This window comes from Onychostoma macrolepis, chromosome 16 (assembly GCF_012432095.1).
Source record: "Onychostoma macrolepis isolate SWU-2019 chromosome 16, ASM1243209v1, whole genome shotgun sequence".
Lineage (NCBI taxonomy): Eukaryota > Metazoa > Chordata > Actinopteri > Cypriniformes > Cyprinidae > Onychostoma > Onychostoma macrolepis.
The window spans coordinates 9,006,306-9,067,253 of NC_081170.1; the positions used below are offsets into that span (position 1 = coordinate 9,006,306).

Genomic DNA, 60,948 nt, shown 5'->3' on the forward strand with positions numbered 1-60,948 from the left:
TTCTGACAACAGAGCGGGGTTTTCCCACGGAATCAGAGCTCGAACGCACGATGGCGTAATCATCACTTGTCTGTTCAAATGCTGCACGGCGTGCAGCCCCATGCGCAGCGCCCATTTCTGGACCGCACGCATAAAGAGGAGACCCAGTCGAACGACCGCTATCATTGAGGCCATGAGCCCCAGCAGTCTCAGTACCAAGTGAAAAACGAACCCGCTTGCCCAGCTGAAACTGAGCCAGACAGCTGCGAAAACCCTTGGCCCTCCGTGCTGACAGCATAGCTGTGTTCCGTACGGAATCTATCTCTAAACCGAGATACGAAATCCGCTGACTCGGAACTAGGGCGCTCTTCTCGAGATTTATCAAGAATCCCAGAGCCCGTAGATGTGAAACAAGCACTTGCGTCTGCGACGCCGCCTGCTCTCTGCTGTCCGCGGCCAGGAGTAGGTCGTCTAAATAGGCGAACACTCTTATGCCCCGACGCCGTAACGGGGCCAACGCTGCCTCTGCGCACTTCGTAAAAATACGTGGCGCTAGGGATAGGCCAAACGGAAGGACTTGAAACTCGTATGCAGTCCCCTCGAAGGAGAACCTCAGAAATTTTCTGTGCCTCGGGTGGATTGTTATATGAAAATAGGCATCGGTCAGGTCCACTGACGTAAACCAATCCTGGGGGCGCAGGGCGCACAACAGGTGGCGTACCGTAAGCATCTTGAACTTGAAACGTCCGAGGCGCCTGTTCAGCCGTCGTAGATCCAGGATAGGCCGTAAGCCCCCACTCTTTTTTGGGAGGAGGAAGTAACGGCTGTAAAACCCCTCTTCCATATTTCCTCGTGGCACCACTCGCACTGCCCCTTTGCCGAGGAGAGCCCGGATTTCCCTTCTCAGTATCGGGGAATTCCCTTCTGACACCGCGGTTGCAACTACCCCGCTGAAACAGGGGGGGCGTGACAGAAACTGCAGCTGATAACCCCACTGAATCGAGCGAAGAACCCATGGTGTTGGTGCGCATGTGCGCCACTGCTCGACGCAGGCAGCGAGGATCCCCGTCATTCCCCGGGGAATCCCTTCCCCCGCCCGCACATGCTGGATATGACATATCGCTGCATCCTTTTCCCTCGTCGGCATATGGCCAAACTGTGAGGGTAGCGGTTGTGAAACACTGTGATTTTCTTGACAAATCAATACATGAGGCATTGTATGCTGAACACAAAATTTCTTTATTGAAAACAAACTTAAAGTTGGGCCTGCCCTCTTGCAGGACCCTTTCTGTGCTGCGGGAAGAACGCGGCTGCCTCTGTGCCGACATTCCACCCTCCTCCGCGGGCTAGGGACTGGACGGCCCTTTCCTTCCCGAAAAGAAACCTGCTCCTTTCGCCGGGGGCGGAGGCCTTTTTCCTGGTCCCGCCTGCTGCTTGAACTGCGCTTGCCCCGCTCCCCAAACGGTCGGCCTCGCGCTTCGGGGGGTTCTATTTATCTCCGGTGCAGACGGTGGGTTCTCGGAGATAAATAGAACCCCCCGAAGCGCGAGCTCTTCTGTACCGGTGGGGGGGCAGGCCATTCCACCGACAGTTTTCCTGCTGCCCTTCGGTAGAGGTCTGTGAAGGGGTCTTCCCCTGCCTCGCTATCACCCAAAGCTTCAGAGGGCATGGGGGAAACCGGGACTTGCCCTGCGTGAAAATTGTCATCGGAGAAATCCTCGCCCGCATCCAGCGAGACTGAGTCATCATCTCGACACTCCTGACTCTCCTGATTAAACTCGGGGACCAACAGGGGAATACCTCCGGCCTCCTCGGCTTCCACACGATCACCCCAGCCTCCTGCGGTCTCCCCAAAAACCGCTAGAGCCGCCTCTGGATCAGCCTCCGAGGACAGAAGCGGGCCATGACTGGCCGCTGCCCCAGCGAGCACATGCTCCACAAACGCTACACGGCGCTCGAGCGTGGAACGCCGGAGTTGTCGACAATGCGCACATGCTCCGGGGTTTGAGAGAGCCAGTCTAGCGTGGACAATCCCCAAACACACAGGACAGTGCTCGTGGGTATCTTTACTGGACAGTGAATACCCACATGCCATTGGACAGGGCCGAGAATCTTTTTGGTGCTTAGACATCCTACTTGAAAAAGAGTAAATTAGCCCTCGTTAGCGGTGCTAAACATGAGCCAACACACTTTTCTTTCAGTGTCTGTTTCTTTTCTCTACCTCAGTTTCCACAAAGACCACCACCGTGGGTTTTCTTTTGTGAAAACGTGGCGTGACGGTGTTCTCGCAGCACGGTGAAGAGCTGAAGAACAAAGGGAAGGACGCATGCGACCGCATTTATATGCTGTGGGCAGGTAGCCCCGCCCACGTCATCATGCGTCATTGGCCTTTCAGGCGTGATTAGAGGTGTCTTCAGCAGATGGCGCAAGAGCGCGATATCCCATAGTCATGTGTTGTACCGAGTGAACCGACTGAATGGGAACCAGTGTAGTCAGATTCCTGAACAAGTGACTCTAATGAATCGTGTCTTTTTGGTGAATCTAACACATACACTTGTAAGTAAATGTGAGACTAATGAAAACAGAAAAGGTAATAGCATATTAGCCTACTTAACATATATATTTTCCAACAATGGCATTACTTGGTTTGAGAACAATTTCCAGAACCTGTTAATAGTTCTCGTACATGCATTCTTCCACGAGAACACTGAATTTAAAACACTGTTTTGTGCAAAAAGTTATTAAACACTGTCGCAACCCTATACTAATGAATATACATCAGTACAGTCTGATTTCAGAATAATGACTCTTATGAACCGATTCTTTTAAGTGAATCAAAAGCATAGGCTACTGCACAACCATTGTAGTCAGATTCCCAAACGAATGACTCTCATGAATTCATTAGTTCATTTTAGTGAATCAAACACATACAGAGAGTAAAATATTACTGATAAATCCTATGTGTTGATGAGATTGACATATAATGATCCGATAATCATTTTCTCTGATAATATTTCAGCAATCTAGTCATGTTTTCTATCAGCTGTTGAGAATCAGAATTTACGATGTCAGATTGGCGAATCGCTCTTTTGATCTAATCAGTCGAGAGGGTTTGCAAAAAGGTCTGAAATGGTTCAGAATTCAGTTTGATTAATTCAGACAGTAATTCACACCGAATTAGTTACAGAATACTTCACAAGACAGAAAACACAGAGACCGCAGATTGAGGTAGATATTTCTATTGTCTGTCAACCACAAAACAGCTCTTTTTTTTGCGCGTACAGCTTGAAAACAGCTCTGTGTGGCAGGTAAACACGATTTGTATCAATTTCACTTACGAATATTAACCATGGTTTTATTATAGTATAATTGTAGTAACCATGATTTGTTTTTGGCATATTGACTACCATTTGTATAGCCACAGTTTTACTACAAATAACATGGTTAAACTATGCTTAGTGTTGCAAAACCATGGTTAATTTGTGGTTAGCATGGTTTAACTATAGTAACCATGTTTTTTTGGTTTTATTTGTAGTAAAACCATGGTTAATTTTTGTAAGGGTTATATCCTATCAAAATATGGGCACTTTTTTGAAGGTCTGTGTCTAAGTGCTGATGAAGGGCTAGAAATGCCCCTGGACTTTAATGGAAAAAAGTAACATACAAATGAACAATGTAACAAAGTAATGAAATGTGTTAATTTTAAAAGTGTCGCTCCTCACTGCAGTATAGTCTGGTGTGGGGAACAGCAGGCTGTAACCTGTTGTGTAAATATCAGTGCTGTTCCAAGTGTAGCTGGCAAAGCTCTAGATCTTTACAGCTGCATCTGGGGAAGTATGATGAGGTGCTAAGTGTGTCATAAAGGCAGATCAACACTCTCTAAATCAGGTGAGGGCTCTTTCATTCTTTAGCTTTCAAAAACCTTGAGCTAACAGCGGCTTAAATAATTATACCCCGTGCACTGATGTTTAACTGCATCGTCAGAGGTGCTGATAAAAATGATTTGCCATTATTCGCTTGGTGAATTTCTTCTTTCTTCATAAGCCAAGGAAACTGTTGAAAGAGCGAGCTACTGCGATTTACAGGTACGACTAATGGTTTTACTGCTCCAAGCAATGCTGTCACACAATTACTGATTATTTTCCACCCTTGACTGGTGATTTGTTTTTAAAGAAATTTGAAGAAATTTGAAATGAAAGTATAATGTGAACATTTTTACATTTAATATAATGCATTATTTGCTTATATGTGACCCTGGACCACAAAACCAGTCTATTTGAAAATCTGGAATCTGAGGGTGCAAAAAAATTTAAAAAAATTGAGAAAATCGCCTTTAAAGTTGTCCAAATGAAGTCCTTAAAAAAAATTAAGTTTTGACATTTACAAAATATCTTCATGGAACACAATATTTACTTAATATCCTAATGATTTATGGCATAAAAGAAAAATTGATCATTTTGACCCATACAATGTATTGTTGCCTATTGTTACAAATATACCCGTGCGACTTATGACTGGTTTTGTGGTCCAGGGTCACATATTGATTCTTTGTAATTATTTGTGAAATTTACTAGCAATAGGAGTGAAAAAAATCACCCCCCAGTGTATTCTCTCTTTGTTTACCCACATGCCCCCAAAAAAACAACACATTAAAATGCTATATATTATGTTATATTTTCATACCTGAAGGTTGTATGAAGAAGGGGGATCAACTAATAATACTCTTGACTTCTCTTTCAATTCTTCCACAAAAATTCTGTAAAAAGAATTTAAACAAATTTACAGTTAAAATAATATAAAGTTTGACAAAAACAAAAGGTTTTATGAAATGAGAAAAATCACATTTCAGCCTTTAAACCATTTTTTAATAAATTATTATAGATTTTATAGGCTATAATGGTCTGAACACAGCATGGGCTGGATGAAAATGCAAATTTGTGTATGATTTGCCATATGGCAAACACTGCATAACAGTTCTTCACAAACATGTTTTGGGTGAAAAGTTCCTGTAAACTTATTCACCAAACCTGTAATAATTCTCCCTCTGTTCATCGTAATTCTACAAGGTGGAACTTTGAAAGCATTTAAGACCAGAGGATTTAGTATACTAAGGATGTAAAAATCCCTATAAAATAATTGTTTAGAAAATGGAAAATTGGACCTGTTGGACCTTTTCTCCACAGATGAGGAAATAAAGTGCATTTACAGGAAGCCAAATTCAATAAAGCCGAGGTTCAATAACTTTCAAAAGGAAACAGAATGGAAAAGCCTATGATGTTGTCCCCTGATGGCATAACTCTGCATGAGTGTGAACAGCACACCCAGAGAAATTAGGTTCGTCTTTCCATCACTATGGTGCTAGCAACCAAGAAACATACACCTTGCCAAGTTAAGCCACATGCTATACTTTTATTGCATTTTTATTTCATTTTTTAAATGTTCCTGATTCATTTATTTTCCTCCTGTTTTCCTGGAGACAATAAAAATATGACTTCTGGCGTGTTTTAGCCTACCTATGAAAGTCTGGCATGGATTTTCAACGTAGTCTCAGACTTCTGAAGCCCATTGTGTGTATACAAGTCTCTCTTCTTGTGGATATGACACATGGAAAAACTTAAAATAAAATGCACATTGATTAATGGTTTCTTGATGGTCTAAAGGCTGTATCATGTATATTTCTATGACCATAATCAAAATAAACTTTTGATCTCAGGCCTACAAACATCACGGTCTAGAAATATTGGTAACAAACATGGAAATCGCACATCAAACCCATAACCGCATTCTGCCCGCATTCACAAACCCCCTAAATACAGAACATGCTGTGCTATTTATTGTATCATAAAAAAAAACTGAATGCTATCACACATTCATTCATGCAACCAGTTCCATATCTGGCATTAACCCGCATACAAAAACCACTAATCATTTCCAAATCAAATAACCCCCATGAGAGAAACAGATCTGAGTGTAATTTTGTCTTACTGAGCAATTTGATTCTTGAGCTTCGGTGACCAAGCTGTACTGTTTTGCGGTTCATTTGCAGCTGTAGAGCAGGAATAATAATAAAAAAAAGCCTCATGGCAACATTGTTTAGCTACAGTGAAACTAAAATGAGCACAATTAAAATGTGCAATTGTCAACCTTTACAATTGCATTCATCAAAAGTTGGATGGTAAGCAGGGTACATCCATCTTTCTTTCATCTACAATATATTACTTAAAGGAATAGTTCACTCAAAAATGAAAATTTTGTCATCTTTTACTCACCCTCATGTCGTTCCAAACCTTTATAACTTTCTTTCTTTTGCTGAACGCAAAAGAAGATATTTTGAAGAACCAAATATTTGTTGGTCCCCACTGACTTCCATTAGTAGGGAAAGAAATAGTATAATAGAAGTGAATGGGGACCATCAAATGTTTGATTACCAGCATTCTTCAAAATATCTTCTTTTATGATCAACATAAGAAAGAAACTCATACAGGTTTGGAACAACACGAGGGTGAGTAAATGATGAACAAATTTCAATTTTGGGGTGAACTGTCCCTTTAAAGTGACAAGCTTCTATCTGATTAACTAGAGTTTTTAATCTGGGTATAAAATCATGTTTATAAATTTTCAGATCCTTCCTACAACCTAATGGATCAACTTAATGGATGACTCACCAAGATTTGCGACATGAAATTCTGAAAATTATTCAAGAGTTTTAACACAGCAAGTCTCATAGTAAGCAAATAAAATGTAATTTTTCTCACCTGTACATTCTGCTTTGCTCTCAGAGTTCTCAGTAGTTCACCCCTAAATGCCAGAGAAAAGAGAGTCAGTCAAACAACTTTTTTAAAACAATACACCGATTACAACACTTATTCTGTAAGTGATACATATAAATAAAATAGTCATAAATATAATGTAAAAATTTAATCGTAATAAATTTTAAATAACATATGTAAATTAAGCTCATTCTTATCCATAGATAGATAGATGGATCAAATACTGAATTTTAGAGTTTGTTCACATCCACACAACGTACATATAATACACTTAAGTAACTTATAGAAAAGCACACCGATTTACACTACATTACCCAAGATCCCCAGCTGCATTAGGACTCTTCTATTACTGATGTTCTTCAGATCTAAAACACATCTGGTCTTGTGTGCCCAGCACAACACAGGGTTCACAGAGAATAGGATCTTTCCTGACTGGGGTTTTCAGGAGCCTGGGTGCTCTGGGCTGAGGCCTGTTTAGCTCCTTCACCTGTGGGCCATAGACAGGTGTGATGCTGCTTCAGTCAAGGTGAGCCTCCAGGGGTCATGTTTACCTGCACAAATTTGTCTGCCTCGATAGGGGTGATGGTCTTTGAGGAATCATGGGGGAGAAATCAAGAATTCAGTCTCTTGCGTATTTCCTGGCCTTGGTTAACGTAGACCCATATGTACAGTACATTCCACGATGCAAGTCAGACGTGAGAGCCTGGCGTTGGCAGCTTGACACCCCCAATTACACACCCTCACGCTGCAATCACATCCTCCCTGTGTGCACTTAAGCATATCACAGAAATTCAAACCCAATGACCCAGAGAAAAAGAAAAGAAAAACGGAATTATTAAAATATATTGTTATCCTAAACAGAATATGTTAATTTGGTATTTTTTCAGCAAAAAAAAAAAGAAGGTATATGTGGTGATTTAATTGATCAGTTACCAACTATAAATTAAATATATAGGGGTAGACAGATATTTATAATGTTTTTGAAAGAAGTCTCTTATGCTCACCAAGGCTGCATTTATTTGGTCAAAAATACAGATAAACAGTATTATTGTGAAATATTATTACAGTTTAAAATAGCTGTTTTCTATTTTAATATATTTAAAATAATTCATTCTTGTGATGCAAAGCTGAATTTTTGCAGTCATTACTCATATCTCATATCACATGATCCTTCAGAAATTATTCCAATTTTCTGATTTATGAATTATTATTAGTCCCTAATTATAAATAATTGTTCTAATTATTACAATTATTATTGTTATTAATTACTACTGCTTAATATTTTTTGTTGAAACCGAGATACATTTTTCAGTATTTATAATGAATAAAATCTTTTTGTAACACTATAAATGTATTTTCTGTTAATTTTGATCAATTCAATGCATCTTTCCTTAAAGAAATTTCCAAAGCTGTATTGTATGCTATGTATTGCGTATATAAATAATTTTATATTTCATTTATATGATTTAATTTTAATAAGAAATCAAGATCAAGAAGAAAATTCACTGTAAATTAATATACTATATATATTTAATTAAATTTAATAAAAAACATTTATATATAAATGTATATATTTATATATGAATTTAATTGAAAAATAAAATAAAAATTATATTATTATTATTATTTTTTTTTGGTAGAATTTTTGTGTGGTCCAACATTTAATATAATAACGAATCTTTAAAAACAGTAATGAAGAGAATTCCCCAAAAGTTTCCAATATGAAACCTCTACCCTACTGTTGAAACTCATCAGACTCATTTATGCCCATTGGAATGGAAAGAGAACCAAGCAGAGGATGGTGTCATGGTAAGCACATTTGCCACTTGGCACCCACGAGTCATTAAAATGCGGCGGGATGAACCCGTTAGAGGTTCCCCTCATTGAGGATAATTATGTCGGCCTATCGTTAAGCCATTTTTTCCACTAAATTCCCCCACAGATGTTTTAGGGACTTTCTACTCGATTAATAAAAGTCAGCGACACATTTTTTTCAGTGTTTGTCAATGTTTGTCAACTTCGCCTCAGAATGGGGTGAAAGGGAAGTTTATGGCATACCTCTGAAACTGTAGTACTAATAAAAAAGCGGTTTGACCGACAGGTTGAAAACAGATTTTTTTTTTTCAACAAAATTAGAATGCAAGGCTTATGTAAGTTGTAGGGTCACGCCAGGTCACGAGGAAACGGACGCGATAAAGGACGAGATTCGGTGACAGGCCGGTCACTGACTTTCGATTTCCACTTTTTCAAAGCATGGCGTGCGTTCTAGACTCGTCTGGGTTTTCTCAAGATGAAGTAAGTCATAATCAAAGTGGGTTTATTGCATCCCAGCCACTCCACTGAAGTGAGAAAAGGTCGGCACAGTAGTGGAATGTCCAGTGGGAGGAAGTGAGATAATAATTTAAGCGGCTGGAATGAGTAGACCCTTCCTCGCGGTCAAAACAGAACAGCCCACACTGAAGTAGTAAAGATTTTTTTTGTCATGTATTTATGGAAATGCATGAAAAGTTTAAGAGTCATTGACCATTGCTATCATTTGTAGAGGCTCCTCTTTTTGCACTCAATAGGTCAAGGTTTGCATGGTTAGCACTTGCTGATCGATTTTGTGACTACAATATCTGGTTGCAAAATATGAATCATAGCCTTTTATAACATCACAACATATTCTAATTAATTATTCATGCTGCATCGTATAATAATAATTTAAAATGAACTTGAAATTAAAATAAATACAAGATCCCCTTTCAGTATCCAATCAATTGCTGAAGGATAAAATTATCGAAATAGATTACCCAAAGATTACAGACGTAGATGAGTTTGTTTCTTCATCAGAACAGATTTGGAGAAATTTAGCACTTGCCCTCCAATGGATCCTCTGCAGTGAATGGGTGCCGTCAGAATGAGAGTCCAAACAGCTGATAAAAACATCACAAAAATCCACAAGTAATTTCTTTGATGGCCTGATGGCAAGTAATTTTTGTGTGTGAACTATTCCTTTAAAACATTCCTTACATTTCTCGTTGAACATACCGTGTTACTATGAAATGTCGTTTTACAAAAGTAAAATGGGTTGCAAACATCAGGTCAAGTTGACTTAAATATTACGTTTCACACAAATGGTCCAGTCTTAAAAAAACTTTGCCATTTAGTCCGAGAGGGTGAGAATCACAACACAGCTTAACAAGACACAGCTGAAAATGTACAGAATCATAAAGCCAGAATAACAAACTCCTAACACCACGGTTTGTGAGTAAACATTCGGGAGCCACAAAATGGCTAAGTTCCACAGAGAAATGAATGAAACACAGCAAGCTTAGAGTGCTCATCTGTTTCTCTGAAGGGTTTGTTTGTGCAGGCTGGAGAAGATGAGGGGGTGACGGAGTTGAGGTGGAGCTTTTAACTCGAGTAGATCATCACAAGAAACCTGAAACAACACAAATGACATAAAATAAGCACACAGCAATGCCATTCACTTTCTGGTCTGTAGGTTGATTCAGATACCACACAAAACCAAAAAGTGTTGATAATCAATGATGTAAGCACATGCAAACCATCTGAACACACAAAAGCTAAAAGCCAATTATGAAGAATTGTTTATTGTTATTCGGTTCCTCTTTTTCCTATACATTTTTTTGGTGTGTGTGGGTGAACGTATTTGTTTTGCTGCCATATGAAGCTAATAAAACTGTCTCAAAGGTTCTCTTAAGGCTCTGCGCTGCATGGTGAGAGCGCGTGTGGTTATTGTTTTTGCTGGTTATTAGTTTTATTGGCTGTTCGTGAGCACCCCATTTAAACTGCACAGCTCATTTGAAAACAAAAGGGAAATATTGGGAATTAGAGACAATTTAGATATTTTTAAGCACTTGAAATTGAAAACATCTAGCCTTGGCAGAACACTCACACTAGGATAAATAACATTAAAGCACTCATTAAGACAGAAACATGTCCCATGTGTGCTTTTTGTGTTTCAGTCATTTAATTAGGAAATAGTGGCATCTATTTAAAAATATAAACAAATTGGAATACTCACATTTGTGATGCTCCTCCAATTTTCTGGCATGTTTTCAGAAATCCTTGACTATGATAGTATAAATACCCACCGCCATTCAAAAGTTTGGGGGCTTATATTAAGCAAGAACATATATTTATTAAAAGTGACAGTAAAGAGTTCTTTAAAAAAAAGCAGCTTATTTTGCTAAGAACTCCATATACTAAACAAGAAGAAACCATCTGACTGATTTTGTCTGAATGGAAGGCCCCTTGGTATTAAAAAAGTGCTTAAAATAGGGTTATAAAATTACAAAACAACTAAATAAACAAAAATTGTTATTTTTATATTAGATCCCATTCGAGTGCCTTGGATTTCTTGTTTCATTGGCTGTTTTCCCCTTCTCTTAAGAGTACCACAGTGTTAAAAAAAAAAAAAAAAAGAAAAAGAAAAAGTTGAGCCAATTTACAATTTTAAGGCAACAAGCTTCAGCAGATTTTTGAGTTTGCTCAACTTATTTTTGTGGGAGATTCTCAAATTTTTGTTGTATAAATTTAAAACAACAAAAATCTGCTGAAGCTGGTTGCCTTAAAATTTTAAGTTGGCTCAACTTTTTTTCTTTTTTTACAGTGCAGTGGAGGTAAAGGCCAACATCGTTGAAGCAACTTCCTGCTGCCTATTTTTTTTTTTCTATCCTGGAATAGTGAGGAAAGGACTGGTCTTTATAATTCTTTAACAGAAATAAATGGAATGCCAATATCATTCAACTAATGAATGCTGGGGGCATATGAGAATTTCACCCCAAGAAAAAATGTTTTACAAAAGATGTTGAGAAGAAAGATCAATGTTTGCTTACCAACATTCTTCAAAATATCTTCTTTTGTGTTTTTGATCACCTTGAGGGTGAGTAAATGACGAAAGAATGCTCATTTGTAGGTGAACACCCCCTTAGCACAACTTATCCACTAATTGATATGTTAGCTTGTTCACAACATTTTGCAGTCTATTTTTCATTCATTTCCCTTTATAATAAAAAAAGAAAAGAAAAGAAACAAATGTGAGCTCATCTTGTAATGGGAATTGGGTTTCAGCCTGGAACAGTTGAAGTCTGCGTGGACAGTTCTGTGGCTTTTCACTTCATCAGTCCTCTACAGGGGAGAGTTTAGGAATGGAAGGAAGCTTATCTGCTTGCGGTAGATGAACAATGATCCATTTCATTTCTGCTTGCTCTAAAGATTCCCTGAATGGGAAAAGAGACAGAAAAACCAGAAATAGGAATTGTGCAAGAAAACAACATCACCATTTTATAATGTTTGGGATCCGCCTCAGGATTTAATAAAGCAAAAATTAGATCTATCCTAATAGAAATGCATGCATCTAGCAATTTATGACATCATGTTAAATCTCTGCTCAAATCCCTCTTAAGATCTCTCCTTATTTTCATAGGAGATCTTATTTATATTAAACTAGACGGCTCTCTTTGAGGTGAGTTTAAGTCTTATACAGATTCATTAGTCAGATGTCTCCCTGACCTGGTAGAAACTCTTAAGGGAGTTTAGATAGCAAGCCCAGCGCTCCATCTTTCTCTGCAAATGTCCAGTAGGCACATTACATTACACCCCTACATCTTTCTACTTTGCAAGCACTCAGAGAAACAAGTATTGCGCTAATCCCTGTCGCCAATTTATCTTCAACACATATTTGTAATGCTGCAATAAATTAAATCGCATCTGTAGGGCTCGCTTTAGAGAGGGGAAAGATAAAAAGAAGAGGAGACAACTGATAAAACAAGGGTTTTTATTGAAAAAACATTTAAAATACAATAATGCTATAAAAAGAAAATTAAAAAAATTAATATATAAATAAAAATGTAACTTAAATCATTCTTTTCATGTTTTATTCTTTATTTCTTGGGGTGACTTTGGCGTCCTTTCCGTTCTTCTTGGTGAGACCACTGAAGTATTTCTCTCTGAAAGAGTTGTGACCCTGGTACGGGGTGAAGCGAGGGTCAGCAAGGTGCACCAGTCTGTCCGAATCCTGCAAGAAAGCATATTAAACAGCTTAAATAAAGAACATCCGAAGTGCAGGATTCAAGCAAATCTTCAGTGGTGGAGGGTTAAATTTTATTAGCATTTTTCTTTTTAGAAGTTTTGAACAACAGTCAACTTCAAAAGGCAAATTGGTTCAGTACTGGAATGTTTTTTTATTGCCAATAGCCTACATTCAAGTGGAGCTGGTTATTTTCTTATTTTACATTTTCTGGAAGAAACTAAGTCATATGTATTACTGGTCAAAAGTTTAGAACAATTAATAATGTTTTTTTTTTTTTAATACCCACCAAGGCTGCATTTATTTAAACAAAATACAGTAAAAACAGAAGTATTTACGTTATTTACGTCATTTATTCGTGTGATGGCAAAACTTAATTTTCAGTAGACATTACCTTCAGAAATCATTGTAATATGCTGATTTTATTAAGCAAAGATGCATTAAATTGATGACAGTAAAGACATTTGTAATTACAAAAGATTTCTTTTTTAAATAAATGCCTGAAAAAAATGCATCACCGTTTCCACAAAAAATATTAAATAGAAAAACTGATAATAACTAAGCAACAAATCAGCATATTAGAATGATTTCTGAAGGATCATGTGGCACTGAAGACTGGAGTAATGGCTACTGAACATTCAGCTTTGCAATCAAAGGAATAATTTAGATTTTAAAATAAATTAAAATATAATTTTTTTGTAATCATTTTTCACAATATTGTATTTTTGTTTAAATAAATGCAGCCTTTGTGAGCATAAAAGGTTTCTTTCACAAACATTACCCAAACTTTTGACAGGTAGTGAAGGTTTGAAATGACAATGCAGTGCAAAACAAGCAGCAGACAGTGTACTTTTACATTTCTATCAGTTTAAATGCACTTATTTCAAATAAATTCAACAAAAGCGCACAAAAAACAAAGGCGCCCTAAAGCAAAATGGCAGAAACGGGTTTGAACGTTTGGCTGAGCACAGCACACTTTTATGTCTTCCCTTCACAAGCTCATAGTCAAGTGCCTAATGACAGACAGCAGAGTGTTAAGTTCCTCAGATTTTCCTGCTCAGAGCGGAGGCCAGGATCTTAAGCAGGACCTGCTGGAGGAGGGCAGGAGGGAAGCACACTGCGCCACAGGCTAACGAGGTGGCAGGAAGACTGTGAGCTGAAAGTGATGACTCCAGCTCTGGGCCTGCAAACCATCAACGGCACCTTCTACAACACACTCCCTTCTGCCAGTCAGCAAGGACTCTGTTCAGGTCACACGCGCCCGGCCCTTAGTTTACAACGCAACTTACGCAACACAGACCACACAAGCCTCAGGAACAGACCCTAGTGTCTGTGGTGGCCTAAGTGGGCCGTAATGTCAATTAGAATTACAGGATGAACAAATGAAGATGAAAAGCACTGGGAATCTCATGAAAACTGTCATGAAATGTCCAAAGTCATATTTCCCTCCAAAAACAGCAACAAAAAAAAGTTACATCTATTATTTTTCATGACAATTATGCACATTTATCCTCAACTCCCAATTCTCAGTAGCCTACTGTATACTATACTGTATGAGAAATATTCTCTTGCGACTAATGCAAATATATAGAGTACCAAAAGTATGTGGTCAGTAAGTTACGTTTAAAAAAAAAAAAAAATTATATATATATATATTTACTCAGTAAGGATTCATCAAATTGATTAATTGTCAGTAAGGACTTTTATATTTTCACAAAAAGATTCCAAATAAATGCCCTTCTTTTGAAATTTCTCATTTCTAATTCAAAAAATGTAAAAATGTAAAATACATTAAAATAGAAAACTGTTCTTTAAATGTTAGTAAATATTATTATAATTATTATAAATATTATAATTTTTACTGTATTTTTGATCAAATAAATGCAACACACATATACACACACACACATACAATATATACAGTATATATACACATTTAGAAAGATAGTTTGATACATACAAGTACAATTATAAAGTGCAATTGGTAGCTATACACCACTTCAATATATAATTATTAAATTTTTAAGTTAGATTTTAAATATTAATCCAATAAATTAATTGAAAAAAATTATATATATATATATATATATATATATATATATATATATATATATATATAGAGAGAGAGAGAGAGAGAGAGAGAGAGAGAGAGAGAGAGAGAGAGAGAGAGAGAGAGTCCATCATTAACTTTAGTGCTTGTAAAAAAAAAAAAAAATTTAAACAATTGTCAGAAAAAGGTCACAGTACAAAAGGTCTTATTTTTTTAATGCTAAATATAATTAAGTAGTTTTGGTTTGTGACCTGGACATTTCTTTGTAAGATTTACCCAAGAAGAAAACCAGATGTTTGGTGTAGGTACTTCAGCAGGGGACATGAGGACACACAGAATCTATGTGCCAAAATGCAAAATGTAAAATGTAAAGAGAAACAACAGAGCGAGAGAGAGAGAGAGATGGAAACGGAGAGAAAGAGAATGAGACAAGGCAGAAACAGGGCCTCATCTTGACTCAGAGTTGTTTGACAGCAATGGACTAATGCTAGATCTGCTAAGCTCCTAAAAGTCCCGAGTTTTGTTCTAAAAATAAGCTACACTGGGTAATATTTATCCCATAATGCATCAAGACATGTTCCTTCTGTTCTCAAACAAAACCAACAGAACTCTAAACCTAATATTATAATTCATGTGAAGAGCATTGTAGAACAGACTAACAGAGCCAATCAAAAATATTAGGATAAACATCCATAAACAATGAGCGACGGACACTATTCAGATGTTTTTTTCAGCTACTGCTGGACACGAGGAGAAGTTTTGCAGAGATCTCCAAAATCTTATTGACGGATCCGATGCCAAAATCACATCAGAGCTACTTGAGCTTTGGGAAATGAGCCAGTTTTTCACAGAAGAGACTGATTTGATAGTCATTTTTTGTCTTTGGGGATGGAAACAAGTTCAAGAGGAAGACAAGGACATGACATCTACAGATAACATATACGTTCCAGGTTTGGAGAATAAGTCGGTGGAGACACATGCCAGTCTGGGTAAATATTCGTGCGTGGGATTCAGGAAAACTTTTATGGGAACAATTTGGGGTTTTGAAGTGAAGTGGTTGTCAAATCCAAAGATGGATTGTTTTCCATACAATGTGTGATTAAGTCATTAAAGCGGCGTAAAAACAAGAGTCAATCACAGCCAGATGGCAGGATTATTTTCAGATTGGCGCCATAAAAGACGTAACAGCATAAAACATGTTCAGGACAGTTTGCATACATCAAGCTCATCTTTAGAGCAATGGGTCTCGACCCAAAAAAGCCTCACATACCTCAGGCTCCTTGGTCTTCTCCATGGTGATGAGTCTTCTTGACGTGTGGCTGGACAGAGTTTGTTCGCAGTTGCTGATGAGAGTCAAACAGGGGTGAAGAGGCACCATCTCCTCACAGTACCTGCAGACCACAGTAGTTTCAGATCAGCCAGCTGCACGCTTACCAAACGAAACACCTTGATAGTGGTAGGGGATGTCACAACTATCAGCTGTTGTTGCTGAATTGTGTGCATCACATGCACTGTATAGCAATGGAAAAGGGGTGATACAGCACTGTAAAACCACAGACCAGCAATAAACTGTTCATTTATAACATTGTAAAAGTACAAGATGTTTTTGTACTGAAACCAATATCGTAATTGGTACGTTTACCCTATAGCAAGAAAGTTGTGACCACATTTGCTGGGTTACAGACAAAACTTCTCACTAAATTTGTTAATAAAATCAACATGAAGCTAGTTAAAAATATACAATTTTAATCAACAAAGCGAACCTTATAATTATACATCAAAAGCTAAACAACAACCAAAGAATTAGTTTTTTTTTTTTCCTAAGCGTCTCGAACCTAAAGTATGCATTACAATAATGATTCACAATCATTCCTGGTTCATTTCGAAAACGATAAAAACAACGACCAAAACACAGGTCCAACTTCAAAATGAAAAAAGAATATATCCCGCACACTATCCACAATTTATTCCCTCACGACATGTCGGTCAATGACCTTTATCAGGCAAACAATTCCAACAATCCAATTTAAAAACAACACATGGCCAATTTATATTTTGATACATTTGCAAGTGTGGATAGTGTGCGGGATTTATTCTTTTTTGTTTTGAAGATGATAAAAAAAAAAAAAGCAAAGGAGTCGGTTATGTACTTTGAATGGTTCACTGAACCATTTAAAAAAAAAAAAAGAAAATCCCTAAAAAGGCCTAAAGCTAAAAGCCCTAATATACTTCAAGCAAAAACTAAGAACGAACTACAATGATGTAGAAACAAAACCAGGCTAAAACAAAGTTTGTTTCAGGAGTTCGAAACAGCTTGCCAAAGCAAACTTTCTGAAAAAACACCATTGGTCTGTGGTTATTACACAATCAGTATGTGCGATTCAATAATAACAACAAGCGAGTCTGATTCAAACTGCTAACTCACAAGCAAATTCAAAGCAGTCGCAGTGTCCCAATTTTTGCCTACTCTTTTTAATTGTGTTTATAGTTCTGAACCAAATCCTCCTTCAAAGTGCAATGATTTGCGGGCAATATTAGCCATTAGATCCTTCAGGATACTAATTTCAACATACTAAGATTTAGGACAAGCTAACTCTAATTTCAAATACTACTTAGAATGGCTTTTATGCTGATTGACACACAGCAAGTATCCTGAATTCTGGCTGACGCATTAAAAATAATCAGCTCATAAAGTCCTTGTCTTCGAATTAGACTACACAGCTTTCCCTGTGTTTGTTGTAGCCATGATTTGTTGATACATCATGCTCTAAAGACCGATTTTACAAAATAACTTCTGAAAAACACATATATTTTAGCAATTTTTCACATTTGTGACCATTTTAAATTGTAATCTGAAGCCCTGCCACAACCATAAGAGCCCATCTAACCAGAACCACTGAGAACATCCGAACTATTCGTTGTTCCCAGAGGCAGTGAAGACATTTAGTAGGGACATTAACTCAGCAGGGAGTTGAGCTGGTGGGCTGTTAACATTCAAGCGCTGACAGACGCGTTCACAAGCATCGACTCCCTTCATTTTTCAGACGATTACGTAAATATGGCTAGCGCCTGAAATCAATGAAAAAAAATCGGTTCGAGGGCTGCTAGCTTTAGCTGAACCTCATCCACACAAAACCAGTGATCCACAAACCACTGCGCACACGCAGTTAGCTGCGTTTCAAACAAATCATAAATTATGTGCCCTCTTTTCAACGGACCTGACAAAGCAAAACAAGGAGGCATACGAAGCATACATATTCTCCATCGCACTGTTTATACGGAGCTACTCCTGTCACCTTGGAGAAATGTCTAACAAATGTCAGCTTTCCAGGAAGGGCCCTCTGGAGAACCCCATCCACAGAAATCACATGACAGAATCACATTTCTGAATATAGGGCAATGAGTCAGAACAGACTAGTGCATTATGGGGTACTAATGACTGACTAACATCCCATGTGGCTCACACTCATCTCTGCCTTCACTTCATGACGTCCGTGTCCCGTAAGAGAGATTATTCTTCTATTTGCAACAATACGCAATGGTAACATATCAAATAACACAAAGGTCAAAGAGGTTTCAACTGAATCAAAAGACTCACTTTTTAGCGTCATGTTGACGTCTAGATCACCGCGGACATTATTAAAATATGTTTGGATATTTTTCTCTGTCATACCTCATTTGGTTTTGTTTGTAACAAGTGACCCGTTGCGTCACCAGAAATTTTGATGTTTACTATGGAAGAAGTGTTTAATTTGGTCTGGGGCTCGATTGTGAACTTTCTCCTCAAGACAAAGTGGATGAATTGGATACTGAGGGCTGTTTCCACTTCTAACTGTTACAAGGGTAATCAGCGTCGAAGCCCTAGATTCCAGCAGCAGTCATCTGCTCCTTTGACACCAAAGTTTATAAACACAAGTGTTGCTATACTAACGCCGGCTCTGAGGATGCGGTCATAAAGATCCTGACGCCAGCGCCTCCTTGTGGTGATCTAACTGACAGCTATGCTGGTTTCATAGTTAAATCCTTCCTGTCTGCAGACCCCAACACATTCACCAGATACACTTCTGACCCGTCGGCCGGATATACTGGAGTTCAGTTGTGTGTAGTTTGGTTCTGACTCTCTGCTGCACTTAGTGATAAAGATACACAGTATCGTTCAAAGTTTGGGGTCATGAAGATTTTTTGTTTTTGTTTTTGCAAGAAGTCTCTTATGCTCACCAAGACTGCATTTATTGGATCAAAAACAAAGTAAAAACAGTACTATTGTGAAATAGTATTAAAATTTTAAATAAGTGTGTACTATTTTAATATATTTAAAAATTGAATTTATTCCTGTGTTGGCAGAAGTAGCCATTAACTCATTCTAATATGCCGATTTCTTCTTATTACATTATTATTATGCGTTACATTTTTAATTCAGAATTATTGCTGAATAGAACATTCAAGATCAGCATTTATTTGAAATAGAAATCTTTTGTATTTTTAAACAGCTTTTGATCAGTTAATTTAATGTGTACTTGCTGAATGAAAGTTGAACTTAGTGTACAATACAGGCCTTTCACTTCCACTATCATACTAGTATTTTGTTAATATTGTGCCAGACACACTTTGAAACAGAGCTGGATATTGTATGGCATAGGATATCATATGAATGAACACAAAAATAAAAACAATTATGAGAAAAAGAACTGTGATATGTGACTGTATCTGCACATCCCTACTTGGAATTCATTCATGTATTAAATCAAGACAACGCAAGCTAAATTCATTATCGTTGGCATCAGCAATCTTGTGGGAGTGAATCCCGTAACTATATGATAGAAAATCTGTCTATACGCGAGACAGAGATGAGGTAAAGGTATAGATCAAGCGGCGGGCCCCTCCTTTGAGTCACAGCTCTTCCCGGACCCTGTAATCAGTGGATAGCATGATCTGTGGACACTGCTGTTTGTGGTCAGTGGGAAATACCCCACGGCTTCACACCTGCTCCTATGCTGGTCTGACCACAGGTCAACAAGCCTGAGCTGGTTTAACATCCACCACCTCAACAGGGGGCTTGAGCTACTGATGTGCTTTGAGCTCCGATCCACAGGCATAGGAAGGTAGAAGATAGCCCCCTAGTGACTGATTCAGTACATATGCTAGAGGAATATACTGCATCTGATAAAGTTAGTGAATGTTATCAAGCAGTCAGATTAGATGCGCTTACTCTGGTCTGTAGATTGGAAGCCAATAGACGAGACATCCACCTAAAACCAAGTGGTGGGCTGCAAAATTCAAGAGGTCGGCAAAGATATCACTCAGGTGATACGCCATTGAAACAGGCACGTGACTCTCTCCAGAGCTGCATTAGGATATGAAACACAAGAAAATATAATCAACTCACAATCTCAAGAGGGGAAAAAAAAAAGAGGAAAGTCCGTCATCATTTACCTGCCCTCACTTTGTTCCAATGGAGCAGAAGTGAAGAAATTGGGAACATTTTTGAATGTGCAAAAGATTGTCTCATTTACCTCATCAAGTCTTTTGAACAAATCAATTCAAAATTTAGCTTTTTGTAGCATTGCAATTGCATGGAAAAGGGTGACTAATACATTATACACAACATTATCTTTTGTGTTCCATGGGGAAAAGAAAGCCGTAAGTGTTTTGAAACAACATGAGCGTGAGTAAATGATGACAATTTTAATTTTTTAGGTAAACTGTTTCATTAAGCACAAGAACCAGTTTCCGATACATCGATCAAGTGAACATCAAAATCTGATACAGTCTTCAAGACATTATTATTTAATAGTATTATTTTCTCAGGCTTGAATAAACATTACTAACTAGTTTATAAATATATAAAGATTTTTCAGTACTGATAACAAAAATAATATTTGGGTCACACTTTTTTTTAGGTCCAATTCTCACACATAAATTTTTGCTTATTAATAGTTAGTAAGGTAGTTGTTAAATTTAAGTATTGGGTAGGATTAGGAATATAGAATATGTCATGCAGAATATGTGCTTAATAAGCACTAATAAACAGCCAATATGTTAATAATAGGCATTTTAATAAGCAACTAGTTAATAGTGAGAAATGGTCCCTACACTAAAGCGTTACGAATATTTGTTTCTTGAGCACCAAATCAGAATGATTTCTGAAGGATCATGTGACACTGAAGTAATGGCTGTGGAAAATTCAGCTATACCATCACAGGCATAAATTACATTTACAAATATATAAAAAATAAAGGTATTTTAAATTGTAATATTATTTCTCAATACTACTCTTTTTACTGTATTATTGATCAAAAAACGCAGGAGAGACATTTTAAAAAGCCTTTGAATGCTAGTGTAACTGTATAGTCTTGTACTATTTGTTGTGTTAGAGGTGAGGCAAAGGATTACTGGATGACTGGCTCATATCTAAAGAGTGTTTCAAGTGGATCCATTAAAAATGCAGGTGGATAAATTGATAGGCTTACAAGTCCTCAGGAGGTTTGATGATATCTTTATGAGATCCCGTTCTCCTTGTGGACTCACGAATACCATATGGAGCTGCACAAGGGAAAAGAAAAACACTTGAAGCTTCAAAATAACAGTTAACAAATAAAAAATAATGTGGCTTTAAAGGTGAAGTGTGTAATTTATGAGCCACTAAACATAATTGAACACTGTTTACAAACAGTATTCCCATGCAACCTGAAAATCCACCTTGGAACAGCTTGTTCTTAGCTAGTCCAATCAGGTGTGCTATAGTACTTTAACATAAAAATAAATTGTACACCCTTCACCTTTGAAGACCTTAAGTTTCTAGGAACGTACGGTCTGTAACAATGGCATCAAACTGTGTATTTTTTCTCCAAACAGGTTTGGAAGCATCAGACACCATGACGTCCACATAGAGACTCTCAGTCCCATACTGCCGCAGGTTCGCTCGGATGTTCTCATCTGGTCCTCTCCATTTCTGATTCTTCCTGCTGGCTTTTCCTGCAATAGTTTTAAATGCTCACAGGTGTGTACTCACTACAAAAGCATGACTAAACCTACATTGTGTGGAAAACTGAAGGAGAAAATGATTTAAAGGCTTTTAAAAAAACATACCAATTCCATGGATAGTGTTATAATCGATGTCTGTTCCACATACATAAGCCCCAAAGTGTGAACATGCTACCAGAAGACTACCTGAAAAACAAAACGGGAGTAAGAAAATAATCATTACAGAATTTAAGATAATACAGGTAATCTCTGCAATGTATCTGTATGTAGATATATCTTTATATCTTCTTGACACTTTAAAAGTATGGCCTATACGGATTTCCAGGCAACCAGAGAGCGTTCAACTAAAGCACATCTGGCCTGCAGATCTCAGCGCATGTGGTGACAACAGACTTATGATAAAGCCCTGGCAACATCATGGCACGCTACAAACTCACAATAAGCCACGCTTTGGGAGAGAGACTGAGAGATAAATGCAGCCCCATGCTGTTTAGAAAGCCAGCAATCCTTCATTTGACTGATGACACTCGAAAGTGTCTTTTCAAAGTCAAAAGAAAGAGGAAAAGTGGGCCAACTGAGATTGAAAAGTGAGAATTTCTGAGCCATCACAAAAAAGGGAAAAAAATGATATAGAGATCTGCTCCTGGTTTGTGTTAGACACAAATAAGAAACAGAAGATGATGGCACATATCTTCAATCACCCAGACAAGCTGTCAGATGTGATTTCACTCAGAACGAGAAACAAACACAAACACCTGCTTCAGTTTGGCCCAAAATGAAGCATCTAAACTGTTCTGATTAACAACGTGCCAAACAAACTCATTTTGCAAGACTAAATGAATTAATTTGCAGAATAAAGATATCTGACATCGTGTTGGATGAGAAACTTATACACTGACTTTGCTAAATGACTTTTTATATTAAAACTGACTTTTTAATACTAGTTGTTGAAGAAACACCAATATAATGTTTCAAATTCCAATAATTATTAAATGAACACAAATAAATGTAAGTAAATTGATAAAATGCAATTTTGATAATGCATTAAAAAAATAATTCCACAAAAAATATTAAGCAGCACAACCGTTTTCAGCATTGATAATAATAAGATATATTTCTTGAGCACCAAATCAGCATATTAGAATGATTTCTAAAGACTGGAGTAATGGCTCCTGAAAATTCAGCTTTGGCATCATGAGAATATATTACACTTAAAAAAATATATTACAATAGAAAACAACTTTAATTTTTAATATTTATAATATTACTGTTTTTACTGTATTTCTGATCAAATAAATGCAGCCTCGGTGAGCAGAAGAGACTTCTTTCAAAAGCATTTAAAAATATTATCGACCCCCAACCTTTGAACAACAGTGTATATGATGGCTATTTTACAACAGCTTCAAATGTGGCTCATCCAATCAGATATTCGAGTCTGAATTTGTGTCAAAAGGCATGAATGGTTGTATTTAAAAGCCTTCTATGCGCTCAGACATTTCCTCACCTGTTCCAACAAAAGGATCGTAAACCAAATCATCAGCCTTTACTTTGGCATGATTGGCCATGATGAAGGATAGGCCAGCATCCATACTAGTGTTCCCAATGAAATGTCTCTTCTTCACACTGTAAGAGCGAATTAATTCTCTCTGACCATCTGCAATCTGATAAGAAAACAGTTTAATATTTAAGAATTAATACAGTAGGTTACCTTTTATTTCAAAGACATCATTCAGGTTTACTTTCTAGGGCACAAATCAAGCATTTTACCAATCCAAAATCTACAGCAGAAATGCTCTGATTCTGAACCGTTATATATATATATATATATATGTATATGTGACCCTGGACAAAACCAGTCTTAAGTGTCAATTTTTCGAAACTGAGATTTATACATCATCTGAAAGCTGAATAAATAAGATTGGACAATATTTGGCCGAGATACAACTGAGGGTTGGAATCTGAGGGTGCAAAAAAATCTACATAGAGAAAATCGCCTTTAAAGTTGTCAAAATTAAGTTCTTAACAATGCATATTACTAATCAAAAATTAAGTTTTGATACATTTACGGTAAGAAATGTACAAAATATCTTCGTGGAACATGATCTTTACTTAATATCCTAATGATTTTTGGCATAAAAGAAAAATCGACAATTTTGACCCATACAATGTATTTTTGGCTATTGCTACAAATATACCCCTGTGACTTAAAACTGGTTTTGTGGTCCAGGGTCATATATATATATATATATATATGGAAATATGGAAAGAGCTGCTCACCCATCTCCCAAAGTATATATGGAAAGGCTCCTCTGGGATGTCATTAGGATCAGAGCCATAATCCTCCAGCAAACAGAAAATATATTCTGGATCCTTTAGATTGACTGTCCCTTTAAATGGCAAGAAGTCTAGAGCCTGTGGCAAAAATGCATTTTATATTTATGATTTTCACTGTCCATAACAGAAGACATTCAAACTTGCCGTTAAAGCTGTTGCTAAATTAACACCAATTATGGATTGTATGTCACAGAATCAGGTATTCAAAATGTACAAACATGTAAATAAAGCAAAATACTTACATCAATCTTTTTGATTCTGTCCTTAAACACTAATGTTTTGTTGAAAGTGTAGACGTTGATCTTATAAGTTGAATTTTGTTGTAGATATGGAGCCTGTGAAGAAGTAATACAAGAGACAGTTTATTCAGAGATACTTTCTGTAAATAACATTGTATTTACTAAGAGGGGAACATGAACAAACCATGTTTTCTTCTGGATACTCCAACAACGACATCCTAAGCTCATCTGTTGTTGTTCCATGACCCCAAAGTTCAAAAGCAGACCTTGAAATCAATATTAAACTTGACATAAATGCAGCAATTCAATAATTATTACCGTTTTTTTTTTTTGTTCAATTAAGGCTTTATAATTAGATCTTTTGTTTATTAATGTCAATTAACAAACTAACAATGAGCAATATATATATATATATTTCAACAGCATTTATTAATCCTTGTTAAAAATACTTTTGTTCACTGTTTGTTCATTTCAATTCGCAGTGCGTTAACTACTTTTGGTTTTGAAATTGTAATTGTTGAAATTAACATTAAGATAAACTTATGATGTAGAAATATTGTTCATTGTTGGTTCATGTTAACTAATATAATTAACGAATATAAACAATTGAAACCTTATTGTAAGAAGGCACCCAATGTTTCACCCATTAAATATTCATACACTGGTCTTAAGCCAATCATTGACTGTATTCAAACACATGCAGAGACTTAATTGGTCATAAGGTCACAGAATATAATTTGCACAGTAATATTACATTTACAAAGTAAAAGTCGCCCAGTAAATGCAATTAGAGTAACATGTATAATAGTTTGTCATCTTGAGCATTTTACATGTGATGTAAGTGTAATAAAATACCACAACCTACTTTCCACAAACCGTTCTGGACATGACACTCCGTATATCATCTTCCGATAAGCCATTCAGTTGCCAAAAGGGAGACTTGAGAAAAGAGATAGAGTTGTTAGAAAATAAATAACATAACAATTACTTATGCCAAGTGAAAAACAATTGGGATTACCTTTTCGCTGAATGTTTCTGATGTATCAAATGGACGGTTCCTTAGAGACAGCAATGCTTTTATTTCCTGTAAACAATAATTCAGAGAGTGATATATGAATATCTAACTTACCAAACACAATTCGATCTTAGATTTAAATTAAAATAATTGCCCTACAAAACGGAATTGAACTGTGAGTAATGAGTTCTCACGAATGCCTGAGTGAACTGAAAGTTTAAAGTTTGTACCGGTAATCTAAAATCCACGTTATCATGTGCAAGATGAAGTAAATATTGTCTGCACGCTCGAGCACAGTAGAGAGCCATGTTTGTGTGCTACATTCAACATGATCCGATGAGTACATTGCGCTCGTAACAACAGTTCCTATTTGGCATCCCCGTACGTAAATCGCCTAAGCGAAAGTCTTGTAAAAGGATTAGACGTTTGTACTTTTCAACGCCTGTTTTAACTACTGTAACTCATACCCATGAGTAAAAACAAGTAAATTGCCTTTTGGGTCGAAACAATTGTGTGTTCGTGAAACCCGAATGATTTTTTTTTTCTTATGGTTTTATGTAAATAGTCCTTTTTGAAAATGGAAAAGATTTCGTGTCACCTGATGATATCTTTTAATCTTATCCACACGCTCATTAACTTCTTAAGAGGCTAAAATCTTCCCCATCATTGGTTCATCATCTCGTACAGTGACATGATTATCGTGCTCTGATTGGTTGGTTTGCACGTCAATCACTCTCACCAGAGGTCAGAAAAGTATCTACTGCTCAACTTGTAATGTATCCACTTCCATCGCTGTTACAGCATGACAACCATCCTCAAGAAGCCAAATAAAGGCGGTAAGGTTTTATTATAATACACCTAACGTGTGATACATATATTTCGATGTCAAATAAATCTTTGTAAAGTTGATTACATCGTTAAACTAAGCTGTCATAGAATGTCACTAATAATATTATAAGCTACAGTGTTCTGTCATTTTTCAGTATGAATATGGGATATTTCCAGAAAGAGATAATATTACTGATACATGTAGTTGAATGTCTGAAATGTCACTTATAAAAATGTTAATTTAAATTATAAGCTACATTTCTTCTGATCATCATAATTTTTCCTAGTAAGCTTTATTTTCCCCAAAGTCTTCAAAATGTGAGCCAAATAACATAAACAGTGTGAAACCTTAAACACACACTACAAAATATATGTATTTATTTATTTTTGCCCAGTTTTACAATCCTGGAACAGTGTTTTCTTAGTATTATTTACATGTTATTTTTACAATTTAGTTTTCATTTATTTATATTTCAGTTAGTTTTTTATTTCCAGTTGGTAATTGTAGTGTTTCAACTTATTAAAGGCAACATTTCTAATTTTCATTTAGTTTCATTTTATTTTATTAGTTTTATTTCAATTAACAAAAATATTTTTTATAGTTTTAGTTTTAGTTAGCAATAACCTAGAACATTTTTTCCTAGGATCTATCTATACGATATAGTTTAGCTTAAGTGCCCCAGCTATTGATTACATTGGGTCAGTCTTACTTGTAGACTTCATGAAGCTTTAAGTTATTTAAAGGCTGTACGACATGCAATCTTCTCACTTGCAGCCTGTGTTGTGCCAACAGTGAAGCATGCTGAAAACTAGAGCCGTCCTGTGAGCCAAAGGTCACCATGGAGACAGACGAAGCACCTGCGCAGCCTAATGACGACAAAGCAGAGACCTGCACCGTATCCGTCAAAGGTCTGACAGAGAACTGGCAGAAATGGTCCAATGACCACTGCGAGTATCAGAAACACAATCCCTTCAGCAACAGCAAGGTGATTCCCCCGCAGATCCAGCGAGGACAGGAGGGCTACGGCAGGCCCTTAGAGGGCTCCAAAACAGAGCAGAGAGGAAGAGACGCCCACTCTCACATCAGCAGAGAGGTCACAGAGCTCTGCCTGGTCATTAGGGAGATCGGAGAGACCAGGGACGATGGCAGGGTGTCTGTGCGGTTCGGAAAGCTGTTTGAGAGATACGTCACTATCTCTAATAAACTAGTGGGAGTTCTGCTGCGAGCACGCAAGCAAGGGCTGGTGCACTTTGAAGGAGAGATGCTGTGGCAGGGGAGAGATGATGGAGAGCTCATCACCTTGTTACAGTGATTTACAACAGTGCTGGACACCATGTGCCTGCCTGTCCAACTTTGCTTTATAGACATCCATTTTACTTGAACATGGGTTAGGAGTCAGTGTTATTTTTTAAGTACCACCAAACAGAATTGGAAAAATAATGATTTCAAACAGGATTCAAAACAGTCTTGTCTGTCATTGGTCAACCAGATAGGTAGTCCTGCCCCCTCTCATACCATTTGTTAAGTCAATGTTGCTTTTAGGGGCTGCTAAAAAACAGAGCAACAACACTTTTCATGTGTTCCTGCTTAAAAACACCTTAAACCAGTCGGAAAATGGTTTGCTGGTCTTAGTTGGTCTACCAGCCTAGTTAGGTTGGTCTGTTTACTGGTTTTAGAGGTACTTCAAAGAAATAGTTCACCTAAAAATGAAAATTTGCTCAGGCCATCCAAGATGTAGATGAGTTTGTTTCTTCACCAAAACACATTTGGAGAAATGTTGTATTACATCCCTTGCTCACTGATGAATCCTTTGCAGTGAATGGGTGCCGTCAGAGTGAGTTTTTCACTTCATAAGACATTAACTGATGGACTGGAGTCGTGTTGATTACTCGTGAATTATTGTAATGTTTTTCTCTCTCATTCTGACGGCACCCAATCACTGCAAAGGATTCATCAGTGAGCAAGGGATGTAATGCTAATGGCCTGAGGGTGAGTAAACTTTCATTTTTGGGTGAATTATTCCTTTAAGCAGGGTTTTTTTTTTTTTTTTTCTCAGCAGGGCAACCTACAGACGACTTAATTCTGATGATATCTCTGCACAATGATTTATCCTCAGACATTACACTCATTCACCTTTAAGTGAACAATAACAGTGCAAAATTGTGGTCTTGACAAGCCATATTCTCAAACCATAATCACATTAACATGCCATCACTTTGATGCACAGTGTTAAGGCACACAATGTTTTCCTAAACCTCTCAAAATGTTTTTTTTTTTGTGTGTGTAATGGAGTAATTTTTTCATATAATGAATCACTTACAAGAAAATTACAAGTATTGACTAGAAAATACATGTCAGCTGTTCTGTATTGAGTTGCTTTGAACTTATTCTAAACATAATTAATATGAAAATATATTTATAGTGATGATAATGTGATAGTTTTGGAAACACAAAAACTATTAAAAAGCAGATAACACATATGCAGGTTATTATTTATTTAGTTTACATGCTTATACATATCATACAACCTTACACCTCTCAATAATTAAATACATCTGAGGCAATATAGTATAATCTATGTCATGTCATAAACAGTATCATACGAAGGAAGAAAAACATAACTGCTCTTGCATCATTGTTGCAGTACAGAATATCAAAAACACTGCCATGTATTCTGATGCCAAAATCATTCAGCTAGTGTGAGGTTAAAGGTCAAAGCTAATTATTGAGATTAATTACCATTTTTAGCTCATTCATATTTAAAAACTCTTTGTCACAGCTCTGTATCCTTAAAAATCATATTACTTTAGTAAAACTGGAAGAATCCCAACTGTTCTCTATAAAAGATTAATGACTCTGTCAAATGTATCAATGTCATTACTATTCGGCATGCTTTTTTCCCCCAAAGCAATTGAAAAGTTGCTGCCGTTTTGTAGCTTCAAATTTGATTAGCCCGTCTGGCTGACGATATAACTAACAGAAAACATAGCATTATGAGTATTACAACCCTGAGGCACATGTCTGTGACCTTTTGTCATCACAGACATATTGACTAGGACTGTTATTATGAGTAACGTGGCCCTGGGCATCTCAAACATGAATGTATTTTGAGTTCCTCTAACTTCCTGTACATTCAGCTCATAGAGTTCAGCCTTTGGAGTAATTGGTCGGCCTGAAAAATAAAGACATACAAGGGTTAGCTATACATTTGCACACCAAAAGCAAGGGCAAATCAAGAATCCTATCATTTAAAACAAAGAAAACATTTATAGTAGTAGAATTGGTAAGACTAAAACATTTCTCCACACGGATCCATTTGAGCGATCAAAAACAAAAAAGGTTTTCATTCCCACTGTAGCTTGTTCGCTTTAATTTAATACAATTTGCTTGTTCCAATTACATGACAAAAGGTCTCCTTCAACAGACGTAATAACTGGCAACGTCTTGCTACGCTGAGAAAACATTTTGTTTTCTAATGCATCAGTGACCTGCTCCAAGGGAATATGATTATTAGTTTTAGTGGATGTGATTTAGTTGTGAACTAAATTACAGTGAATAGTGGATTGCATTGTTGGTTTGTTCATTTGATTGCTTACCGTTACGAACCAATACGAGTTTAGCCTGTAGATCAAGCGGGACAAGAAGCCCATCTGACTGACAGGTGCGAGAACATGGAGATGCAGATGTGTGACAGAACAGAACGGAGGCCAATGGAACCCAAACCTTGGAAATATAATTGGCATGTGATGCATCAGAACATAACTCACAATGTTCTGCATGCTTCATAAACAAGGACTTGATTTTCGTGTAAGTGGCAGATGTTTTTCATTACCTAACATCATTTAAATCAGTCACATCGTTCTTCTGAAGTATCTCTTTCCCCATCTCCACCAACTTCTCCACTAAAAACCACAAAAACAAGAGTTTGCACAGATGACTCCTCAGTAAAGCATGCTATGCGTAACTAAGCTGGGAAGTCTGACTACTTGTACACGTTAAATATGACTCATTATTTCAGATTGTTACTGTAGAAAGTAGCTACTGTCAGAAATGTCTAAACATTTACACCAGTCTTGAATAACTCACAGCGTGTTTACCTAATGCTACATGCTCTTTGCCGAGAGATTTACAATTGCCCACATGTTTACTTGGTACAACCAGATAGTGATGTGGAGCTCCAGGGTGGATATCTCTAAAACAGGACACGGTGTCATCCTGAAAAACAGGGTTTTAATTCATATAACAACAATTGCAATACACAATTTATTTGAATTAATTTGTGTTATATTGTGCTTCATTTATACATTTTCATTTTTGTTTTACATTTTCGTTATTACTTTGACAGCGCTATTGGTGACCCTGGAGCACAAAAACAGTCTTAAATTGCTGGGATATATATGTAGCAATAGCCAAAAACACATTGTATAGGTCAAAATTATCCATTCTTTTTCATGAAGATTTTTTTTTTTAATTTCTTACCGTAAAATATATCAAAACCTCATTTTTGAAAAGTAATATGCATTGCTAAGAACTTCATTTGGACAACTTTAAAGGCGATTTTCCTTTTTTTTTTCTTTTTCATTTTTGTATCTCGGCCAAATATTGTCTGATCCTAACCATAAAACCATACGTCAATGGAAAGCTTATTTATTCAGCTTTCAGATTATGTATAAATCTCAATTTCGAAAAATTGACACTTAAGACTGGTTTTGTGGTCCAGGGTCACATTTTACAAATTCTGATGTTTTTCCGATGTGCTTAAATACACTGTAAATTGTGCAATAAATAATGTTACAATGAGCGTGGAATGCTAACGATTCTATTATAAACATAATTAAATTTACAAAATAAACATGATATTTCAAAATACGTAACTCTTTATTTATTATGACGATGGCCGAGTAATCATCGCATTATTGTTTTATTAAAACACAATTACAAAGGAAACAAAATCACATTTTGCAAAGGAAAAGATGCTATACGTTTAAGGAAATACTCTGATAAATGTTAGGACACGTCGGTCTATTACTTCTATAAGCAAATATTGATTTCATGAAACATGTATTGTAATGTGTATTATGATCTTTAGCCTCTATCATAATGTCATCGCGCATCTGCTTGAGTTATGATATCGTGAATAAAGCACTGACAGCACACTCACGTTATACAGGAGCTCAGTTCCCATTTCTCCCTTCACGATTTTGCAGAAAATGCATTTTGTGTCGTATCCATCATCAGTCTGGTTCGTTGTACCGATCTCAGGTGTCGGTGTGTTTACGGCGGCTGCCATCTTCAAAACGTGAAGTCGGCGCTAATTACATCATCACAAACACTAGCGTCACGTTATTTCAACATATAAGTCCTCTAAATCCGGGCTTTTTAAAGCCAATAAATCCCAAATATGATGATCCCTTTGTGAGAGAACCCGAGTTAAAATATATGCTTGTATATGTAACGTCTAAAAAAGAATAAATGATTGGATTTTATATGGCCTTTGTACTAAATCCTAATCGATTTATTAATATATTAAATTAAAATAGTTTTTATTATTATATTAATTTATTTTTTGTATTTGTTTTAAATATTTTAATCCAATATTAACTTAGAAATATTATTTAAAAGAACAGTAAAATGACAGTGGCAGAGCATCCTAAAAAATGCAATATAAACTATTCTTGAATGCATGGTGCAAGAAATGAACGATGTATAAAAATAAAATTATTAAATTTTTTTTTTTTTTTAAATAAATTAAAAAAAGTTTTTCACAAAACTACAGGCATGTGTTGAAACATTTTGTCATCTTGTTGTAACATTTTCCATAATATAATGTTGAAATATATTTGATGTGCTATTTCCTGTTACTTCATTTATAGAAGTCCAGATTTTTAATCAAATTTATTCAGATTGTGAAATTATGAAGAAAACTCTAGCCACACTTCAAATATAATTTCATGCTCATAAAATGCACGCTCAAAATCTGATTATAGGAAACATTTTCCATTCAACTGTGAGAAATATTACACATTTCTAAGCAATTTAGGATATTTCTTCATATGATATTGCCAGAACCTAGAGATATTTATTCTTTGGTTTCACTGTTATTTCTTTTAAATGGTTAAAAATAATAATACAGTAATAATCTTTCTTCTTCTTGTATTTAGAATAAACACAACATTAAACCCTAAAACATTAGTCCCACCAAAAAGAAGAAGAAATTAACAAAGCGCTTTTACAAAAAAACAAAAAATTGAGAAGTCAAATTATTTTCTATAGTAACTAACAGTACAGTTTTAATGATAATTAAAATATGAACCCTGGTTTATTAACGGGGTGGTAACTATTTCATCCCTGCTTGTAACCCTCAAACTAGAATAGGCTTGGCAACCCCTTGTAAATTTTTAGTGACCCCTATAGTGTGGGTCATGACCCCTGGGTCAGGAACCACTGCTTTAAATTATATATATTCAAGCCCCTTTCAAATTTGATTAGTTGAGCATCTCCAACAGCAGTGAATAAGACACAGCTGTGTTATTCTTTGTTTACCGCCTATGTCTAAGGAATACTATTCATTGTGTGCAAGCTGCCAGCGCAGCAGAATTTGAGCAAAATCTCCCTGCAGAATCACTCAGACGGAGCTCCCAACCGGTTAAAGGTTACTAATCAAGAGAGGCAGAAAGGATAAGTGAGTGACAACACACTATGTTAAACTGCTCTGTTTAGCGGGTCGACCGAGCAATTAATCCCGAGCACTCCAATATGTCACGATGCCACATTTACCGCCTTAATGTATGCAAATGATGTCATTAAAATGCATGTTCATGTTTAGTCTCTAAATTAAGAGCTCATTTGCACTCCCAACAATCCAGAGATTCATTATTACAAATTACAAAAATAATAATGACTCAAGACATCAAATTTACTCTCCTTGTACACCCTCCCTTATTTATATTATGAATGTGAAAATAATTTATGTGACAATCAGCAATTTGCAGCCACTGTATTGGAGGTTGTCAGCTGGCCAAAGCTATTATGTTATCTCTTGTTCTGCGGCTCCATATGATAAATAATGTGCCAGAACATGACTGTATGCAATTACAGTCTGCTGTGGTATTGTAGGAATGCAAAGGATTATAAAAAAAAAAAAAAATTAAAAAGAGAGAGAGAGGACTAGCGAATGTAGGACATAGACGATGGTCGTGATGTGAATGGAAAATACAAACGCCTTAGAAATAACTGGGAAAATATGAAGTTAAGCACTGGCAAAAAACAACGGATCTCATGTGTCTCTAAATGATTCATGACCAAAATATCAACTCCAGCATTGAGGAAGTCAATGTTTTGTCCTGAAGAGGTTGTAGAATTATTCATGAGGCATCGGCTTTGTAAATAGATCCTGTTGATTAAAATGGAGGAAGTTGGGGGTGGCGACAACCGCAACTCATGAATCTCTGGAGAGAGAGAGAGAGAGAGAGAGAGAGAGAGAGCTACAATGAAGGGAAAATATTCAGCTTGTTTAATCATGTTCTGCCCTACTTCCAACTTCCTCTTTCATTCCATACATCCCGCTGAGACCATTGCCATTGCCACTGGTCATCGTCACACTTGGCTTTATGAATCTCAAATTAGCCTGTGTATTTTTATGAAATTAAATGGCTATGCCTTTACAGACAACATGGTTGAGAGGTCAAGAGGCATTTTAAGAGAAATGTAATCCGCTTTTTTGACTTTTCAGCTCGTTTCTGCTATTTAAAGTCACTGTGAATTGATTTTCGCAAGCTTTTACTTCCATAATGTCACACATTGCAAACAGGAGTGAAACAAGATGTTAAACAAGATATAAAGTAAATGTGAGTTTGCTAAAACAAAGCCTATGGCTAACATTATCTGTTTATTATATTGTATGTGTGTGCATTGTTTAAAAGTTTGGGCTCAGTAAGAGTTTTTAAAGAAGTTAATACTTTTAGGGTGGATGAAGTTGATTAAAAAATAAAGACATTTATAAAGTTACAAAATGTTACTAAAGGCTGCTGAAGTTCATTTTAAAATAGAAAATTTTAATTTTAATAAGTAATTGTAATAATATTTCATTATATTACTGCTAGCACTGATTAAATAAATGCAGCATTAGCAAGCATATTATATTCACAACTCCACTACAAAAGTAAACAGGGTCATATTTTATTTTAAGCTGACTTTCAGCTCTAATTGGTACTGTAATTCCAAAAAAAAAAAAAAAACTCTTAAAACTCAACTCAAAAGATTTTTTTGGAAACCTATTTTTTAATTCTCTGTTATTCTTGTGGTGCCATCAGCCAATTAGTGTTGTCAGGATGTCATTTTCCTGTGGCTCCAGAGTGACTCAGTTGGCATTTGTGCAGGGCCGCTGCTGGCCAAATGGGTGCCCTAAGCAGAATTGTATTGTTGTGCCCCCTCTGTCAAATATTATGGAAGTAAAAAAAAAAAAAGCATATAGGGATCAAAATAGAACTTTAATAAAATATAAAAGTAAATAAATAAATTGTAATTAAATTACATTATTTACAAATTACAGTTGTAGCTCTAGACAGTTACCTACAGCTAGTAGTCTGATTGATTTTATAGCCTCAAGCATTCAGAAATCACAAAAAAGAAAATTAAGCAGTTTTACTACGATAAAACCATAGTAAATTGTTTTAAGGGTTGTGATGTCCACATGTTTTTGTTGAAGAAATTATAGAGGCTGTAGCATTTCTATCACAAAAAGGTGGCCAAAAATTTAATATTAAGTGGATATTTGAATTAGCCTATGTTTGGTCAATATTAAACAAGTACAGTAAGTGTAACAGCAGCAATTACCAGGCCTTTGGTGCCCTTTACAGGCATTTGTAACATGTAATGTACATAAATTGTTTATTTTGTATTACATTATGTATTTTAACAGTGTTATTCAATGAAACCATATAATTATTAATTAACCAATCATTATTGCCTCATTCATTTTAATGTCTGATGTTGGCTTAGGTCTGTTTTTATAACCACAAAAAAAATATTATCCTAGTACTTCTTTGTAAACTATTATTTGAAGTAACGAAACAATGGTTAATTTGCGGTTACCATGGTTACAAGAACCATGATTTTTGGTTTTATTCGTAGTAAACACGTGTGCTTAGCCTGCTGCCTACTGTGTTCACCGTAAAATGCATTTTTTATAATGATATATATATATATATATATATATATATTAGTGGTGGGCCGTTATCGGCGTTAACGTGCTGCGTTAACGTGTGACTCTTATCGGGCGATAAAAAAAATATCGCCGTTAATCTATTCTCAAAGTTGGGTTGGGAGCTGGGTCTATACTACGCAAGCTATGATGACTTTCACCTTGATATTTTAGCGCGGAAGTATACCTAGCCGAATTGCACTGTAGGGGGCGAGAACGAGTCTTCGAACCTGTGTGTATGCGTGCTAACATGGATGCAGCTATGAAGCCGCCAGGTTTGCTTCAGGGAAAATTTATTTTTAAGAAGCTTCCCAATGGAAATCTGCAAGTCATTTCTGTCTCTACGTTACATGGTCGCGCTCTCTGTATCGCGCGCACAGCGGAGTTCCGCCCCGGTTCGCACACACACACACACACACACACAAACAAGCGTGGCGCACACACAAGTGAGCACACTCCCACTCCTATTTGTAAACATTAAGCCGCAAAACGTCTATTTAAATATGACTTCTGTGTGTCTCTGTGTTAATGTATGGCACAGACGCGCGGGTTTGTTCACTACTCATACAGAAGCCCGCGTGACGCTTGCGGCGATATTAACGTCTGTCGTCTCACTAAATGAGGACATAAATACATGAACAACATCTCCAGAACTGCTCTGAGAGTCACTTCATGAGCATTCGAGCGTTTCATTTGAGAAAAACTATCCTCACGGCAACCCGTCAAAATAAAAGTTCGGTTTCACTTGAAGATATTGGGCAGAATGTAATAGGCTACTACTACTAAAACTATTAAAACCTTATCTTTAAGGAATAATCATACAATGTCTTCGATGTTATTATCAATATTAAATTCTTGATGACTGCTAGTTGTTTACTACTAGTAGTAAACTTATTCTGATCTACTTGGCAGAATTCAAATGAGCCACTTTAATCTAGATTAATTCCAAGATTACAGTGAGATTAATCTAGATTAAAAAAATTAATCTATGCCCACCACTAATATATATATATATATATATATATATATATATATATATATATATATGTAAGGGATAATCAACGGCTAGCTGTGCATTAAACGATTTGAATGCAGATTAAATGTTAAAAATAATGTTTTTCAATTATACTGTAATGTTGAATGGCTATAATTAATAGGGAAAATTAAGGGAAAATGCTTTTAATAGAGACACCAGTAGCAGTATTGGTATCAATACTTCATTATTAATAGGCTATACTTAGCAAAAAGATGCCACTGAAAACATATTTAAAATATACTATCTTTATGTTGTTTCTACATTAATTTGGAGGTTCAATGTGAAATTATGACAAGATAAATATGTGATTAATCATGATTAATTACAAAAAAAAAAAAAAAAAAAAAGTGTGAGGGATGAGAATGAGTATTAATGTTAACCTTTTATCAATTTTAGATTTCAATTTAATTTCTAATTTTATAGGTCCCTGTTCATGTTTATATTTATATTTTTATTTATGTATATGTATATGTTAATTTTAATATTAATATAGAACGAAAGTGTTTTTTTTTTTTTTTTAACAAAGATGGCAGAATCACGTATTTTCAGGTGATCATGCACCAGCTGAGCAACTGCTAACATGACACTTTCTCCAGGTATTATTCTGATAGCACCACAGTGTTTTTAATTCAATTAGCCTACCAAATTAACAAATAGCTTATTTACTATAGTCTCTGCACATTAACCTGATGTGAAAAATGACCTAAAGGTTGAGTTAGGTCAGTATTACCGCATTCTACCAGCAGGAGGCAGTGTTATGACATCCTTCAGCACACCCTTTGAAGTGTAAACAGTGTTTTACTCTCAGCTGTTTCATCATGTTCGTTCTTTTCAAACATCTGCACTTCTAATTCTCTTCGTCAAGTATGTGTGTAAGATAAACCATGGTAGATGTACTGTACTAGACCCACAGCCGTGGTCACAACGTAGCAACAGTAGCGCATTGTGGAAGTACTAGATATTAATGCATAAACTGTATTTACATATCTCATATATTAATGCACCGTTGATGGTAAATGCTTGCAAGTAATCTCATCAGTGTCTACTTTAATCCACACGTATCATGGAAATGTTAGCGTAGCTAAAGAGAGCAGGTACCGTGAAACTCTCTGTTTACTCAGCTGTCTGTCACTCTCTAGACATTCTCTCCTTCATTCTTGTACCTTTCTGCACAGTCCATTTACTGTGGGTTTGCAATGCACCTGGTGTTCATTTCCCTCTCCTCTTTCCTCCAGATTCAGTGTTTTATCCTGAATTAGGGGGTTTTCACATTTGGAAGTTTTGGTTCAATTTAAACAAACTGTGGTGCGATTTCTCTGTTAATGCGGTTCATTTGAATAAGTGTGAACGCTGCCATCCGTTCCTTGCGACATGCGGGTCCAAGACCACTTGTTCGACTGTGGATGTGTTCACACTTGCAGTTCAGTTCTCTTTATGGTTTTGGTCTGGACCAAAAGAGAAAATGATGTTTAGTTTTGGTTCACTTAGCATTCACACTGTCATATTTTACATCAAACTTAAAGACGCAAAACAAAAGGCAAAAGGATACGGTCACAACCTGATGGGACAACTTTTCTGATGTATATTTGGTGACCTTTTCGAACATCCAAAATAATGCTGTGTGCTGGGCTAAATGCGCTCATTTGATGTGTGTACATATGGTGGCATTTTTAACACCAAAGAACTTATAAAATTTGTAAAGGAGTCAAAACAGAAGGCAGGAATTGCTCAGTTGCACACATGGAGATCCGCTGCAAGGAGACGGTGGTTCTGACACCTGTATCAAACTGGACAAAAACAGGACTTGATGTCACAAGATGTGGCTCTTAAAAGGACAGAATGCTCACCTGGTTCTTCACTTGGATGCTACAGTGCGGTACAGGCATCGAAGATTGTCGATTAGCAAATCGATTAGCAGATCTCTTTAAGCACAATGGAGAAATTCCTGCTGCTGTTTTGACTCCTTTACTCATTTTAAAAGCTCTAGTGAGTTATCATTTGGCAAAAATTCCACCATGTGTACACAATGAGTGCATTCAGTGCAAACTGCAGTTTTGGATGTTCTGTAAGTTTGCAAAACATATGTAATAAAAGCTGTCCAATCAGGTTGTGACTGTATTCTTATGCCTTTTGTTTATCTTTAGGTTCAGTGTTAAAATTGACAGTGTGAACGCTAAGCAAACTCTCATTTTCCTTTTTAGTCCGGAGCCAAAATAACCAAAAGAACGAACTACGAGTGTAAACACTGCCTTAATCATTGCTCTCTTTTTATTCTCTCTTATATTTGCCAAGTAATGATGACTGACAGCTGCTGACATCCATGACATAATAGAATGACTGTCTGTCATAAAGTCTCTCGAATGTGTTTGACTCTCACGTGTAGGCATAAATCACATGGCGAAAGTGATCCATTAGCATTCCCTGCTCATCTCAACTGTCCTAATGCTAACACTTGTGCAGTCTATATTCATTTATCCTTTATTCAGTTATACACTTTTGATCTAATAACCTAAAAAACAGAAGCATTTTGCCTGCAGAATGGTGTATCTAGCAGGGGAAAACCCCTGTGATTTGCCTCATAGAATTGAAATATAGCTGTTTATAAGGTATGGTTTTCAGTCACATGGCCAGATATCAGCCTTACTTATCATGCATGACTGTATTTTCATTCGCAAAGGGCAATCTATCATATAACGACAGGAGATTGACAGAATACAACTTTTCTGTGCCGACAGCCCCAGTTGAGTTCCAAGCACAGAGAAGAGAATGATACCATACCCTTAAAATTGAAATACTTAAAAAGTAGAACTGCATCTTGAATGCCAAAATATAATTCCATTATAGCACCAAACAGAAAATGAATGCATAATATTGACCTGGAGTTATTCCAACACTTTTGCGATGAAAGAAAAGCCTCTTATCTAGAATTGTAATTAAAAACTGTTACTCTTTCCCAGTTTTATTGGGACTTCTTCATGAAATACGAGCACTACAGAAGAAATTTCTGCATTCATTGTACATAAAGCTATTCTTACCTAAATTCAATGGGACAGTTACATACGAAGGTTTTATAAATGATTTGCACATAATTTCTTCTGCTAAAACATTTTAACACAATGCAATTGAAAATGTACATTTGCTGCTTTAAATTCAGATGCCTTAAAATTACAACCTGCAGTGATGAGTTTATTATGCGTTTCGACCACTTTGAATTTAATTACAGATGTAGAAAATTGTGAAACTTGAGTAGAAATTGTGACAAATTAAATGAATGCAGACAAAAATGTTTTGTTTTGTGAGTAATATCCAGGATTCAGGATGATACATAGTCATATCGTGCCTCACAAACATAACCTTAGATGAAAATAAATTGAACACATACGCACTTATTATGTCTGCTGTATGAAGACCGATGAGCATGTTTATATGCAAAGCAGTTTGTTCAATAACTTTTGGTTATGCTGCAGGATCGCACAGAGTAAAATTAGCTTACCAAGTTCACAAGCTGTGGAACAGCACCAAGAATGATGTAGGACGTACAGAGTGCTGCTTCTCTTCACACTGTTCAAGGTTATCACACATCACAGTGAAATTCTCACATTCTCAATCAAAGTGAATCCCCTTGAAATAGACCTGGACCATTCTTACACCAAGCTAACAGTGCCAGACCTGGATCACACACACAAGACATCTGCTGCCACTTAGAGGGGCAGCACTACTAGAACTTGACATCAAACCAGAGAACACAACCTTCAGCAATAGAACGTCAAGGTGAAAAGTGAATAGTATTTTAATTCCATAACGTGCCACATTTATGAGTAAAACAGAGTATTTAGTCAGACTGAATGAGAGTTTGCTAAAATAACGACTGACTTGTGGTTGGTTAACATTATTAAATAAATCATTATTTGATGGGTAACCTAAGTGTCAAAATGGTGTAATTTTAAAATATTTAAATTAGTGCTGGGCAACGATTAATTGCGATTAATCGCATCCAAAATAAAAGTTTTTGTTTATATAATATATCTGTGTGTATTGTGTATATTTATTATGTGTATATAAAGACACACACATACAGTATATATTTTGTAAAGATTTACATGTATTTACATGTATATATTTATTAATATAATTTATATGATATATAAATATATTTAATATATAAACATAACACATTTTTCTTAAATATATACATACATGGGTGTGTATTCATATATACATAATAAATACACACAATACACACACATATATTATGTACACAAAAACTTTTATTTTGGATGTGATTAATCGCGATTAATCGTTGCCCAGCACTAATTTAAATTGCATATTTTTATTTTAAAATTAGTCTGCACTGAGATGATTTTCATGAACAAATATAAAATGTAAAAAAAAAAAAACACTACTATTTTTTTTTAAATTTAAAATTAGTCTGCCCGATGATTACTTTAATAAATAAATACTATTTAAAAATTTAAAGGCGCTAAACTTTTTAATACAGTAAAAACAATAATATTGTAAAATACTATTACAATTTACAGCTGTTTTCTCTTTTAATATATGTATTTTATTCCTGTGATGGCAAAGCTGAATTTTCAGCACCATTACTCCAGTCTCACTGTCATATGATCCTTCAGAAATTTTTCTAATATACTGATTTGGTGCTCAAGAATTATTTCTTATCAATGTTGTAAACATTTGTGCTGCTCAATATTTTTGTGGAAACTGATCATTTTTTCAGGATTTTTCGATGAACAAAGTTTAAAAGAACAACATTAATTTTAAATAAAATAACCTTTTGTAATAGAATAATCGTCTGTATTATTTAAGTTCTTTACTGTCACTTTTAATCAATTTTATGCATCCTTGTTGAATAAAAGTATTCATTTAAAAAAAGTAGTATAGATAGACGTGTGATCATAGCTTGACTAAAAAAAAAACAATCATTACAAACTATAATATTGCTGCTGGGACTATAATTTTTTAAGGATAGCTACGCAGGAAGCTTCATAGTTTCCTCTCTCCTTCTCTCTATTTTTCAGCTGTAAAATCGGCTAATGGCTCTAGCAGTTGTGTCTGCACAGGATGGCTGTGAAAACACCTTAATTGTTACAATAACAAAAAACCCGAGGACAGTGGGGAAATCCACCATGTTGAAAACCGAGCTCGGTTCAGCCGTTTGTATCGGCATTGCCAACCGCTTGAGGAAAGCGAAGGCTTGTTTGAAGACTATTCATGCTTTTTTTATTACAACTTCACCGCGAATAATAAAAAAACTGACATGTTGTGTCGAAACAGGCAGAGCCGGAGGAAGTCGTATGTCTCGACTGCTAATTGCTGCAGAGGGCTGTCAGTGAGGTCTGTATGATCGTTATTGGTGCTCTGGGCTGAAGGCTGTGTACTGCTCCTGTGGGCCGGGGCATTCCATCCTCTTGCTTTGTTTTTGCTGAGCCAATTAGCGAGCGTGATAACATCTGGTGCAAGAGGACAATGCGACTCCGTTCACATCCCCTAAGTGAGTGTCTCTCCCTGAAGCGGCGAGGGCTTGAGCAGGCATGCTGGGAAACTGGAGAAGGAATAGCATATGGCCCCAGCTACTCTGATACAGCTGAATGACTTTCTCTTTTGCTCGCACACTCTCGCTCGCTCTCCAGTTCTCTCGCTCGCACTTTTTACCTCTTTCTATCTCTGAACGCGCACACACACACTTCACAGAAACACACACAGCCTGACTAAACAGGATTACTGGGAGATTCGAGAGGGGCATGGAGAGATGATGGAGGATAGCAAAGATCAGATTGAAATGCTGTTTAGTTTTACGAATGCGGGAGGACATGGAGGTTTTAACGGTGCGGTATTTTACCAAGCTCTCAGTGAGGATGGAAATAAAACAGGTTGCGAAACATGTTCCTATGGATGTTACCACAATTCAGAACTGTGAGATAGAAAGACAGAATTATGAGATATAAACTCACAATTATGAGATATAAACTCATGATTGCGAAGTATAAACTCAGAATTGCAAGAGTCAAAATTTTAAGATTTATATTGCACTGTTGTGTAAAAAGGGAAAAATTGCTACAAGAAATGGAATGGTTTCGTCATTGGTTTTGTTTTGAATAAATCATCGAGTGATTCAGTGACAGTAACATTTGATTCTGAATGAATCGGTGCATTTGAACAAATCGGTTGAATGAATATTTTCAGTGTCTTATAAAGTCACTTGTTGCCACCTACTGGTGCATGAATGTAACCTGCAATGTAAGGAAATTTCCACATTGCAAATGGATACAAGTAGTCCAGTGCTGTTGGAATGTATATCAACCAATCAAATTTGAGTACTGCTGTTGGCCCTGTAATGACATATACAGTATATATATGACTTTTGTTTATAGATTTTTGGAAACCTCCACTATTTTATGAAATTTGTAGTGGTCAGTGCTTCATTAACTGCCATATCATAGTAAATTCTTTAAAAATAAAAAAGAGCATGAAAAAATACAGATGCGTGATATATACAGCAATGGCAAGCATTGACTCTGCAATAGGCCTACCAGACTTTAATTTGCATTCAGCGGCTGCACTGAAATAAAACGAGCGGGTATGAATTTGAAATATGAGTGACTCTGCTCGGTTATTTGCGTAATTATAGCATAGAGAGGCTTTGCCCTGATTAGACCTCAGGCTCTCTTCCCTACAAACTCGCTGTCTGTCTTTTCTCTGTTATCAATTTGTCAGAGCAGAGTGGCGTTAAACATGCGCAGCTAGCTGGGTAATTTGATCAGATCGGTAATTTAGGAATCAATCACAAATTGGATGAAAAAGGTAAACTGTTACCCATGTGACGTGACCGCTGTCGATGTGCTGATTCGGTCACTCACGGCTGAATGAACAAATCGTTCTTTAAACGACACTGCACAAGCTGCAAACTGTTAAAGAGTCATACTGAAGTATCCGATGGGATTCTTCTGGAGTCTATGCGCTGAATTCTACACTACTAATCAAAAGTTTGTACACACTTGACTGAATTCATGTTTCTTATACCTCATGCGTAAATGTTTTACATTCATTTTCTAGACAAATGTAAAATGTGGCTACATGAAAAAGAAATAGCTATGCTAAAAAATAATAATTAAATCAATAATTAAATCAATTATTTAAAATAGTTGTTTGGTTTAGTTATCAACAAATAATTAACCTAAATAATTAAATGTAATTTTAAAAACTTTTTGAGGGTTAAAAAGAGGGGTTTTGCTGGGTTGATGTATTTCCTGTTGGAACAGGAAGTTTGGGTGGGACATACTGAAGGCTAGTCATTTTTTTCCATAAATAGCCAATAAGTTTTAGTTATGTAACATTGATGAACCATGATTTGATATTTTGTAGTGTTAGGGGGTGGGAGATTCTCATTATAGGGAGCATTTCAAATCTGTCATAACAAGAGTTACTTGAGTGTATAATGAGAACATTTTTAGGAGAATATTATCATATAGATGGCTTCAGAGCTAATAAGCATGAACTAAAATCCACAAAACTTCAAAATTTAAAATGCCCAATGTAACCATAGCTGTAATCTAAAAGAAGAAGGCAAAAGATCGTTATGAGCTATTTAACATTTTTTGGTCATTGCATACTTCCCAATCCTTACATTTGTATTATATTATCATTTTGATGACTTCGATATTATTCTAAAATATGTAAAATAGTAAGATAAATATAGAATAAAGATTGAATATGTGTGGCCAAATATTTGACTGTTCTAAGTTTTGAAGCACTGAGGCAGTAATATCATGCATTTCAGATTCATAATATAATCTCCCAGACATCTCATATTCTAAAATTTCTTCCATGTATTGCCATACCTCACTAATGCCTCATGGGATTGTCAGCCATTTGTTATCTCCTAGATTTCACACTGACTACTGGGCTTTCCACAGGAAATGATCCAGCAGTGCAATGAAAAGACGTGAATAGCATAGCTTGAAAGCTAATTAGGCTGCATAACACTCGCTAATTTGTAGGTAATGTAAAGAAAAGATCATGACGGCTCATAAGAACACTTCCTGAACTGTACAGCTAAAATGCAGAATCTCTGCAGGGTGAATGAAGGTCACATTCTCTTCCCGCTGTTCACAAACCTACGCCACGCGATCGCTTCTTTACCTCTGCTAAATGCTAAAAGAAAACTGTGCGCTTGACTCCGGCAGGCTGTCTGACCATATGGCCGCATTCATCATGTATCAGCGCTCATTAAAAGAGCCGTCATTAGGCACTGGTGCTCGGCTGGGTGCAGCTGCCCACACCTGACAACCCCCCTGATTCTTTCACCTGAAATCTGCTGCATAACCAGTCTGCTGCTCAGTCAGGCCACACTGTGCCTACTGCATAACCAACCATACAGACACACACAGTCACCCTGAACTGGGATCAGTTGCTGCACTAAGTGCTCGGATAACAGCTAAATTAGCATCACATTCAGGTAAAACCGCCAGAGCAGCGTAACGTGAGATAATAATGGTTGGTTGGTACCTGAAGTTCGGAGGTATAATGATCTAGGAATGATCACCATCGTGCCCTTGACACTTAACCTCTGGTTTCTCCTATAATTTGGGAACTGTAAGATGATTTCACATAACAGTAATGTTTTTTTTAACTAAAAGCGGAGTTGTTAGATATTCTGAGTTGTTGCTAGGTCATTGCTGGGTATTCTGGATGGTTGATGGTAGAGCTGCACAATTACCCAAAACGAATTATATCACATGTTTAACCACTATAGAGACATCAGAGCCAGTGGCAAATTCCAGAAGATCTGGCCGAGGTAAGGCTGTTCTCAGCGGGTTCATGAGCGCTGAATGGCTGCTGATGCCCTGGAGCTCAAATGTCTGTAAACGTCAAAGCAAATTTTAAAATAGACGTTATCTTTATTAACAAACTGCATATTTAAAGTCTAAACAAGTACATTATAGCCTGAAAAAAACTCTTAAAACAACTTTCCGTGACACGAAACAATAGTATTTTTAAATTTTAGTGGATTTGGGCATCTGCCATGACACTCGCTGTGAGAAATACGGCAAGCCGAGTGATACAAATGGTGAAAAGGTTGAAGAAGCTCTGTTATCACTCTAATATCGCACTCTTATCAGCCAATCAGATTCGAGGATCAGAAAGAACTGTTGTGTGTGTATACAGTATATACTGCAAATATAGTGAAACTGCATTCAAACATATTGACAGCGTGGAGTTCCATGAACCATTTGACTGCGTATCAGAGCATGTTGCAGCTTTGTTGCTATTCTTTGTTGGTTGTTAGGGCATTGTTAGGTGGTAGCTTACTGTCCCAAACCAGATCTTCCTGTCTAAAACTGTGCATGGAGAATGGCTCCAGTGTCTCATCAAAATGCCTGGCTAACATGCATCATACAGTAAATAGTAAGCCATAGACTGACTACAGACAGTGGCTTTATAGGCAAGTTGCTTCTTGAAACGTATTTTCAAGGTCACCTGACGTGGTCCCAGAGAGAGATACAACATAGGGGCCAAACCTAAAGCTAATCTCAAGAATGTATCACATGTCACAGCTCTGCTTGTTTAGTCTCGTCCATCTCCAGCCCACATTGTTGAACTTGTGCGGTTCTCTGCATCCCACACACCGCTCAAGAGCCTTAGACGGAGAGCGAGCGCTAACATACGGCACGTTAAATGTCTTCAGCACCAGAGCCTTGTCCCAGATGGCTGCTGGAGTATTGTTTGATTTTCCTTGTCATCAGAATGTTAACACGCATCAGTCTCACCCGACTCTTGGCATCGAATGAAGCTTGAAAGTGGATTTTCCCATCCATATAGCAAACCATTATAACAGACTGACAGTGTGTGGTGTTTATAGTTGTACAGTCTCACCTGGTACTTGGATTTTCTCTGTCTTTTTTTTGTGTTTTTCAAGTCTCTTACGCTCACTAAGGCTCCACTTATTTGTTCAAAATTACAGTAATATTGTGAAATATTATTACCATTTAAAATAACAGTTTTCTGTTTTTATATATTTTTAAATTTGATTAATACCTGTGAATATGAATATATATATATATATATATATATATATATATATATATATGAAAGAAATTATAGTAATACTTTAGTATAGGGACCAATTCTCACTATTAAGTAGTTGCTTATTAGCATGACTATTATTAAAATATTGGCTGTTTATTAGTACTTAGGCACATATTCTGCATGACTATATTATACATCCCTAATCCTACCCAATACCTAGATAATGGCGAGAATTGGGCCTTAAAATAAAGTGAGACCACAATTCTCTCTCTCTCTCTCTCTCTCTATCAGTAGACCAAAGAATTATCTGTCTGTCTGTCTGTCTGTATGCCTGTTTTGTAGGGGAAAACCTTCAAATGATCTGTCTACCAAGTCTAGACCCTGAAGGTGTGAAGACAATGCTTCATTATTCATCTTGAGCAAACTATCTGTAGGTGCATAAGCAGTATTCATAAAGCACTAGCAATAGCCCTCCATACATGCAATGCATTATGCTTATCATAAGCTTACTGCAGTGAGTCGCCATAACAACAAAGTGGTGCAAAATGCAAATGTTGTGATCGAAGAGAGTCCAGTTATCCCTCATGTTTTTCCATAAATTATCAAGAAAGCATCAGCACCCTTAAGTAAGTTCATTAATCAAGGACTCACTAATCAGCTATGAGAAGTAATGAGGTAAATTAAGCAAAACATGCAGAGCGGCTGGGATTTTCTCCAAAGCAGCTTGAGAATCAGTGCTAAAACACTGAACAGCTTATTATAAACATTTTCAGATTCTTCAACAGAGCTCTTCCCCATCCCGAGCCTCTCAGACTACAATGACGTGGTGTGTTATTTTACGACATGAGCTAATTGTCTCAGGGACTTGTCTTGGCAGTACCTTCAGGTTTGTGATTGAGCTGAGGGCCCTGGTATTCTTTAATGAAGACTTATGAGGGAAACGATAGCTGTTGGCTGCCGAGAGGAGGTAGATTTTGGGCTGGAGCCTGAAGCCAAGGCTGGTCTGTGTCTGCCCATAGTGTGCTGTTTTCTGGCAGCATCCATACAACAGAACTCCAGACATGTGTTGTTATCTGTTGAAGAGAAATATTTAATGAAGATCTGTACAATAATGCGGTGATGCTCTGATCAAATCTCAGCTGCAGCATATCTGAGTATCATCAAGTAAGTATCTGCAGAAAAAAAAAATGCTAAGGATTATGGGCTATTTTCCAAATGTAAATTCAACTTCATGCAGTCACCTGCAGAACTACTGTAGAATTACACCTAAATGATATTAAAAGAACAATTCACCCAAAAATTTAGACAATGTAGACAATGCTATCAGAATGAGAGTTCAAACAGCTGATAAAAACATCACAATAATCCACACAACTCAAGTTTGTAAGAAACACAGAAATCCATTAAGGCATTTTAATTGGAAAAAATATCCATAATATCCAAAGGTCTGTCCACTATTGTCATCTCACATCAAAATACTGACATATTTCAACTGCTTTCACTGTTAAACAGTTTCAGTGTTTTAACTTTAACATATTTCTCTCCTGATTCAGACAAGTCTTTTTCACTGGCAAAGGCATGGGTGAAGTTAAAAACAACCTAATGATGGATTTATTTTTAATTTGTTATTACAAACATGCGTGATTTTGCTTCACAAGACATTAATTGATGGAGCTGTTCATGTGGATTACTTGTGGATTATTGTGATGTTTTTATCAGCTGTTTGAACTCTTATTCTGATGGCACCCATTCACTCCAGAGGTGAGCCATTGTGAGCAGACATAATTGAATAAATTTACAAAGAAGAAGAAGAAAAAAGTCAACTTTCCAATCAAGATCAAAATCATTTCAACATTCCAATCACGATCAGAGAGAGAGACAATTAAGTTGCAATAGAACTGCAAACATGACAACCTACTATTGCTATTATGTTAACAGTAGTTGGCTATAAATAGACTAGACAGATTGATGCCATTTTATATTCATTTTGGAAATGATGTGTGCCTGCTAAAGGTAATACGGATCTTTCAGTTTGTATTTGTAACATCCACCACATCTTCTCACAAAGCTGTCATGATTTAACCCAGATGTGTGCAAATGATTGTAGAACCTGAAAGGCTTAAATTCTCTCACACATGTGTATGAACAAACAAAAACAAACACCTTGACAGGCTGGCAGGGAGGCTTCTCAAAAAGCTCATTGCCACACAATATCTTTGAGAAATGAAACCCAGACCAAATTCTCTCTCTCTCTCTCTCTCTCTCCTTTATAATACATCACTTTATGCTGAATGACACTCCACATTCTTTTAAAATAGAACCCAAGAATGCATGAAGCAGTTTAAATGAAACCTGGCAATAACTCATAACCACTGAAATGCATGGCTGATTCATATCATACATTTTAAAGGATTTTGATCTCTTTGGGGATTTTAAAATGTTTGGCAAGTCATCAAGAAATCATGATAATGAGCAGCCTAAAATACACTCATTAAATTAACATATACAAATCATTCTTCTAAAGTAATTCTGAGGGTGTGTGTAAAAATGATATAGGAATAGTTGACCCCAAAATGAAAATTTACTGAAAACTGACTGGCTGTCCAAGATGTAGATGAGTTTCTTCGTCAGAACAGATTTGGAGAAATTTAGCATTACATCACTTGCTCACTAATGGATCCTCCGCAGTGCATGGGTGCCGTCAGAATGAGAGTCCAAACGGCTGACAAAAAACATCATAATAATCCACAAGTAATCCACACGACTCCAGTCCATCAATCAGCATCTTGTGAAGTGAAAAACTGTATGTCTGTAATAAACAAAATCCTACTAAATACATTATAGAATAATATTGTTTAAATATATACAGCGTATATATGTTTTAAACTGCATCTACAGTAGAACAATGTTTTAAGGCATTGTGGAAGATTCAGTTTTCTTGTCTCCTTTTCTTGAGAGTGCTGTAGTCTGTAATTAAGACTTCAAAGACAGATGTGGGCAAGACATAGACCACATGGTGGCAAATCAGACAGGAATTGTGGTGAAGCATTTTTTAGAGGGGAGTGATCTTTCAAGTGACAGTATGATCGGAGAGAAAGTAGAGAGATAAATGGAAGGGGACTCCCAAGACCAAAGCTGTGATTGGGACAAATTAGTTTGGATTCTGAGGACCAGCTGCAGGGGTCTTTTTCACACTTGCACACACACACACACACACACACACACACACACTCACACATATGGAACAAAATTGCTGAGAGCTGCTGCAGCTGAAAAGGCAAGCGGAGCAGGAAGCTGGTCTATGAGGCGAGAGATTGTGGCAGAGATTGTGTATTATTCAGGTTCTGATTGTGACATCTGCGGCGATGGTGACTTAATCTTTGCTGCTCTTCGCTTCAGAATCGCTGTGCTGCTCAACGCCTTTTCAAAGTTGCGTTAGATCCCATCTGAAGAGAAAAAATGTGACAGCTGCTCACCCCCCTTCCTTTCCCATGGAGAGTCTGTTGCACGATGGAACGAAACAGAGGTAAGGAGGAGAGATGGAGAGTCAATCTAATTAACTTACTCCTGATCGCTCATTGTGTTACACTTAGGGGAGACACCTGCTTCACATTTGCAAAGTATGTTTTGTCTTCCTCTGATCTTTTTTAACCTCTTTACTTTTTCTTGTGCTTCCCTCTGGCCTGACTTTTCACTCTCGTGAACCTCTCTCTCTTACACTTTTCACTATGTCCTTCAGGTTCTTAGATGTATACGTGTGAGAAAATTAGCCTTAATGAGAATTTCATTTTGTGCTCCTTGACGACTGTGCATTAATTACGGGGCATTTTCTGTAACATCAACGTCCACCTTTGGGAAATTCAAACTTATTCATTCAGCTGCGGCATAACATTATTCTCTGTTCTCTGCCTCTTATGAAAAAGGATGTGCAGGGGCCAACAAGTTCTAGAGCTCCGCCATCCTCAATGAAATTAATTACCGCTGCTCATGGGCATGGAATCCAATTTACATTTTCACATAGCTTATGTCATTAAGTTTTCTTCCCAGCTTGCCGTCGTGTCATTGCACAAATATCTATTATGAAAGAGCTGTTGTGCAAATTAATCGAGAAAATGAAGAAACCCAAAGGACACAGCGCTTTCCCTATAGAATACTGTGTGGGTGTGGGAGGTACACTAAGTGTTACATTCATGTTATCTGTAAGAAATAATGTACAGTCAGATGTTCAATATAGTTGAAATTATTTTAGAATCCTAAAACTTCCAATATGCAAAACAATTCAAAGGCAAACTGAGTTAATACTAAAATCCTCCTCAATATTGTGCCTGTTGAATAAGTGAAAATAACTGAACGCACCGGACACACTGGACACAGAAAATCATTTGGTGCGACACTCACAGCGAATGCCTGCATCCCAGTATGCATACTATTCATCCTAAATAGTACATGAGTTTAGAATAACTGTGTCATCAACTGGGTATTTTAGGGTCTCTTAACTAGTTGCTTATTAGCATGCATATTACTAGAATATTAGCCATTTATTAGTAGTAATTAAGCACATATTAATACCTTATTCTAGATGACTGTAGGATCAGAACGAGTCAGACAAATTTAAGATTCGATCAGAACATCGAAACATGAGGAGCCGAAATTCCAGAGAGGCCCCAAGAAAACAGCACAATGTCATAAATTAGATCCTAGCACCAGCCCGTCTGAAGACAGCCTAACCAACAAGCCTCTTTCACAGGACAGCTTGCAACATTAAGACAAAAGAACACTTATTGATAATTCCAACCTAGGAAGGAGACTGTCAAATTTGGGGCAATTAATCAAGACTGATGGTCAAAGAGATGCACCGCGTGATCAGCACATGTAGATCTGTGATAGAAATCACGAGCTTCTTTAGATTGACTTTTCCCCCACACAAAGGAACCAGACTGAAATTCCTTTGTCCAAAGAACATGTCTTTTGGTCTCCATAGAACTACACAGAGACTTTCTTTTTCATATGCACCTAAAATCATCCTATAAGGACATTTCTATGCATAACCCCATATTATGTATGTAACCCACACATTAGACTATCATGTTTTAAGCACATATTATGTATGTCTTTTTAATAACTATTGAATGACTTTAAGGTTTATTCGTGTTTGGTATGTATGAGCTTGACAATTATAGCTTGAAACGTTTCTTCCAATTGATTCTTTGTCAAATGTATCATATTCTGGTTTTAGAAAACACATCCAAAAGTATACTTTGCAAGAGTGTGTAAAATACGACTACTGAACTTCCAGCCAGTGGGCAACTTGGGAAACCCCTTTTCCGGTAAGGACGGCGACAAAAGGGAATCCCTTAACACAAAAGGCAACACAATGCAAGTAACCTCCAGATTCTAACTGAGCTGGTGCATTTAATATAAATTTTATCCTCATTGAGAAACCCAATGCGAGGGTTAAATAAGTGATTGATGGTTGTTCAGGTATATGCAATAGCACATATTGCTGTAAACTTGGGATGTCACATTTTCATTCTCTTAAACTCATCCTTTCTCTCTTTCTCTCTTTCTGCAACGTGTGAATGTGTGTGTTCATGTGTTAGATTAGTTTATGTCTTAGGTTTATATAAATAAAGTCTTATTTATATTGAAAAGAGAAGTATCTTGTGTTTTGTGCTAACAAGTTAATGTCTTAATCTGCCGATCTTGTTACTGTGCTTATTAATAGTGTTTTCACTATATTTTGGATTTTAATATCCAGTGCAGAGTTGATGTGATACGGCTCGTTCAGTGAATCGCCGGCCGACTCGATGATCAGCCGCAAACAGCGATTCTGTTCAAATTCCCTATAAAATCATAAATGATTCCCTTTGAGCTAAATTAAATTATTTACCTATTAACCCTACATGAACTTATTCTACATCCCTAATCCTACCCAATACCTAAACGTAATATCTACCTTACTAACTATTAATTGTCACGGGTTGGGAGGAACGAAGACTCAAGTGCTGGCAAAAGGAATCTTCTTTATTAACAAATTATAAAATAAACAAAAACACAACTGAAACCACCCCGAAGGGGAAAAAGCCAGAGCAAACACAAGTACTGAAAACAAGACATACACGAGGCACAGGGCAGGCGTAAATAACAGGCATACCTGGCACAAAAGTGAGACGAACGAGAGCAGAACAGAAAACACAGGGAGCTTAAGAAGGGACAGCAATCAGGAACACAGCTGGGGCAAATTAAACAATAATGAGGTGAGTGGAGTTTGGGGAATTGAATCCGGGAGACAGTGACCTCTGGTGGTGAGAGGGAGCATCGTGGACCCGGATTCATGACAGGACCCCCCCTCTAAGGAATGGCTCCCAGACATTTCCAAGCACCCAACCAGGGGATGGCCAGGCGGGAGCGGGCAGGGAAGGGGAGGGATGGGGAAGGAGAGGATGGGGGAAGGGAGGATGGGGGCCAGGTCCATGTGCTGGTGGGGACCTGGAGACTGAGGCAGCGCCCGGTGGGATGGGGACAGGGCAGAACCAGCGGCCACCACAGCAGCGTGTGCGGAGCTGCCACCCTGAAACGGGCAATGGCTGGCTCCGCTGCTTCGGGAGCCTTGTGTGCGGACACCGCCGCCTCGGGAACCTTGTGTGCGGACACCGCCGCCTCGGGAACCTTGTGTGCGGACACCGCCGCCTCGGGAGGACATGGCGGACACCGCCGCCTCGGGAACCCTGTGTGCGGACACCGCCGCCTCGGGAACCTGTGTGCGGACACCGCCGCCTCGGGAACCTTGTGCGGACACCGCCGCCTCGGGAGCCTTGAGTGCGGACACCGCCGCCTCGGGAACCGTGTGCGGACACCGCCGCCTCGGGAGGACGCGGCGGACACCGCTGCCTCGGGAACCTGTGTGCGGACACCGCCGCCTCGGGAGGACCGCGGCGGGCACCGCCGCCTCGAGAGGTTCGTGGCGGGCACCGCCGCCTCGGGAGCTTTGTGAGCGGGCACCGCCGCCTCGGAGGAACTGTGAGCGGGCACCGCCGCCTCGGAGGAACTGTGGCGGGCACCGCCTCGAGAGGTTCGCGGCGGGCACCGCCGCCTCGGGAGCTTTGTGGCGGGCACGCCGCCTCGGAGGAACTGTGGCGGGCACCGCCGCCTCGAGAGGTTCGTGGCGGGCACCGCCGCCTCGGAGGAACTGTGGCGGGCACCACCGCCTCGGAGGAACTGTGGCGGGCACCGCCGCCTCGAGAGGTTCGTGGCGGGCACCGCCGCCTCGGAGGAACTGTGGCGGGCACCGCCGCCTCGAGAGGTTCGTGGCGGGCACCGCCGCCTCGGGAGCTTTGTGGCGGGCACCGCCGCCTCGGGAGCTTTGTGGCGGGCACCTCGCCTCGGAGGAACTGTGGCGGGCACGCCGCCTCGAGAGGTTCGTGGCGGGCACCGCCGCCTCGGGAGCTTTGTGGCGGGCACCGCCGCCTCGGAGGAACTGTGGCGGGCACCGCCTCGAGAGGTTCGTGGCGGGCACCGCCGCCTCGGAGGAACTGTGGCGGGCACCGCCGCCTCGAGAGGTTCGTGAGCGGGCCCGCCGCCTCGGGAGCTTTGTGGCGGGCACCGCCGCCTCGGGAGGTTCGCGGCGGGCACCGCCTCGGGAGGTTGCGGCGGGCACCGCCGCCTCGGGAGGTTCGCGAGCGGGCACCGCCTCGGGAGGTTCGCGGCGGGCACCGCCGCCTCGGGAGGTTCGCGAGCGGGCACCGCCGCCTCGGGAGGTTCGCGAGCGGGCACCGCCGCCTGGGAGCTTTGTGAGCGGGCACCGCCGCCTGGAGGAACTGTGAGCGGGCACCGCCGCCGAGAGGTTCGTGAGCGGGCACCGCCTCGGGAGCTTTGTGAGCGGGCACCGCCTCGGAGGAACTGTGAGCGGGCACCGCCTCGAGAGGTTCGTGAGCGGGCACCGCCGCCGGAGGAACTGTGAGCGGGCACCGCCGCCTCGGAGGAACTGTGAGCGGGCACCGCCGCCTCGAGAGGTTCGTGAGCGGCACCGCCGCCTCGAGAGGTTCGTGAGCGGGCACCGCCGCCTGAGCTTTGTGAGCGGGCACCGCCGCCTCGAGAGGTTCGCGAGTGGGAACCGCAGCCTCGGAGGAACTGTGAGCGGGCACCGCCGCCTCGAGAGGTTCGTGAGCGGGCACCGCCTCGGGAGCTTTGTGAGCGGGCACCGCCGCCGAGGAACTGTGAGCGGGCACCGCCTCGGGAGCTTTGTGAGCGGGCACCGCCGCCGGAGGAACTGTGAGCGGGCACCGCCGCCCGGTAGCTTTGTGAGCGGGCGCGGAGCCTTGTGAGTGGGTGCCGCCGCTCCCTCACCGACATCAGCGGAGGATCCTCACGCTGCGTCTCGGCCGGGCGGCAAAGAAAGACCCGAGACACTGGAAGTGGCTGGCACGATCCGAGGAGGTCTTGGAGCAACAGCCCAGATTGGGAGGGGCACCCTCCGCAGCTCCACCTCCTTCAAGTAGATGGCGTGGTCGACCATCTCCCAATAGGACCACGTATCTATCTCCCCAGCTCCTCCCGGTTGACAGGCTCATCCAGGCCCGCTAAAAACAGCTGGATGAGGTTGCTCCCTCTAATCCCCAGCTCCTGGCCTACCTCGAAGAGGTCTTGGCGTAATACCCAAAAGGCGATTGTCTTGTGGGCAAGGATGTGGCCCACTGGCTGGGGCCTGATTCCTCTGTCGACCAGGAGCTGGGTACAAGAAGATTCCCATTGCCGCTGAGTCTTCAAATGTCTCGTTCGTACTGTCACGGGTTGGGAGGAGCGAAGACTCAAGTGCTGGCAAAAGGAATCTTCTTTATTAACAAATTATAAAATAAACAAAACACAACTGAAACCACCCGAAGAAAAAGCCAGAGCAAACACAAGTACTGAAAACAAGACATACACGAGGCACAGGGCAGGCGTAAATAACAGGCATACCTGGCACAAAAGTGAGACGAGCGAGAGCAGAACAGAAAACACAGGGAGCTTAAGAAGGGACAGCAATCAGGAACACAGCTGGGGCAAATTAAACAATAATGAGGTGAGTGGAGTTTGGGGAATTGAATCCGGAGACAGTGACCTCTGGTGGTGAGAGGGAGCGTCGTGGACCCGGATTCATGACATTAATAAGCAGCAAAGTAGGAATTTTTGAGGGAAAAGTCGTAGTTAACAGTGAATAAGTGTTCCCTATTCTAAAGTGTTACCATATATATATATATATATATATATATATATATATATATACATTGCCCTCCACTAATATTGGCACCCTTGGTAAATATGAGCAAAGGCAGCTGTGAAAATAAATCTGCATTGTTTATCCTTTTTATCTTTCATTCAAAAAATTCACTAAATTCCAACCTATCATTGAAGTAAAACAATTGAAAGTGGGGAAAATCTCATTGTGAAATAAATGCTTTCTCTAGTTCATGTTGGTCACAATTAGTGGCACCCAATTATTGCAATGTCCTTTTCCCAGGGTAACAGCTCTGAGTTTTCTCCTATAATGCCTGAAGAGTTTGGAGAACACCTGATAAGAGATCAGAGACCATTCCTTCATACAGAATCTCTCCAGATCCTTCAGATTCACAGCTCCATATTAGTACTTCTTCTCTTCAGGCCACCCCACTCATTTTCTGTAAGGTTCAGGTCAGAGGACAGGGACAGCCATGGTAAAGATTCATTTTGTGCTCAGTGACCCATTTTGGTGTTTATTTTGATGTTTGTTTTGGATTGTTGTCCTGGTGGAAGATCCAAACACGGCCCATTATAAGATTTCTAACAGAGTCGGTCAGGTATTTATTTTTTATCTGTTGGTGTTTGATAGAATCCATGATGCCATGCATCTGAACAAGATGTTCTGGACCTCTGGCAGAAACATTAAAGATCCAGCAGTATATTTAACCGTGGACATGGGGTACTTTTTTTATCCCTGTTTGTACTAAACTCATCTGGTGGGTTTGTTGCCAAAAAGCTCTTTTTTCAGTTTCATCTGACCATAGAAGTCAGTGCCATTTGAAGTTCCAGTCGTGTCTGACAACTGAATTTGCTGGAGTTTGTTTTTGGATGAGTGAGGAGAATTTTCCTTGAAACCCTCCCGAACAACATGTGGTGATGCAGGGGATGTCTGATATTTTTTTTTTTAGGTTTCTGACCCCAAGACTCAAGTAATCTCTACAATTCTCCAGCTGTGATCCTTGGAGAGTCTTTGGCCACTCAAACTCTCCTCCTCACCGTGCATTAGGACGATATAGACACGTCCTCTTCCGGGCAGATTTTTAACATCTTTTGTTGATTGGAACCTCTTAATTATTACCCTGATGGTGGAAATGGGGATTTTCAATGCTTTAACTCTTTTCTTACAGCCACTTTCTATTTTGTGATGCTCAGCATTCTTGTTCTGCACATCAGAACTATATTCTTAGGTTTTACTCCTTGTGATGGATGATTAAGGGAATTTGGCCTTGTGTTCCTCATATTTATAATCCAGTGGAACAGGAAGTCATGGCTGGACAATTTCATGCTCCTGGTCACCCTGGTGTGCTAAAAATGTAAATATGAATGGGAATATACCTCAGAGATATTTTACTCATAAGAATTTCTAGGGGTGCCAATAATTGTGGCCAACATTCATTGGAGAAAAACATTTATTTCAACATGAGATTTTCTCCCCACTTTCAATTGTTTTACTTCAATGATAGGTTAGAATTTTGTGAATTTTTTGAGTGAAAGATCAAAAGGATAAACAATGCAGATTTATTTTCACAGCCGCCTTTGCTCATATTTATCAAGGGTGCCAATATTAGTGGAGGGCACAGTATATATATATATATATATATATATATATATATATATATACATATACATACAGTATTTAATGTTATCTGTGTTATATTTTATCTGCAACAACATTGTGAACAGCACAACAGTGAAACAAAATACATTTGGCCATTAACTGTTAAATGCATCATTATGCAAAAAAAAAAAAAAAAAACTGTTCTTTGCATGAAAGACCAATGACTGGCAGATCCACTTGCTACTTGTTTTCTCCAAAACGGTAGGAAGAATTGTGAAGGAAGTAGTGTAAATTTAATTATGAGGATGCCAACTGTGATTGACAGGCTGGTTTACAGCAACAGAATGCACGTAACTACACTAACTGCTACACACTCAAAAGTATTTTCTTCACAAAAAGAGTACATCATTTTTTAGCATAAAATAAGTAGGTAAATTGGGATGCAGAAGATGTATTCTCTGGAGCAGTGTTTCTTAATTCCAGTCCTCGCGTAACACCACTCTGCATATATTGTATGTCTCTCTTATTTAACACGGCTGATTTAGATAACCAGCTTGTTAGAAGAGACCTGTGTTCTAATCGACATGGTCCCTACACAGTGTTCTTTGCTCCCTACTCCCTAAGCACAGGAAATCTGTTGAAGTTTACTTCACTTCGGAACATTCACGGATTTGCACTACGCCACGGCCTGCAGCGTCTTCACATACAGACAAAACGTACTAAATGTGAAGTGTGACATAAAATACCTCTGTAAATATATACAATATAAATTCACGTCTCGCACACTTTAATGCCCTTTGAATGGAACATATACACTCCCTTTGAACTGCAATCATGGTGGAATATCCTGTGAAGTCCACTTAGCAGGGCACTTACAGTCAAATAGAACAAATGTCTGAAGAGATAAACGATACATACAAAATGTGTAGAGCCATGGTATGCAAGAACTGGATTTGAGAACCACTGCTCTATAGAGGCTAGCTGTTGAGTATACAGTGATTGTCAACCCGATCTCATGAAAATGCGTAGAAATAGTATGCCAAATAAAAATGAAAACTTGTGGTATTGATATGCAAAAATGGACTTTGGCGTGTATATGCTACGTGATGGGTAGGATTAGGGTTGTGGGGTAGATGCGTATCATACAGTATGTACACGAAAACTGCGTATCATATGCACACCAACAAATTTCGTATCATATGCACGCCAAACACGTTCGTATCATATGTACGCCAAGTCCATTTTTGCGTATCAATACCACAAGTTTTTGTTTTTATTTAGCATACTATTTCTACGCATTTTTATGGGACCATGCTCGTATATTATAAATATAACACATGCACTACATTCATGTTTTATATATTTGTCAATTTCTCTACAAAGCTGAGAGAAACTCAATGGTATGTTGGATGTTTTCTTATAGAAAAACAAAAATGTCATGGTTAAGTGGTCACTTTCTTTATTCAAATCTAATTGCGCTGGGCTCAGTTGCCGTGTACCAGTCATTTTTAAACAGTTTTAAAAGGCCAGTTCTCAGGATTTCCTTGGCCACCTACTTTGATAATTGCTTGTTACACAATATATCCACTTTATTGGAAATCACTTTGGTCCAAAAGTGTCTGCAAATATAAATGCATTCAGAGTACAGTTTGTCTCTTTGTGAGCAGCTGGAGAACCAGTGGATAAAATGGATGCTTCGCTCTTCCTCTACTCCGATAAGGGACTTCAGTGTTTAAGCACTCCATCTCAAGGACTTCATGAAGAAGATAACATACTGTTGTTTGTGGTTATTGTCAGTCTAAAAGTGGGTGAAAGCTCTGATGAAAAAGCCTCAAACGTTCTTTCAAAACACACTAAACAATAAATAAACTCTCTTTATGTCTTTGACAGTGCTATTGTTTCGTATGCCAAAGCTGTGTTAAACTGAAAGATGTCAGAAGTGGAAAACAAGACAAAAAGAATGAACATTTTCACTGTTGATTGTCAGCTCATGGAAGGTGTCTGGTCTAGAAGAGAGAGGTGTCTTAGCCATCTAATTGAGAAAAATTGCAGACCAGCAGCCTTTTCAAAATCACTTAGACATCGGATATAATTGTGAAGTTCATTCTTTCACAAGTCTCTCGGGTTCTGCGCACATAAATACAATAGTGCGAGCCGGGCCGTACTTTAAAACCTTGATTGCAATTAAGGTAAAGAAGTTGCTGGGGGAGGAGAAGAATCAAATCACTTTTTTTATCTCCTTTTGCTAAGAGGCTGTGGGCAGGTTGATGGGGTTGCCTTAACACACGGGATGTTTCAGAAGGCATACACATCTAAATTGGTGCATACTGGTTAGCATGACCCTGTTTGGTAAATGCCATTACTACACCTTTAGGCTATAAAAGGCATGTTTCTCTACTGATGGACATTCAAAATGTTTTCTGGTGAAACAATATTTTTTTATGTTACAGTAAGCATTATACCAATATTTTAATATGCATATGTAAGTAAGAAAAAATATACGTAAGGAATAATTGACGACGGGCCGTTGGATTATTAGAAAAATAATGCACACCCGAGGTGGTGATGTGGTCACGACGCGAAGCGGAGTGGCCGTTACACCTCGGGTTTGCATTATTTTTCTAATAATTCAATGGACCGAAGTCAATTATTCCGCTTATACTACGGTTGCCACACCTCAAGACATCGATCAGATGATATATTTCAAGGCATTCATCTAGTATTTCTACTTAAATCGCTATTGTGCGTAGGACTATTTCTTCCGCATTTCATCCAATGCCTCCGTTGCTAATTCCAAAACGTAATTTTAAACCTAGTAACGGAGGCTTGAGCCGTTGATAACAGATTAATGCAGTTAATACAGTTAATAACTAAGTTATGAGAGCGAGAGAGAGAGAGAGAGAGAGAGAGTTACCTCTGTGCGTCTCTCAATAGTGTTCGGCAGCAATGTCTCTAGTTATAGTGAAAATTAGTTCCTTTTGTTCACGAACAGCGCCGATGTTGTTACCTCGCGAGAAGTCATGTGATTTTTAAGTTGTTTACTGATAAAATTGTCAGAGTAGCGCTAACAACATTAGCGCGATGTATGTTAGTGTGTGTGCAAACTGTAACTGTTATGTATGTGCGGTCTGTGAGGGAGAGAGAGCGGGAGAGATAGAGTATGTGCTTTCCGTACATAATAAAGCGTAATTTTGTGGCAAAAACATGGACATTATCTGTCGTTTTTATCATATTGTTTACTATATTTATTTGTTTGGCCAGTGTCGTTGTGGGTCTTGGTTATTTTGCTGTTGTAAGACCTTTGAAATAACAAAAATCATTTGGCGAAGTGATATGCTCATGTAATGCGGTCAAGAGCTACCTGGAACTACATTCGCCATGCGTTTCCCTGAAAATAGTTGCACACCTTAGAAAGTTCGGCAGCCAATCAGATTCAAGCATTCAACGGCACCGTAGTATAAATGCTAAGAATGCACTCTAAAGAGTGTGCATTAACATATTTGAATCTTATATCATGAATCAGTATATATGTGATATTGGGACAATTGTTGAAACCTATAAAAATATATAAATTTTTTTTTTTTTTAAATAAGTCTCTTATGTAAAGTAA

The 60,948-nt window shown here is 38.1% G+C and overlaps 3 protein-coding genes across 6 annotated transcripts; 1 reads left to right on the top strand and 2 right to left on the bottom strand.

The window, feature by feature from the left end:
- Nucleotides 1-12,517: 12,517 nt before the first annotated feature.
- On the bottom strand, nt 12,518-60,364 carry trmt11 (tRNA methyltransferase 11 homolog). Of its 4 annotated transcripts, XM_058747736.1 has the most exons (14): nt 60,253-60,364; nt 47,403-47,595; nt 25,412-25,477; nt 25,259-25,332; nt 24,578-24,659; nt 24,397-24,489; nt 24,098-24,232; nt 23,325-23,481; nt 21,926-22,006; nt 21,647-21,811; nt 21,307-21,379; nt 20,046-20,180; nt 16,107-16,227; nt 12,518-12,774 (listed from the first exon to the last, which is right to left on the bottom strand). In XM_058747736.1, exons 2-14 carry the CDS (start codon nt 47,583-47,585, stop codon nt 12,634-12,636), a joined length of 1,506 nt encoding a protein of 501 aa, XP_058603719.1. In that variant the 5' UTR covers nt 47,586-47,595; nt 60,253-60,364; the 3' UTR covers nt 12,518-12,633. The 4 variants fall into 4 exon arrangements, with proteins under 4 accessions (XP_058603719.1, XP_058603722.1, XP_058603720.1 ...); XM_058747739.1 differs by lacking the exons at nt 47,403-47,595; nt 60,253-60,364 and adding an exon at nt 26,007-26,025; XM_058747737.1 differs by lacking the exons at nt 47,403-47,595; nt 60,253-60,364 and adding an exon at nt 25,639-25,948.
- Nucleotides 26,103-28,074, top strand: si:dkey-29b11.3 (actin-binding Rho-activating protein-like). Its single transcript, XM_058747741.1, has 2 exons — nt 26,103-26,244; nt 27,030-28,074. Exon 2 carries the CDS (start codon nt 27,076-27,078, stop codon nt 27,547-27,549), a length of 474 nt encoding a protein of 157 aa, XP_058603724.1. The 5' UTR covers nt 26,103-26,244; nt 27,030-27,075; the 3' UTR covers nt 27,550-28,074.
- On the bottom strand, nt 28,693-31,592 carry hint3 (histidine triad nucleotide binding protein 3). Its single transcript, XM_058747740.1, has 5 exons — nt 31,399-31,592; nt 30,335-30,452; nt 30,070-30,139; nt 29,834-29,960; nt 28,693-29,409 (listed from the first exon to the last, which is right to left on the bottom strand). The coding sequence occupies exons 1-5, from the start codon at nt 31,525-31,527 to the stop codon at nt 29,371-29,373; spliced, it is 483 nt and encodes a 160-aa protein (XP_058603723.1). The 5' UTR covers nt 31,528-31,592; the 3' UTR covers nt 28,693-29,370.
- Nucleotides 60,365-60,948: the final 584 nt, after the last annotated feature.

Bases quoted from the DNA above. Each gene is read 5' to 3' on its own strand.
- hint3 (XM_058747740.1), bottom strand. From the start codon at position 31,527: ATGGCAGCCGCCGTAAACACACCGACACCTGAGATCGGTACAACGAAC. The intron at 30,453-31,398 runs GTGAGTGTGCTG...CCTGTTTTTCAG, and splicing joins GAACTGAGCTCCTGTATAAC to GATGACACCGTGTCCTGTTT. The intron at 29,410-29,833 runs GTAAGCAATCAA...TTTATTTTTCAG, and splicing joins ACTCGTATTGGTTCGTAACG to GCCGACCAATTACTCCAAAG.
- si:dkey-29b11.3 (XM_058747741.1), top strand. From the start codon at position 27,076: ATGGAGACAGACGAAGCACCTGCGCAGCCTAATGACGACAAAGCAGAG.
- trmt11 (XM_058747736.1), bottom strand. From the start codon at position 47,585: ATGTCTGGAGTTCTGTTGTATGGATGCTGCCAGAAAACAGCACACTAT. The intron at 24,660-25,258 runs GTAGGTTGTGGT...ATTGATTTCAAG, and splicing joins TCCAGAACGGTTTGTGGAAA to GTCTGCTTTTGAACTTTGGG. The intron at 24,233-24,396 runs GTAAGTATTTTG...TTTTTGCCACAG, and splicing joins ACAGAATCAAAAAGATTGAT to GCTCTAGACTTCTTGCCATT.